This window comes from Cricetulus griseus, chromosome 2 (genome assembly GCF_003668045.3).
Source record: "Cricetulus griseus strain 17A/GY chromosome 2, alternate assembly CriGri-PICRH-1.0, whole genome shotgun sequence".
NCBI classification, from domain to species: Eukaryota; Metazoa; Chordata; class Mammalia; order Rodentia; family Cricetidae; genus Cricetulus; species Cricetulus griseus.
The window spans coordinates 36,976,614-37,048,534 of NC_048595.1; the positions used below are offsets into that span (position 1 = coordinate 36,976,614).

The 71,921-nt window shown below is 45.1% G+C and overlaps 2 protein-coding genes and 1 non-coding gene across 3 annotated transcripts; 2 read left to right on the forward strand and 1 right to left on the reverse strand.

The window, feature by feature from the left end:
* The first annotated feature begins 16,350 nt into the window (after positions 1–16,350).
* On the forward strand, positions 16,351–36,612 carry LOC100766854 (cytochrome P450 4X1). The gene is made up of 11 exons (XM_035439713.1): positions 16,351–16,488; positions 17,440–17,484; positions 19,782–19,909; positions 22,347–22,474; positions 22,552–22,706; positions 24,085–24,185; positions 24,684–24,874; positions 31,006–31,139; positions 32,454–32,518; positions 33,789–33,871; positions 35,143–36,612. The coding sequence occupies exons 1-11, from the start codon at positions 16,365–16,367 to the stop codon at positions 35,309–35,311; spliced, it is 1,323 nt and encodes a 440-aa protein (XP_035295604.1). The 5' UTR covers positions 16,351–16,364; the 3' UTR covers positions 35,312–36,612.
* Positions 36,613–37,064: 452 nt separating this feature from the next.
* Positions 37,065–37,220, forward strand: LOC113833015. Its single transcript, XR_003482781.1, has one exon. It is a non-coding gene; the product is annotated as a U1 spliceosomal RNA (small nuclear RNA).
* Positions 37,221–48,618: 11,398 nt separating this feature from the next.
* On the reverse strand, positions 48,619–53,977 carry Pdzk1ip1 (PDZK1 interacting protein 1). Its single transcript, XM_035438661.1, is given in 5 exon segments — positions 48,619–48,964; positions 49,446–49,541; positions 51,396–51,504; positions 53,663–53,773; positions 53,776–53,977. Coding segments are annotated over 5 exon segments (591 nt in total). The 3' UTR covers positions 48,619–48,891.
* Between the last annotated feature and the right edge of the window lie 17,944 nt (positions 53,978–71,921).

Consider the following 71,921-nt stretch of genomic DNA (forward strand, 5'->3'; position numbering starts at 1 on the left):
GTACCACTACTGCCTGGTCTCTATGGCTGTGGTTAGCTTTGCATTCTGATCTCCAGGAAAGCTTTATTAGATCATAAATGATATAACACCATACCCACACTCCCAAAAGATGAATTTTAGGTGTTTGTCATCATTTGGGGAGGGAAGATTATACCTTGCTATTAGTCATTGTCAAAACAAAGCTAAACAAAGGAGTTAAATTCAAAGATCCCTTTCTGAAGGAAAAAAGTGGGCTATAATATAGAACTGACAAGATAAAGGGATAGACTATTGAGTCTACTTTAATCCAAAAACCAACTATTAATCTCAAAATATTTTATATTGGTATGAGTTTTGGTTTATTGATACAAATTTAAAGTTATTTTTGTTATACAGTATGGATGTTTCTACGCTTGTTTGAAGTATTAAGCTTATAAAACTCATTTAAAATGTGATGTATAATAAAATACAGGTTAGTAGTCATCTATAATAATCTAACGTAGGCATATTAGGTATGTTTACAAGGTTAAACAGATATATTCAGATAGATGGTCTTCAAACACCTCAACGATCAACAGAATATGGCATTTAAGATATTTAATAACCTTAGGCATTTCATGACAGTGAGACCTATGTGCTTCTGACAGCACTACTCTACTTCAGAGAAGATGATGGGTATTGAAGAACCTCCATATGGAGTTTACTTTCTTTGTGGTAAAAGCCAGTCATTTGGATAAGAAACCACCCTTGCCTTAATTGCTGACAGTATGCTGTCCAAACTGGACAAACAGAACACAAAAGAAAGTAACTGCCAAATTTTGCCAAGGCAAGGTATGACAATCCTTCAAAATTCTCTGCTTCTCAGAAATGTCTGTCCGATACACTAAGCCTGTAAGCCAAAAATAGATGCCTTAATATTGCAGAGAAACTTTGAGTGACTGTCCAGGCATCCAGATGTCTCTGTTGTTAGGTAATATTACATCCTTCTGGGGTCATTGATGGAGTTAAAGACTAAATAGTTAGTCTTATAGTTTTCCTTAATTCTGATAAAAAAATAGATTAGGTATAAAACTTTAAACTCACAAAGGTAAGATAGATAATAGAGTACTTTCTCTAAATTTGACAAATACAAATGAACTGGATATTGTAACTGTAATTCTTACTTGAAAACTGTTTTTGCTGTGTATAGTTTTACTATGTTAAAGTTAAAACCTTCTTTTTTTAATCAGACAAAAAGGTGGAAATGTTGTGGACTGATCTTTTTGTACATTGTGAAGATGTGTTGTTCTCAGTGGTTTAATAAAGAGCTAAATGGCCAATAGCTAGGCAAGAAGAGGTTAGGTGGGATTTACAGACAAAGAGAGAGTACAGGGATGGGGAAGAGCAGAGTCACCAGGAGAAATAGAAAGAAGCAAGATGAGTATGTCAGGCTGAGAAAAGGTACTCAGCCACGTGATAGATATAGATAAGAAATACAGGTTAGTTCAAATAAACTGGACCAAAAAGCCAAACAAACAAAATGTCCCCTCACCACATAATCAAAACACTAGAATGTCATCATTCTCATTATAGAAGAAGGGCATTTAAGGTAGCCTTTCCACTGTTGCTTAGGGTCCTAGTTGGGGGTCATCCTTGTGGATCTCTATACAATTCCCTAGTGCTGGATTCCTCTTTAAACCTATAGTGGCTCCCTCTATTGATTTGTCTCTTTTCTTGCTCTCCTCTCCCCACTCAATCTTCCTGATTCCTTATGTTCTCCTCCCCCTCCTCTTCTCCCCTCCTCTTTCTCCTACCTCCCCCTTCCCACCGTGCTCAGGGGCTCTTGTCCCTTTCTACTTCACTGGGGGACCATGTATGCCTCTCTTACAGTCCTCTTTGTTTCCTAGTTTCTCTGGAAGTGTGGATTGTAGGCTGGTAATCCTTTACTCTATGTCTAAAATGCACATATGAGTGAGTACATATCATGTTTGTCTTTTTGTGATTGGGTTACCTCGATCAGAATAGTTTCTTCTAGTTCCATCCATTTTCCTGCAAATTTCAAGATTCCATTGTTTTTTTTTCCACTGAGTAGCACTCCATTGTATAAATGTACCACACTTTCTCCATCCGTTCTTCAGTTGAGGGGCATCCAGGTTGCTTCCAGGTTCTGGCGATTACTAATAACGCAGCTATGAACATAGTTGAACAGATGTCCTTGTTGTATGAATGTGCATCCTTTGGATATATGCCTAAGAGTGAATTGCTGGATCTTTAGGTAAACTGGTTTCCATTTTTTGGAGAAACTGCCATACTGATTTCCAAAGTGGCTATACAAGTTTGCATTCCCACCAGCAATGGGGAAGTGTTCCCTTTTCTCCACATTCTCTCCAGCATAAGCTGCCATTGGCATTTTTTATTTTAGCCATTCTGACAGGAGTAAGATGATATCTCAAAGTTGTTTTGATTTGCATTTCCCTGATGGCTAAGGATATTGAGCAATTTCTTGAGGGTCTTTCGGCCATTTTAGATTCCTCTATTGAGAACTCTTTGTTTAGTTCTGTACCCCACTTTTTAGTTGAATTATTTGGTGTTTTGTTGACTAGCTTCTTGAGTTCTTTGTGTATTTTGGAAATCAGCCCTCTGTCTGATGTGGGTTGGTAAAGATCTTTACCCATTCTGTGGGCTGCCGTTTAGTCTTATTGACTGTGTCTTTTGACTTACAGAAGCTTCTCAGTTTCAGGAGGTCCCATTTATTAATTGTTGATCTCATTGTCTGTGCTACTGGCATTATGTTAGGAAGTGATCTCCTGTGCCAATTTGTTCAAGGGTACCTCCCACTTTCTCTTCTAAGAGGTTCAGTGTGGCTGGATTTATGTTGAGATCTTTGATCCACTTGGACTTAAGTTTTGTACATTTCAATAGGTATGGATCTATCTGCAATCTTCTACATGTCTGCATCCAGTTATGCCAGCACCATTTGTTGAAGATGCTTTCTTTTAAATGCCATCATCCTAGAGCCTTCATCCAGTAGCTGATGAAAGCAGAATCAGAGATCCGTATCCAAGCACTGAGCCAAACTCCTGGAATCTAGTTTCAGAGAGGGAGGATTGACAAAAGGGTCAAGATCACGCTGGTAAAGCCCACAGAAACAGCTGACCTGGGCAAGTGGAAACTCATGGACCTCAGTCTGTCAGCTGGGGAACCAACATAGGACCAAACCAGGCCCCCTGAACGTGGGTGTCAGCTAGGAGCACTGGGCAGTCTATGGGGCCTTTGGCAGTGGAGCATGATGTATCCCTAGTGCATGAATGGAGCCCATTTCCCATGGAGGGATGCTCTCTTAACCTAGATACACAGGGGAGGGCCTAGGCCCTGCCACAAATGGCTTGACAGATTTTTGATGGTCCCTCATGGAAGGCCTCACCATCTGTGGGGAGTGGGTGGGGGATGATGGGGGGGAGGGGATGGGAGGATGGGAGGGAGAGGGAACTGGGATTGATATGTAAAATAAGATTGTTTCTAATTTAAATAAAATCTATAAAATTAGAATAAAATAAATTAAAAATTAACTAGTCATAAACTGTAAAAAAATGTAGTATGTAAAGTTAATAATTTGGTATTAAACTTTCCTTGGGGGGATAATCAAAACACTAAACATACAGAATAAAGAAAGAGTATTAAGAGGTGCTGTAGAAGTATTCTTCTGGCCTGGTGCCACAGTGATAGCAACTAGCCCTAACCACATACCTGGCCTAGCTCCTAGCCTAATCCATCCTTTGATAGGCCAGATACCTTTGGTTCTCCTATGTGAACTTTGTTTGGGAATTTCCCAAGAAGATAAATGCCTATGCAAAACTTGGTTCGGGAAACCCAGAAAACTGTGGCACCTATGAATGGCATTGTCTTTTTAGAAGCCTCATTCAAGTTGTTCTAAGATATGGTAATAAACTAGCTAAAGCGTAAATATAGAGAAAAAATGCCCTGGGCATAAGGAATGTACTTCAGTTCCTAGAAGCCTCCTGCAGCCACAACAGCTAAATTCATTCATAAAGTGTCTCTGAGTTTTCTTTCAATAGAACCTCGTGAACCTATACCTGTGCTGCAACGTCGGAGACAAGCTGCAAAGGAAAAAGGCCAAGTAACATAAATGCAGACCTATCAGAATTACACCCGAATTCTCAATGAAAACAATGAAAGTCAAAAAATCCTGGTCAAGTGTTGTGTAGACACTAAGAGACTATACTACTATATCTAGCAAAGCTTTCAATCACCATAGACAGGGAAACAATACATATTCCACAACAAAAGCAGATTTTAAACAATACCTATCCACAAATCCAGTCCTACAGAAACTATTAGAAGGAAAACTCCAACCCAAGGAAGTTAATTACATCCACAAAAACACAGGCAATAGATGAGCTTACAAGAGCAAATCCCTGAGAAGTGGAACATAATACACACACAATACCACCAACAATGAAAACAAAAATAACAGGAACTAGCAATCACAGGTCATTACTATCCCTTAATATCAAAGGACTCAATTCTCCTCTAAAAAGACACAGGCTAACAGATTGGATACAAAAACATAATCCATCCTTCTGCTGCATACAAAAAAACACACCTCAACTATAAAGACAGACATTACTTCAAAGTAAAAGTTTGGGAAAAGATTATCCAATCAAATGTACCTAAAAAACAAGCTGGTGTAGCTGTCCTAATATTTAACAAAATGGACTTCATAATCAAAAGAGATGAAGTAGGACATTTCTTAGTTACCTCAGAAAAAAATCAAGAAGTCTCAGTTCTGAATATCTGTGCCCCAAATACAAGGACACCCACATTTGTAATAAAAACATTACTAAAGCTTAAGTCACATCAAGCCCCATACACTAATCATGGGAGACTTCAACACACCACTCTCATGACTGGACAGATCACTTAACAGAGAAATAAAGGAACTAACAGATGTTATGATTCAAATGGGCCTAACAGACATCTATAGAATGTTCCACCCAAACACAAAAGAATATACCTTCTTCTCAGCACCCATGGAACCTTCTCTAAAATTGATTACTTATTTAATAACAAGGCAAACCTCAACAGACGCAAAAAAAAATTGAAATAATCCCCTGTATCTTATCGGATCGCATGGCTCAAAGTTAGAATTCAACACCTGATTGCAGAAAGCCCATAAACTCTTGGAAATTGAACAATGCTCAACTTAATCACCACTGTGTCAAGGAAGAAATAAAGAAAGAAATTAAAGACTTCCTAAAATTCAATGAAAATGATAGCACAACATACCCAAACTTATGGGACACAATGAAAGCAGTGCTAAGAGGAAAGTCCATAGCACTAAATGCCTACATGAAGAAACCAGAGGAATCCCACACTAGTGAATGAACAGAACAACTGCAAGCTCTAGAACAAAGTGAAGGACTCTCACCCAGGAGGAATAGAAGGCTGGAAATAATCAGACTGAGGGCTGAAATCAGTAAAATAGAAACAAAGAAAACGATATAAAGAATCAATGAGACAGAGTTAGTTCTTCAAAAAAATCAACAAGATAGAAAAGCCATTATCCAAACTAGCCAAAAGACAGAGAAAGAATATCCAAATTAACAAAATTAGAAAGAAAAAGGGGGAAATAACAACAGACACTGAGGAAATCAGGTCATACTTCAAAAACCTGTACTCCACAAAAATTGGAAAATCTGAAGGAAATGAACAATTTTCTGAGTAAGTACCACATACCGAAATTAAATCAAAACCATATAAACAAAGTAAATATACCTATAACCCCTATATAAATAGAAACAGTCATCAGAAGTATCCCAACCAATAAAAGTCCAGCGCCAGATAGTTTCAGTGCACAATTCTATGAGAACTTTGAAGAAGAGCTAATACCTAAAGTCCTCAAATTGTTCCACACAATAGAAACACAAGGAACATTGCCAAACTCTTTTTATGAAGCTACAGTTACCCTGATATCCAAACCACACAAAGACACAACCATGATAGAGAATTACAGACCTATCTCCCTCATGAACATTGATGCAAAAGTACTCAATAAAATGCTGACAAACAGATATAATAACACATCAGAAAAATCATCCACCATGATCAAGTAAGCTTCATCCCAGGGGTGCAGGGTTAGTTCAACATATGGAAATCTGTCAGTGTAATTAATGATATAAACAAAAAATGATCATCTCATGAGATTCTGAAAATACCTTCAACAAAATTCAGTACCCCTTTATGATAAAAGTCTTGGAGAGAATAGGAATACAAGGAACATACCTAAAAATAATAAAGGCAACATATAGCAAGCCAATGGCCAACATCAAACTAAATGGAGAGAAACTCAAAGCGATCCCACTAAAACCAGGAACAAGACAAGGCTGTCCTCTCTCTTCATATTTATTCAATATAGTACTCAAAGTTCTAGCTAGAGCAATAAGAAACCAAAAGGGCATCAAGGGGACGCAAATTGGAAAAGAAGTCAAATCCTTGCACTACTTGCTGATGATATGATAGTATATATAAATGACCCCAAAAATTCTACCAGGAAACCCCTAATACTGATAAACGTCTACAGTAATGTAGCAGGATACAAGATTAAATTAAAAAAAAATCAGTATCCCTCCTATAGACAGATGATAAAAGGGATGAGAAAGAAATCAGAGAAACATCACCCTTCACAATAGCCACAAATAACATAAAATATCTTGGGGTAACTCTAACCAAACAAGTGAAAGACTTGTATGACAAGAACTTAAATCTTTGAAGAAAGAAATTGAAGAAGACATCAGAAAATGGAAAGATCTCCCATACTCTTGGTTAGGTAGAATTAACGTAGTAAAAATGGCAGTCTCACCCAAAGCAATGTACAGATTCAATGCAATACCCATCAAAATCCCAGAAGAATTCTTCACACCTCTAAAGGACAATACTCAACTTCATATGGAAAAACAAAACAAAACAAAAAAAACAGGGTAGCCAAAACAATCCTGTACAACAAAGGAACTTCTGGAGGCATCACCATCCCTGACTTAAACTCTACTTTAGAGCTACAGTAATGAAAACAGCTTGGTATAGAATCAAATAGAAGACCCTAATATTAATCCATACACCAATGAACACCTGATTTTTGACAAAGGAGCTAAAATTATAAAATGGACAAAAGAAAGCATCTTCAACAAATGGTCCTGGCATAACTGGATGTTGACATGTAGAAGAATGCAAATCGATCCATATCTATCAACACGCACAAAACTCAAGTCCAAATGGATCAAAGACCTCAACATAAAACCAACCACACTGAACCTCATAGAAGAAAAAGTGGGAAGTAGCCTTGAATGCATTGGCACAGGAGACCACTTCCTAAATATGACAGCACTAGCACAGACACTGAAAGCAACAATTAATGAATGGGACCTTCTGAAACTGAGAAGCTTCTGTAAAGCAAAGGACATGGTCAACAAGACAAGATGGCAGCCTACAGAATGGGAAAAGATATTTACAAACTCCCCATCTAACAGAGGGCTGATCTCCAAAATATACAAAGAACTCAAGAAATTAGGCAACAAAAGACCAAATAATCCAATAAAAAATGGGGTACGGACCTAAAAAGAGAACTTTCACAGAGGAATCTCAAATGGGGAAAGACTTAAGAAAGTGCTCAACATTCAAGTCATCAGAGAAATTCAAATCAAAACAACTCTGAAATACCACCTTACACCTGTCAGAATGGTCAAGATCAAACGCTCTGATGACAGCTTATGCTGGAGAGGATGTGGAGTAAGGGGAACACTCCTCCACTACTGGTGGGAGTGCAAACTTGTACAGCCACTCTGGTAATCTGTAAAGAGATTTCTCAGAAAATTGGGAATCAACCTACCTCAGACCTAGTAATACAACTTTTGGGCATATACCCAAAAGATACACACTCTCACCACAAGGACATTTGCTCAGCTATGTTCATAGCAGCATTATTTGTAATAGCCAGAACCTGGAAACAACCTAGATGCCCCTCAACTGAAGAATGGACAATGAAAATGTGGTACATTTACACAATGGAGTACTACTCAGAGGTTTAAAAAAAAAAACAGAAACAATGACATCTTGAAATTTGCAGGCAAATGGACTGAACTGGAGGACACCATCACAAATGAGGTAACCCAGACCCAGAAAGACAAATATAAGATGTACTCACTCATAAGTGGATGTTAGATATAGGGCAAAGGACAACCAGCCTACAGGCCAGCCCCAGAGAACCTAGTTAACAAAGAGGACCTAAGAGAGACATACATGAATCTGCCTAGGAAGGAGAAAAAGACAAGATCTCCTGAGTAAATTGGGAGCATGGGAGGCAGGGGGAGGGTAGAAGGAGAGGGGGAAGGGGAATGAGGAAAAGGTATATAGCTCAATTAAAACAAAATAAGGAAAAAAACAAGTCTAAGCTATTGCCTGAGCCTTTATAATTAATAAGAAGTCTCTGTGTGGTTATTTGAAAACCAGCTGGTAGGACAAAAAACTCCATCTACAAAAAAAGGTTACATACCTAAAGGATGGTACAGGTGCACGTTAAGCGTTTCCAAAGAATGAGAAAACAGGACCAAAATCCATCAGGGCTAGCATGAAATTCTAAAGGTCTATGTCGAGTACTCACAACTGCTGTGACAGGAGCTGGGCTTTCAAACAGTTGGGCATGGCTATTCATCAATTCCATCCATCATGGCTACCATCCCAGGACAGCTTTGCATACTGCTTGTCACTAGCTTCAGGAGAAGTTACCGCTATAGCTGAACTGTGAATAAATCTGTGTCCATAGTTTAGGACTCAGGACAGAAAGACACGAGCACCGTGAGGGGAGAGACAGCACTTTGCCAGAATAGTGACTCAGTCACAGGTGGCCAGTACTTGTCAAATGAACTGTCATGTGATAAACTGTTTCAAAGCATGTATGAATAAGGTATCTCTCTAGAACCCTGAGTAGATAAAGACAGATGAGAGCTGGTAGCTGGTTAAAGCATTTTAAAGTCATTATTGAACTGTTTAAGTATTGTGTAACAAACGCCATTCTATGGAGGACCAACTTTATCCCCCTACATTTTACTATTAGGCTGCCCCTCAGGTTGTCGGTATGCAAGGCTGGCTTTATGAGCTGGGACCCGAACAGTCAAATGGCTCCGAACTCAGGAGAGCATATACTTTTTTTTAATATGGCTTAATGTTCTGCTACTGTAATTTTAAAATTAATTCATTTTTAAGTTTTCCCATTTACTTATTGTGAACGGTGTGCAAGCTGAGGCACATGTGAAGGTCAGAGAAGAGTCGACTCTGTCTGCTCTCTCCTTCCAACATGTGGGTTCTGGGATCCAACTCAGGTCATCTTTACTCGCTGAGCTACTCGCCAGGCCCAATCCCACGCTATTATTTTGCAGTGGGATCCATATATCATATGGCCTTCCTGATTGCACCTGAAGAGTAGAAATACTCTCTAGAGATGCATCACTGTGTGTCTTTTCCCAACTCCGGGTTTGGTGCCCCCCGTGCAGCTTGAAATGGCCCGTAGAGGACACTGGTGCACGCTAGAAACCGGGGTGAGAAACACCTTCACCAGCACAGTTTGGCCGCCCAGGCCGCACGTGTATAATGCCCATACCCTCCTCAGCCACGGACTAGCCCCTGTGGCCGTTCAGAGAATTCCAGAATAAGAAAGCGGATCCTTTGGCATAGCAGTTTATTTTTGTTCCTGACAAGGAAGAGAAACAATTACCTCAGCCTGAACATTATTTCAAAATCTAATTCGGATCCTCCGCGATTGGAGAGTGTCACACTTAAAATAAGACACCCCGGGAACATGCAAAAAAAAAAAAAAAAAAAAAAAAAAAGCGTGGACCAATGAGTGGATAACCGTTTGGAAACCCCAGAGGGCCTGTCTCTTCTTCCCAGGCAGGAGCTGCCCCTCCCCCACCTCTGCTCCACCGAGAGCTCACTGGGGAGGGGGCTGGGTGATCCCTGCTCGCCAGCTCCTGGCTAGAGAAAGCTACTGGTTTCCCATCACCACCCACCATATCCTCCACCCACCGACCCACCGACCCACCGACCGACCGCCCACGCGACCGGGACAGAGGTCAGAGTGATGGAGGCCTCCTGGCTGGAGACGCGCTGGGCGCGGCCCTTGCACCTGGCTTTGGTGTTCTGCCTGGCCCTGGGGCTGATGCAGGCCCTTAAGCTCTACCTGCGGAGACAGCGTCTGCTGCGTGACCTGCGCCCCTTCCCCGGGCCTCCGGCCCACTGGCTCCTCGGACACCAGAAGGTAGCTGGAGGGAGGGGCGCCGCAGGATGCTGCAGAGGAAGCCTGTAACTCAGAGGCTGTTTCCTTCCCTCCCTTGCCGCCCTGGGTTATTCTTGGACTTCCCAGCCCCTGGTTGGAAGCGGGGTGGGGTGTCCTCTTGGCTCCTCTGCAATACTGGAGTCTCTCTCATGCCCTTGGGGAAGGGTTGCTAGAGAGGAGGGTTATTTGGAAAGCCTGAATATATAAGAATATGGTGTCAACCCCATGCATTTTTTAAAACTCAGTATGTTGGTTTAAGTCATACGTATTAGTTAGAGAAAATGTGCAAAATCGAATGCAATAGTTGGCACCCTTGGTATTCTGACCAGAAAAAAAAAAATTAACTGTCTTGTCTACGATTACTGTAAAGCTGGAAGCGGCCCCTCCCCCCTGCTCCGAGGATACTACTGGGTGAGGAAGATATGTTGAGTGCAGGGAGATCATCACTTGTTCGGTCTCTTCTGTTTTCCAAATCCACTCCCAGCTAAGAGTCTTAAAAATTTTTAACTCACTGGGAGTAGCAGTTGTGTGCTAAGTACTAGGGCTACAAAAAGAAGATGGGTCGTTTGCCCTCGAGGGCCCACTTAAAGTACAGACTTGAGTAGCAAATAGAACTTGAAAATCCTGGGTAAAGAGGGGTGCCTCCGAGCAACCACTGCAAAGGGACTGCACAAACTCTCCAGGAATGGATAGGCTGGAAAGGGTGCCCTGGCTTTTTTGCTCCTCTGCTTCCTGGACTATATCTCTCCCATATCCCATGTCCCATGTGCCAGGTGCTGACTCGGGGTCCTACAGGTACACTCCCAGATGGGCATTTACCACACTTTCTTTTATTTTTTTCTCTCTCCTCTTGGTTAATTTATTTTGATTGTTTTAGAGTTTGGATTTGGGGGTTGGGTGTATAGAGTCCATCGCTATAGTTCAGACTGTCCTGGAACGCACTATGTAGCCCAGGCTGTCTTCAAACTTGCAATGATCCTTCAACTTCAGCCTCCCAAGTGCTGTAACAGCATGAGCTACCATGCTTAGCGACCACATGTTCTCCTTCCATTCATCCAGAAGTGTACACTTAGACTGACTCCAAATCTTTCTTTCTTTTTATTTTCCACCTGAGACAGGGTTTCTCTGTGTAGCTCTGGTCATCCTGGAACTTATCTTGTAGACCAGGCTGGCCTTGAACTCTGAGATTCAGCTGCCTCTGCCTCCCAAGTGCTGGGATTAAAGGCATTCACCACCACCACCCACTGACAACAGCCATTTCTTAAGCTCAGTATTCTTTGGGTTGGCAATTTGAGCTGAGTGAGGTCATAGAGATTTTCTAGGTGAATCAAGGTCTGGCTGACTTTGGCTAAATTGACTAATATTCCACAGTTCACAGCAGGTTAGATAAATATTGGCTGTTATTTTAAATGCCTTGGTGTCTTCTTTCTGCTGTGTTATCTTTCAGCTGGCTAGCTGGCAAGCCTGACCCTGCTTACCTGGTATCAAGGTACCAAGATAGCAAGGAGGCAAATCTGACCTTGCAAGTAGTTTTTAGCCTCTCAGCCATGTTTGCTGCACTTGGTTTTGTTTTGTTTTGTTTTGAGACAGGGTTTCTCTGTGGCTTTGGAGGCTGTCCTGGAACTAGCTCTTGTAGACCAGGCTGGTCTCGAACTCACAGAGATCCGCCTGCCTCTGCCTCCCGAGTGTTGGGATTGAAGGAGTGCACCACCAACACCCAGCTGTTTGCTGCACTTGTATTGATTTATCAGAGCCAGTTGTATAACCCAGTACTCAGTCGGGGTGAAAGAGTACATGAATACAGAAGACATTAGCAAATTAGGGTCATTGTCATAGTAATTAAATACACCCTTCTTTATTATAGTTCTAACTTTTTTTCATAAAATGCTACTTCATATTTCCTCTGCTGTATTAGTTGTAGTTTTCTGTAAATTTTTTCTTAAGCCCTGCATATTTTTGTTTCCTTTCTATTTGTGTATTGTTGTCTTTTGCTGCCTAACAAATTTCTCTCAAACTTGGCAACTTGAAACAACAGGTTTTATCTCATGCAGTTTATATAAGTTTACCTAAGGGTTGGGGACTCAGTAATGGCTTCCAATAGCTGGATGATCCCAACTGCCAGTCTCTAACAAGGGTGTATGTAGATGATGAGGGCTTTGATCATCCAAAAAATTGACTGGACAGGATCCATCTCCAAGTTCACTCTCACAGTTATTGACAGCCCTTGACAGCCTTTGCTCCTCAGTAATGGCTCTTTTTATAGGGCTCCTCACAGCTAGAGTGCACATTTGTCCCATGATGCCAGTTTGTTTCTTGGTTTTAGCACCAAAATCCCCACATCCTGGGAATCCTTCTATCCCAAAGAAGCTGGAAAAGTTAGCCATCCTACTGTCAACAAGGCAGCTTGCTTCCCCCAGGACAAGAGGGGAGAGATAAAGATAGAAAAGTCAAGAAGGAGGCAACAGTCTTTTTAAACCTAGTTGGAACTTTTCTGCCTTCACTTCTACTGTATGTAATGGATCCCATCAACACATGTGGTGCACTGTGGAGAGGAAAGCCCAGAGGCTGGGATCTTAAGGGTCATCTTGGTGGCTACCACAATGCATTTATCTTTATGTTTTCCATGGTAGAAGCTGTCCTCAAATGTCACATGGTTTGAGGCTGTAGTTTCTTATGCTATGAGACCCTTCAGAGGTTTGGAAGTCTTTGCACTCACAGAAAAGTCTTCTCAAGAGTGATGAGTGAGAACCACCACTGGAGAATCAGAACCATCATATCTATATATTTATATATCTGTGTATCATTTACAGTTATGTAGAGAAGAATTGTCCTTTCTTCTACATGGGAAGCCACCCCATGTCTTGACATACTGGGAGTAAGAGGAGGGGAGCTAGGACATCCCATTTCTTAGACAGCCTTTCCCTAGCCCTTTGTTGTAGTTCAATGTCTCTCTCTTAACTTCCACGATGCCTAGTTTCTGCAAACCTCAAAGTTTCTCTGGTTCGGTTTGTATTCCAGGACTGAAGTGGATGCAGCATGAGGACAGATACCTGAGATCCAACCAGCCCCTCCTTTAACCTGACTCTTCTTTAAGCTAATGCTCTGCATGTGAGCTCTTTTCATTTAACCTAATTCACTTTTCCTAACCTTCTCAGCCTTCAACTTCTGTTTACTCTGTCACTTGTTAATTTTCAACTCCACACTTTTAGAACTTTAATTAAGAAGTTCTCAACTGAAAGTTAGAAAACCCTGAAAATTGCCCCACCCGACTGTTCTCCCAGCTACTGAGAGTGAAGTGTTAAAGAGGTGACTCTCCAAAAAAAAAAAAGTGATGAAACAGCTTATCTCCACTCTGTTGTGAATGTTAACTCTCACTACAATCTTCAAGAAATAACAACATGTTGAATTTCTGTAAATGTTCTAAATAGTTAGTGATTGCTTTGTTGTGTCCTGGCCTGTGAAACTTGCCAGGCATTAGGGTCAGATCTCCTGCTTGGATTGTCAATTTCTTTGGGCTTTATCCTATCGTCTTCTTTCACTTTATTAGTTCTCATGCTATTATATAGTGTGCATACAAACCTTTAACTATTCTATCTTCCTAGTAGACTAATCTTGTTATTACAAAATGTCCCTTCTCTTTGAGCAAGAATCCTTGCCTTAAAGTCTACCTTGTCTCACACTAGTGACGCTACATTAGCTTTCTCTGGTGATATGGATATGTTAGATTTTTTCCAGCCATGTGGAGCCCCTTAAGAGTTGTCTTCTGTCAACATATATCCAGTTTTTGTGCACCCTGACAATGTTTATCTTTTGGTTAAAAGCTTTAGTTCATTTACATGCAATGTAACACATAATTGGTTTGTTCAAGAGATAAGCTTGTTTAGTGTTTGAAAAAGCTGAAAACATGTCATACACTTAATAAAATGAGGCGTTAAGTTCCACTATAACCACTCCAGAGTCAGCCAGAACATGTCTTAGCTTCACATAAAGGTTTGGATCTGAAATGTCTCCATATGCTCATGTGTCTAAACACCTAATACCCAGCCAGTGGCAATCTGGAGAGGTTGGCTAGCAGACATGGGTCACTGGAGGATATTTGAGACTTATAGACCAGACCTGCTCAGGTCCTGCTCCCTGGCTTGCCATGGTATAAATAATCCACAAGCTCCTGCCATCGAACAATGAAGCACAATGTCATGCCTTCCCTGCTGTGATGAGCTGTGTCCCTTGAAACCGTGAGCCAAAATTAATTCCTCCTTTAAGCTCCTTCTGAATATTCATCACCTAGGATGTAACAAGCCCTCCATAAATGCTCACTGTTTACAAATGAATATGTATTTCCACTGTTTGATTATATCAGGACCTAGATCTCAGGATCTTGACCTTTTAGTGGATCTAAACTATCCAGAGGCCAGTTCATGGATGAGTGGCTGACTGATAACAAACCGATGTGGAAGGTGGTTTTCTGCCTCTTCTGAGGATAAGAATGGTTACGTGATGTGAAGTCATACAAGGAAGAATTTCAACAGTCTTACATTTTCTCAAAAGTGGAGACCCCCATGTGTGTAGGTGTTCCAGCCACACACACATCACACATACACCATAAGTAGATGTATGGAAATCTTATTTTCGGTTATTTATAGGGACTACTTAAGCCACTATCAATCTTGTCCTAAAAGTGAAAGTCTTGGGTGAAGGAGATGGCTCAACGGGTAAAGCATTTGCCTTGAAAGCAAGAGGACTAGACTCAGAACCTACATAATGCCAGGTGGGCAGTGAACTCTGGGTTTTGTTTAGAGACTGTCCCTCAAAGAATAAGACTAAAGGGGATAGAGAGATGGCTCAGAGGTTTAGACCACTTGTTGCTCTGGCAGAGGACCAAGATTCAATTCCCAGCACCCCTATGGTGGCTCACAACCATCTACAATTATAGTTCTAGGGATTCAATGCCCTCTTCTGGCTCCTGCAGGCACTAGGCATGCATGTGGTACACATACAGATGAAACAGATATCTGTACAAATACATCTTTAAAAACTAAAGAATAAAAGGAAGAGTGATTGAAGATGAGTCCCAGAATCAACCTGAGGCCTCCACATGTATATGCACAGGTATTAGGAGCACCTGAATACACAGGTGTGCCCACACACATTCAAACATGCCTATACACATGCATGTATATAAGAGAGAGAGAGAGAGAGAGAGAGAGAGAGAGAGAGAGAGAGAGAGAGAGAGAGAGATGAGAAAGAAAACAGAGAAACAAAGGTTCTGGCAGTGGCATTTGTACTTTGTAGTTTTCATTATAAATGCTGGAAGCTTACTGTGCATGATAGCTCACACCTACATTCCTGCACTCAGGAGCCTGAAGAAGGCTTGACGTGATTTCCAGACCAGCCTGGGCTACATTAAGAGATTCCGTCTCCAAAACAGGAAAATAAATTCTGGGAGATGAGAGTTTTGTCTCTATGTTTGTTTCAAATTCCAGGAACCTGTAGAAAGAAGTGTTCTGCTATTATGGCTGAGGAGCAGGATATTTTTATAGAAGGAGTTGGCAGGGCTATAGAGAGAAGTGTTTGTTGTTAAGTCACAAGAAAGAATTGCTGATCAATAGTTAGAGAACAGAAAAAGAAAAAGGAAGGGTGAGCTAGCCAATGGTTGTGTTCGGTTTACCAACAGGAAGCCTCGAGTAGCTTCTAGCATAGGAAAACGAAATCTGCAGCCTCTCAGCCCCAGCTCTAGGCCTGTGATGTCCTCAAACTTGGGAGAGTGAGACTTAGCTCACCTCACCCTCTGCTGGGAAAAGTTTATAGGATGTGTCGTCGCTTGATAAGGCTTTGGTCTGATGGTGGAACATGTATTTATTAATGTCCTTGTTTAGGAAATTGTCCCCAAGGTTAGAGATCTTAGAGAAAGAACAGTTACCTCCCCTACAAAAGGAGCCAGATCCCTCTGCTGCACAGCCCTGTGGGAACCCTGAATTCACCCTGTGTCTGTGTCAAGGCAATGTCAGCCCCACTGACTCTGTAATTTCCTGCCCTTTTTTAGTTTCTTCAGGATGATAAAATGGAGAAGCTTGATGAGATTGTCAAGAAGTACCCTTGTGCCTTCCCCTGTTGGATAGGGCCATTCCAGGCATTTTTCTATATCTATGACCCAGACTATGCAAAGATATTTCTGAGCAGAACAGGTAAGAAATGAGACAAAACTCAGAGTCCTAATCCTCCAGGAGTGAGTTGCACACGATACACGCAAAGATTAGCCCCGGGCCTGGAAAAGATACTGAGCAAGTATGGAGAGGGGGCAGATTTTCCCAGGTTAAGGGGCTTCTTAGGTGCCCCCCAGTTCCTTGGCTCCAGGACCCCATAAATCCCAGCTGCCACCACCAGCCTAGGTAGGGGCTTTCCTTTGCCTCCTTGTTTTGGGGACTTTTGAGTCAACAACACTGCTTCACGAATGTCTCCCGGGGAAATCAGAAGCCTACCTACAGAGGTCTGAACAAAACCTAAAGCAAAAGAGCATTAACTTACCAGTCCAAACTCTTGGTTATGGTCCAAATTGTTCTGTTCCTTTGTAGAGCATAGGTCACTCCTCCCACCCACCCAACCCATTTACAAGTTTCCTATTATGCATAGCACAAAACTACAATGGCCAGTTTGAGCTCTGCCAACTTTGTGAAGATCTCACATTCGAATCTTTCCTGTGTTTCATATCCCTCACCCTTACCAAACCTAAGCAAAACAGACCTCTCTCTGTCCCTCTGCTCCAATCTGTCAAGAATTCACCTCTTCAGAAAAACATACCTGAGAGTCACAAGAACACCAAGAGGCCTTTGTTCTTCAATGTCTGATGTTTTCCAACAAGCATACATGACCCCACCTCCATTCTGGAAACTTGTCCACTCCCAAGCCTGCACTGTTGAGGGAAATAGAAACCAGGGGAAGGTATGAGCTTAGGTCCTGGGACTTCTTCTCTGGGACTGGACCAAGACGGGTTTTCCAAGCCTCCAAGGCTGTAGAAAGTGACTCGGGATTCCCTTGTGTCCACTGTCTGCACTGAGTGCAGGCAAATGAAGAAAGCCTTCCCCGACTTGAACTGGCCATGGTGTTTTTCCTAACGCTGCCTTTTCTTGATTCTGCAGACCCGAAGGCCCAGTATGTGCACCAGTTAATGACTCCATGCATTGGTATGTATGTGCCACCCACTCTCACTCCAAGTCACTTTTCCATAGCAGAGCATTGCAAAGAGACTCAAATCTGAACTCAGAAGCGTCAGGAAAGGGACATCAAATGCATACAACATGAATGCAGAGTGGGAGACCATCTAGGAGAAGGAAGGGAACAAGCTAGAGGGAGGCAGGGGATACAAGGGATTGGGGTCGGGGGCAGAGGGAGAAGGAAATGAGTGAGAACAAAGTATAATGACATATAAATATGAGAATGCCATAAGGAAAACCAGTATTTTGTATTCTCATCTAATAATATCATTTTAATGTTTAAAAATAAAATCTGGAGACCTGAATTCAGCCCACATAAAAAAGAGGACATGATGCACTTATCATCCCAACACAGGGAAAACAGAACAGGCAGGCTCCACAGCCAGCCTAACCCATTTGGTGAGTTTCAAGCTAGTGGGAATCCCTATCTCAGTTTAACAAAGAAGCAAACAGTGAATGACACATGAACACACATTCTAAAGAGCAAGATCTATGAGGAGAGCTACCTAGGAGAGGGTCAAAGGGGAACTCAAAGGTCAACCCAGCACAATGTCACAGAGCACTCTTGTTTCTCTCCTCAAAGTCCCATTTTCAAAGGAAAATGTGTGGGAATTTTTCAACACCTTAGCTTCACTTCAGAACATTTTTAATCCTTTCACCTCTCTTGTTTTCTTGTATTTTCCTTTCTTTTCAGAGTGCTCTATTTTTATATGCCTTTCAGCAAAAATTTTCTCTGGTGTGAAGTTTGGCTCTATCCTGTGAGAAGACAAATTAAGCTGCTTTCTCACATGGTTGATGTTTATTTTAAACCAGAAAGAAATTAAATGGAAGAAGATAGGCTTTGGATTCATAGCCCCTTAGATTTGCATGCTACTGTCGACTCCAATAGACTATGTGAGCATGATTTTAGGAATATAATTTAATCTCTCTAGGACTCATTTCCCTCATCTTTGAAATGGGCATGAGAGTCGGTGTTGTCGCTACTGAGAGAGATCAATGTTGTATTCTCAGCACTTCATGCAGTGGCCAGCATTCTAAGAGAACCAACCAGGCAAAAAGAACCTGGCAATTTGTAAGCACTCAAAAGGGGATGCATTTCACAAAATCCCATCACTGAGAACAGGAAATAAACACAAAGTCCCATCCCTAACCAGGAAATTTTCAATTATAACCTGCTGGAAAAGGGAAAATCCGTTTTCTCCAAATGGAGTGGCCCTGTGTGTATCAACCACACTCCAGGGTGGGCCTCATGCCCAGGAGTAGTTGGCCAACACAAAACAGACTCCGTGGTTTATTGTGCACTTTGTTTTGACTTAGTCTTGTCTTTTATTTTGTTTGTTTGTCTGTTTTGATTTTTGTTTTTTATTTTTTGTTGCTTTTGTTTTTTGAGAGAGAGGAAAAAACATGAAGTCGGGTGGGCAGGGAGTTTGGAAGGATCTCAGAGAAGCTTGGGGAAGTGAAAAAATGAGATCAAAATATATTGTATAAAAATGTTGTTAAAATATTTTAAAGGATGTTATTCAAATTTAAAGTCCTTCAACAGCCAAATATGCTTTAAGATTTATTTTACTTTTATTTGTGTGTGTGTGTGTGTGTGTGTGTGTGTGTGTGTGTGTGTGTTTGTCCATGAATGCCAGAACAAAGGGTTGGATTCCTAGATCTGGAGTTACAGATGATTTGAACCACCCAGTGTGGGTGCTGGGAACTGAACACCAGTCCTCTGCAGGAGCAGCAAATATTGTCAACCACTGAGCCATCTCTCCAGCCTCTGAAAGCCAAACCTTAATGCCAGCGTATTCACCAATAGAAGATTGTGAAGTGTCAGCCTTGATAAGTGTTTCCACTTGTCTAGAGCTCGAGGTGAGGGTATCTGGGATCAGATGGACAGCCTTGCCCTGTCTCTGATGAGTCTATATTCACAGTAATGTTTATAGATTGGTCTGCAGCAAAGAAGAAGTGGTTGTTTCTCCATGAGCTGTGTGTGCCCTCATTGAATCAGCACAACACAGGTACCACATTCCATTGCTGAGAAACTACACCTCACAGGGCATCAGAACTTTTCAGACTGTGCCAAGCTTTCTCTCAGTGTTAAATGTATCCACCCCAGGTGTGAGCATCAGAGCTGACACCGACTTCATGTGTCAGCTCTTTAACACTCACCACCACTTCATGACTGCTTGTGACTCAGTCACATGAGGCTGTCATGTGGCCCTCATCTCGCCTCATCTAGTAAACTGCATGAGGTTCTGTGCATTTTGTTTCTCAAGGAAGAGGACTCCTGAATCTAGATGGACCCAGGTGGTTCCAACACCGCTGCCTCCTAACTCCTGCATTCCATCACGATATCCTGAAAACTTGTGTGGACATGATGGCCCACTCTGTGAACACGATGCTGGTAAGTGAAACATTAGATTAGACATTTATGTAGTGGGTTGAGAAAAATCAAGCCTGGTTTCTAGAAATTAATCAGAATACAAGTACCCACTGAGTAGTGATGTCTATGTAAGCCTTTCCTGAATTCTTCAGGTGATTAAAAATGAAGAACTGATCCTCCCGTCTTTAGTTGTCTCACATTCTCTGGCAGTAAGACTCAGGTGGCAGGTGCTGTGGGAGACAGGTAAGGAAGCCAAGAGGAGCTAACTGGTTCCGATTTCAGAGGGGACTCAAATTTACCACCAAATAAGTTGATTTTCATATGCCAATATTAAGAACAAGAAACTCCTAGGCAGAGTGATGGGAGACAAGGTTTGAGGCTGAAGTGGACTTGTCTGATGCTATGAAGGACTAAGCATAGAGAGGTTCAGTGCCTCTGTCACCTCTTATAGGTGGTGGGGGATCTTGAGGTGAGTGGCACCTTCCAAATAGCCAGGGACTGCTGCAGAGGGCATTCCTGTTGGGGTGGCTTCTGACTTAGAGATGAGTTTTATCAAAAGCTCTATTGGTGTAGAGGTTTTCACTTTTTTAATGTATTTATTTTAAAAAGCAGACAAATGATTAATGCAGTTTCTTCATAAACTTCCGATACCAAAAAGCCAAATTTTCCTCCTTACCTGCAGGCCTTACTCAGTCTGTCCACAGGGAACAGTTGTTACCAGCTTGTGGCTGGGCACTGCCAAACTTCCGTGGGAGTGGAGTGGGACACAGCGAGGGGGGGTTCTCAAGGCAGAGACTCTGGGAACGGGGTGGGGAGGAGAGCATCCTCCCCTGTGCTGCTCAGTGTCTGGCACAGTCAGCTCCACCATTTTAACCCCTCCATTTCTAGGAGCCATTCTATCCTCTGCGTTTCTCAGGCCTGGGTTTCTCTGCGCTCCTGTCACACTTCCTCCTGCTGCACACTTCCAGAGCATCTCAAACTCAGAGGCTTGCCCCTCCTCTCATTTCTTCCAAACCTACCACATGGCTCATCAGCTCTCCTTAAATGCCTGCATTGAAATATCACACTGAATTCTATTAATAGGTACAACAAATATATGGTCATCAAAAAATTAATTCTTTAAAGGGCTAACTGTTTAGCTGTAAGCCATCTGACCAAATAATAGACACTTTGGTGAAAGGCTTTCAAGTTCTGCTTTTTATTCAGTCTCCAACCATTCAGTACCTAGTTCGTCATCTGTAGGTACCCAGCATTCAGCACCAAGTGACACCTGGAGATGCTCAACAGACATAGGTTGAACTGAATATAAACATTTCCATTTATTTGCATTTTACACAAAAAGTGCTTGTTGTGATAGATACATTTATAACTGAGGTGGGCACTTTTTGGCAACTTCGCAGTCGGAAAACACATTTCAGGATATGCGAACAGGGCTCTGTCTCTGGGAAAGTTAGGGACAGCTCCCTGCAGCAACTCCTCTTCCAGGCCTCATTCTGTCCCCAATGTTTGAATCTGAAATGGCTTTTTTATTGTTTTTATTTGCAATTCTTTTGCTTTTCAAGACAGGGTTTCTCTGTATATCCCTGGATGTCCTGGAACTCACTCTATAGACCAGGATGGCCTCAAACTCAGAAATCCTCCTGCCTCTGCCTCCTGAATGTTGGGATTAAAGGTGTATGCCACCACTGCCTGGCTTATTTGCAATTTTTAAGTTAAATATAATTGTGTCATTCCCCCTTCTTCTATTCCCTTCAACCCCTTTCATGTTTCCCTTCTGAATTTATGACCTCTTTTCTTTAATAATTATTGTTACATGTATATATAAATGTTCAAATATAAATGCAACCTTTTGGTGTTGTTTGTATGTATATGTTTTCAGTACCAACCATTTGGTATTGAATAACCATTTAGGGGGCTCATCCCTGGGGAAGACTAATTCTTCCCATCTCATCATACCTTGCCAGTAGCTCTTCATCTAGGATTGGGGCCCCAGATTTCCCCCATCACACCAGCATGTCTATTGGTGTTGCTGATTACTGAATCTAAGATGTTTCTGAAAAATGTTTTGAGTTTATTTCAAGTGTGGGTGTGGTGGTTGAGATTAGTGATGGGATATCTATCAAGGGGGCTGGAGGTGGAGGAAGCCCTGGGGAGAACCCCGTGTATTGCAGTCTTAATTAGGTGGTGTGGAGCTCTGTGTTGTTTGGCACACAGCCGTGACAACCATTCAAAGACCATTTACCAAATGTGAAGTGTGCATCACGCTCTTTCTCACTCATTTAGGGCATGCTTCCCTTCCTCGTGCCCAAAATAAACACATGGGTTATTTACTCCTGGCCTTTGGTTCCTGTAAGGTCAGGGTTTTGTCCCTGAGATGATAAGGGCAGGGTTAGGGAAAGCAGGCAAATAAAGACCATTTGATGATGGCAATGATATTGATCTTGGCCTCCTCTGCCAGGATAAATGGGAGAAGAGTTGGAGTGCTCAGGAAACAACCATGGAGGTTTTTGAACACATCAACTTGATGGCCCTGGACATAATCATGAAATGTGCTTTTGGCCAGGAGACCAACTGCCAGATAAACAGGTCAGTGATGGGTCAGTAAATGAGCTCACTGTGATCTAAGTCAATTATTAACCCATTGTTCCAACTTTGTCTTCTAGAACCTATGAGCCTTACATGAAGGCAACATTTGAACTTGGCGAAATCATATCTTCTTACTTGTACAATTTCTGGCATCATCATGACATAATTTTCAAATTCAGCCCTAAGGGTCACTGCTTCCAGGAGTTAGGCAAAGTGATACATCAATGCACAGGTAAAAACATGGGCCTGTCTTAAGTGTGGGTTACCCAAAGCCATGCACCATCATGCCTATCTTATGTGTAGAAGAATAAGTCTCACAGTAAGCAAGAAAAGAATTCTTGTTCTTAATGGAGCTTTAATATGGACACTGCCCAGATAATCAGTTTCACTCCTTTAAGATAAGTTTATACCCTCATCCCCATATATTATACAATTTTATTATATACAATTATTACAAATACATATATAACAAGGGAGCATTTAAGAATCCAAAAATGTACATGTCATGTGGCCTTCTTTGCAGTATGTTAAGTAATAATTACAAGCTAAAATGCTTGCACAGAATAGACACAGAGGAAAAAACAGATGTTGGTATGTGTTCAAAAGACACCCAAAATCTGGATATGGTAGTGCTCACCTTTCATCTTAACACTCAAGAGGCTGAGATGGGTGATCTCTGTGAGTTTGAGACCAGTCTGATATATATGGTGAGTTCCAGGACAGCCTGGAATTTTGCCATGTGAATGTTGGGAATACAGCCTGGGTGCTCTGGAAGAGAAGCCAGTGCTCTTAACGACTGAACTATTGGTCCAGCACCAACAATAACTTTGTTGACAATTTCATGAATGTACACAATTCTGATCATGTTCACTGCCTCATGTTACTCCCTCTCGTCCTCCCTGTGTTGCTGAAGCCCCTCTTTCCAAATACTCTCCCTCCCACTGCAGTGGCTTTTTTTTTGTAACTTGCTGAGTTTTATTAGTTTTGCTTCCATGAGCACGGGTGAGAATCTAAACTCTTGGATGTACAGAAAATGTTTCTGAAAATCAAAACATACTACTCTACTTACTTCCATCCAAATTCACTTAAAATTTATATGAAATGGTAGGTTCAAATAAAAAATTGACCCCAATTATGACTGAAAACAAACAAATTCCTGTAGAAGGTGCTTGTACAGATTCTACCTGTCCCATGCTCTGGTTTTGTCTGTTGGTTTGCTTTCTTGTTTTTAGCCCCTTTACCTATGTATGTTGAATGCTTTCTCTGCTGGCTATTTCATTGGATAATTTCTATGAAAACAAGATTCTAGACTGAGGAGGAAAGCAATGATTGGCCACTTGCATCTAACTTTGCGATCACCTTGACTATATTGCTTGCCTAGTGATAGAAAATGATTTTCATCTCCTGCTTGGAACTTTTATTTAAAAGTTGTCTGTTGATGGAAAATAAACCACTCATAAAAGTTCAATGTATGTAGATGTAATATACCCACTCTGGCCTCTGAAAGCAGATAAGACTTGAAAGTGTGGGCTCTGCCTTGATTTATAATGTATTTGGCTTTGATTGACTTATCTGCCCCTTTGGTAATGAAGACCTCTTATTCTATACAGAAAAGATAATTCAGGACAGAAAGAAACTCCTCAAGGATGGAATAAAGCAGGATGACACTCAAAAGTCTCAGGATTTTCTGGATATTGTCCTTTCTGCCCAGGTAAATGCACCAAAAGTCTAGGCATGCTCACACAGCTTCGGACCTTGTGAGAGAATGGATGGGCAAGCAAAGTGGGGATGGGAAGACACGAGCAAACCTCTCCAGACTGCTGTGGGAGACGGCTCTTGGTGCAGTCTTGAGGAAAGACTAGGAGTCAGCGAAGGTTGAATTACATGTTTGCCATGATTTGGAAGTTATACAGATACCAGGAGTTTAGAGACCCGCAGAAAATTGAAAGCATGGATGAGCACTTTAAAAAAGAAATGTTGAGAAATTGTGAAGAAATTTTCCAAATGCTTATGCAAAGCCTGCTTTGCTTTTGACATTGATCCTCCTTTGTGCTCTGGGAAAAGTGGGACTCATTGTAATATGTAATATGAACTAAACTTGAAACCTTTATTTGAAACTTGAGCATTTCTGTAAAACTATCATTTTGATGGCATCTCCAAACATCTGTGAAGTGGTGTTTCATTCAGCTATCTCTGCTGCCTGTTATAGGCTGAAGATGAAAGAGCCTTCTCAGATACGGACCTGCGGTCTGAGGTGAACACCTTCATGTGGGCAGGGCATGACGCCTCTGCAGTCAGCATCTCCTGGCTCCTCTACTGCCTGGCTCTGAACCCTGAGCATCAAGACAGATGCCGGACAGAGATCAGGAGCATCCTGGGAGATGGTTCTTCCATCACCTGGTAAGATCTGCAGCCCTCAGTATGTCATCTTAGCTCTCTTCTTGAGATTTTGCTTATCCCTTACCCTGGTGCTTTGGTGACCATAGTGTCCCAAGGTATGTGTATGCCAAAGCATATGAGGCAGGCCACTTGTCTCTTCTTTCTGAAGAGAGCCCCGAGTTAAGTTTGTCTTCTGCAAAGGAAGTTCACTATCCAGAAATCACCCAACACTATTTTTTTCTATACAATGTTTGTTTCTTTCGTCCAAGCTCTGGCACATTAGAAATGAAGAACAGACCTTAGGCTTGCATGTAGAGCTTCAAAGACAAGACTCCAGGGTACTTGTGTGCTGAGAAGGCTGGAGGAGTAGCTGCATCTTTGCGTTCACTGTAGCACCCAAGCTGATTGCCTGGTCACTGGTGTCATGCTTCAGGATAGGGTGGCCTTTGACCTTTGAAGATATTAAATAGTGCATGCTGTTGTTGAGTTAGAAGATGTAGACTGACGACAGTTTAAGAATTGAGGCACTAAAATGATGGCTAAGATTTTGTACAGACCCTGTCTTCAGTGATCTGCAGTTTAAGGCAAGAGAGAGACCGTCACACCGCAAAGTAAAGTGCTCACGGTAAAGGCAATGACAGAGATATTTTCTGACCACCAGATTTAAAAGACAGATTCCCACCCTGGCCATGGGGGTTTAGTGAGACACGGCCCCCTTTCGGATCTGATGCTTCTGTAAAGAGCAAACCAGGAGAAAGCCTCAACTTTCTTAATGAATCTTGCTGTTAATAAGCTCTAGATAATGAACAGGTCCCTCAGACGTGTGGTTTACAAAGAAACAATGTATCCCTGATAAGTGGTGCCTAATGCTCTAGTCAAAGAGACAGAACCATAAAAATGCTAAAGACCACCGAGTCCCATTTCATAAGCAAAGGTCAGCTCAGAAAACAAAAACTGAAGTTCTAAAGGCAGTAGAGAGCTCATTTTATAAGGAACTAACAGTCATTTCCTACCATAAGTTCAAAGCTTCATCTAAGGCTGAGGAGAGGGCTCAGCCAGTAAAGTGCTTGGTGTACAAGGATGAGGACCTGAGTTTGATCCCCAGTACATACATACATACATACATACATACATACATACATACATACATATATATGGGCAGAGGGACAACAAGATGACTCAGCATGGAAGAGCCTGGTCTAAATTCAATCTCCAGAATCCACTTAAAGTTAGAAAGAGAGAACTGATTCCATAAAAGTTTCCTCTGGATCTCTGTGAGTTCGAGGCCAGCCTGGTCTACAGAGCGAGTACCAGGATAGGCTCCAAAGCTACACAGAGTTGAAAAAAGAAAAAGAGTTGCCTCTGATCATGGCATATTCACACCCTCCAACCACACACACACACACAATACCCTCATCCAGATAGCATAAAATACAATATTAAGTAATGATTTTTTACTGATAAAAAGTATGCATGTGTGTTTGTATATATAAGTACTGTTTACAGTATGCTATTTTGACCCATGTATGCATTTTGAAATAACTAAGCCAATGGGCATATCCATTAACTATGTAATTATTTGTGCGGTTAGGGCATCTAAAATATACTCATTGTGCACGTTCAAACATACAACAAATTGTTAACAATTATAACAATGCAGCTCCTCCACATCTAACTAGAGTTCTGAACCTCTTGTCATCACATTCCTGATTGGCACTGCTCTATCCTCTGCCTCTACAAATTCAGCCTCTTAAAGCCACCTGTAACTGGGTTCATGGGGTGTTTGTCTTTCTGTCTGGATCATGTTGCTTTGCGTAATGGCCTCCAAGTTCATTCACGTGTTAACAAATGAAAGACTTCCCTTTCACTGCTGCATAGATAGCATTGTGTTGTGTGTATGTACTACGTGTTCCTTATCCACTCTTCAGATGATGACTCGGGCTGATTCCATATCTGGACTATAGAGAATAAAGCTGCCATTGATAGAGTGACTTCATTCCCTTTAAATACATACTGACAAATGAAATTTTTGAGTCAAGTGGTACTTCTTTTTGTAATTTTTTAAGAACTTCCATGATGCTTTCCATTTGGTTGTATTGATCCACGTTGTCCCTGACAGTGTGTAAGGATCCTATTTTCTCCAACTCCTCACCAATATTTGTTTATTTTCCCTTTCTGTAACACATGTGTGGTGATATCTCATTGTTGGTTTTAATTTTTTATTTCTCTAACGATTTTCAATGTTGAGAAATTTTTCACAAGCCTGTCAAGTATTTGTAGATCAGTTTTTTTTTGTTTTTTTTTTTTACAAATTGCCTATTTAGACCCTTTGCATGAGTTATTGGAGTTCTTTATATATTTTTGAATATCAATACATTATCATATAAGTGGTTTGCAAATATTTTCCTCATTTTGTAGGTCATCACTTCAGTCTATTTTTTCTTTTGCCATACATAAGGTATGTTTTCATTTAATGTAAACTCTTACTGTTTTGCTTTTGTTGTTTGTGCTTCCAAGAGAAAATTCAAATATGACTCATGCCAACAGTCATCTCTCTATCATTGGTTTCTCTAGTAGTTTTACAATCAGATAGTGTTTTAAGTCTTTATTCGGTTTTGAGTTGAGCTTTGTATATAGCATAAAAATCTTATTTTATTCTTATTGTGTATATATCCAGCTTGCTCAACATCAGTCACTGAACTGAATATTCTTTCCCCACTGTGTGTTCTTGTCACCTTTGCTGAAGATTCATTGTCCATAAGTGTATGTGTGGATGTGGTTCCAGGCTCTCCACCTGTTCCATTTGCTTTTTATGCTACAGCTTCACAATAGATCTCCAGATCACGTATTGTCTCACACAAAGGCACTTTTGTCTGTGAATCATTGCTGCTGGGAGGATCCAAGTGGGGGACCTCTTATCTTATCATCTTTTTGACTAGTCCATTTCTGTTTATTCACCAACCTTGGAAGGTTATTATGTCTGTTTCTAGCATGAATTCAATGCTTTATCTTGTTTGTTATAGTTACTTGGGAAACAAATAAGGCTGGGCACAGTGGTGCACGCCTTTAATCCCAGCAGGGGCAGGTGGATCTTTGTGAGTGTGAGACCACTATGACCTACATAGCGAGTTCCAAGACAACCAGAGCTACAGGGGTCTCAAAAAAAAGAAAAAAGGAGGAGAAGAAGGAGATGAAGCAGGAGCAGAAGCAGGAGGAGGTGGAAGAAGAGGGAGGAGAAAAGAAAAGAAACTCATGTGTTGACTTTGCTCATTCTTGATTGGTCTAAATTTGAAAACAGTAATTGAGTCCTAGCCAGGTTAAAAAAAAAAGTGCAGATGCTCTTTTAACTATTCTCTCTTTTAATGAAAGAAAGAGGAAAAATACTATAAAGAACACATTTTCAAAGATTTTGTTTTGTTTTTTGAAACAGGGATTCTCTGTGTAACAGCCCTGGAACTTGGTCTGTAGACCAGACTGGCCTTGAACTCACAGAGATCCACCTGCCTCTGCCTCCTGAGTCCTGGAATTAAAACCACCACCACCCAGCTCAAAGATTTATTATTTTTTTTAATTATGTGGGTATGGGTGTCTGTGGGGGGGATATATATGCATGAGTGTAGGTGCCATAGAGTCCAGAAGATGGTGTCAGATCCTCTGGAGCTGGAGTGTTCTGAACCACCTGACACAGATGCTAAGAACTGACCTCAGATCCTTTGCAAGAGCAGCAAACATTCTTAACTGATGAGCAATCTCCAGCCCCAGAACACATAAAAAATACTCCTCTATAACATACTCATCATTTTCATTAATGAAATCTACATGTGACAATCAGAAAATGTTAAGCAATTTCTCTCTTTGGCTCCTTGTCAGGCCATTACTATGTTGGTTTAAAATCTTCTGCTTGCTGGAGATGGTGACTCATGCCTTTAATCCCAGCACTAGGGAGGCAGAGGCAGGTGGATCTCTGTGAGTTCAAGGCCAACCTGGTCTACAAAGTAAGTTCCAAAACAGCCAGGGCTACATAGAGAAGCCTTTTCTCAAAAAAAAGTAATAATGATAATAACAATAATAATAAATTGTTTGCTCAGAAGATTCATGTAAGTTCAAGGCCAAACTGGTTTATTCAGAGAACTCCAGGCCATTTTGGGCTGTGTTGGCAGAATTTTTTGTCCTGCCAGCCAGTTCCCAAATAACCACACAGAAACTTATTATTAATTATAATGATTAGACAATAGCTTAAGCTTGTTACTAACTAGCTCTTACAACTTAAATTAACCCATATTTCTTATCTACACTACCACGTGACTTAGTACCTTTCATCAACACAGCATGCTCATATTGCTTCTCCCAGTGTCTTCTGGGACTCCACCCTTCTTTATCCCAAAGCTCTCTTCCTGTCCCCAAGTTCTACCTAACCTCTTCCTGCCTACTATTGGCCATTTAGCTCTTTATTAAGCCAATAAGAGGAACACACCTTCACAGTATACAAAAAGATTATTCTACAACAGAAGACTACATAATGAGACCCTGTCTCAAAACAGCAACAAACTAAAATTCTTCTTTTTGTTGGCAATGATATGGGTAGTTGTTTTTCTTAATTATGTAAGTCCCAGGGTAGACACAATTACTCATTTATTTCCTCACCTTGATGGGGAAAGAATACAGAATTGGAATTTTACATTTCAAAATGCAGGCCAACACCTGCATTAAAGTAATTCATCAGAAATAGAAATGTGATTAGGCAAAAATGACTAGATATATCTCTTTTGAATAGCTAGGTATACAGATAAGCTATTTCATTCTTTTCCTGTTCTCACTTAAGACTTGCTCTGTGGGAAGTTCTTTTCATCTCGTAGGCAAAATCTTAAGGAGTTTCATAGAGTCCCATCTACTTAAATCTCAAGCTAGTAACTATCTTGTCTAGCCCAGGGCAATGGCAAACCCTCATTCATATGCTCATCCACTTGGAACCTCTCCCTTCACCCCTTCTGGGCCCTTCTTTGGCCTGGAAGCCATTAGAGTGAGAGGAGTTTGTTGTTGGCTTGTCTTATTGTCCAGCTTCTCCCCTACACAAGGCTCTGACAATATCAGAAATGATACCCCTGTGAAAGGAAACTATAGTGGCTGTGCCAAGGGTTTGGCAAATACTTTGTGCATTGCTCTTCTCTTGATCATTACATCTGCAGGTATCTTGAAGACTCTCTTTCTGGAACTTTCTAGTGCTGATTCATGGGCAGGGGAACTCTGAACACAGTGTTTCTCTAGCTGGTTTGGAGCTTGCCCTCCTCCTAGTCAGTTCACTGACTATCCCCTCCCTACCCTACCCCACCACACCCCCGACATGTCTGTGCATCCCTACCTCATTCAGTTGCTCTCCCCTGCCAGTCTGTCTGCTCTGGGTCGCTTGTGATTGGTTCTGTGCTTCCTAAACTCCAGGGAGCACATTTCAGACCCTCCATGTAACCTGAAGTCAGCCTCCCCTTATTTAGTATGAGTAGCACCCTACTCTGTTTTCCAAGGTACTTCAATATTTCTTTTTTTTTTTAAGAATTGAATTCTTTATTTGTGATATTCATAAACGTTGCTATTCTATGTTCTATCCAGGAAGGCAATTTTCTCCAATTATCAGGGTTTTTTTGTTTTGTTTTGTTTTTTTATAAACAACAACTTGAATTCTATTGCATGAAAGGCTACAAATACACGTTAACCAAGCAGAATACATATATTTTGTTTTACAACTTGCACCTAAAACCCCAGTACACATAGCTGCTTCAGTAGCTATCAGAGCAGTTTGGGGGGTACTTCAATATTTCAACAATTATCTTTACATACTTTTTTCTCTCAAACTTCTTTAGCCTCTTAGTTTTTAGCTGTGCCTTCTACACTCTTCCTTTACATGAAGAGCTAAGGGTCACAGCACTACTTTACAGAAATCCTGTTGTTAGGCACATGGCATCTGTGTGTCTGCCACCTTTGGACTTGAGTTGACATGGATACAGAAAAGGTCACATTTTAACAATGTGCTGTATAAACCCAGACAAAAATCACTTTACCCCAGTGATGCTTACTAGGAAAAGAAATCAAATAGAGAACAGTCGATACAAAGTGGCTCTGGAGTCTCAGTCACTTCCCTCCTTCCTTTGTCGTCACAGGGACCAGCTAGATGAGATGTCATACACCACAATGTGCATCAAGGAGACACTTCGCCTGATTCCTCCCATTCCATCCATCTCCAGAGAACTCAGCAAGCCCCTTACCCTCCCAGATGGACACTCGCTTCCCGGAGGTCTTCATTCTTTTCCTAAGCATGAGATCCTGAAGGTCACAGTGATGATAACTAGTAGGATCTGGGGCTTCTTGGGACATCTGAATTGGAGTTAGGCAGCCACTAAAAGCTTGGAGGATAATTCCCCAATCATATGTGAGCCACAGTGACATTCCTAAGCCACATAGCCAGTTAGAGCTGTTAGGTTCCAGCCTTATTTTGAGAACCCCAGTCAAGGGTTTCTTCTGTTATGGGACATTGTCTCTAAGATAATATTTGTGAGGCTGAGTTTGAGATCCAAGTGGTCTTTACAGGAGATGCACACCATTGTGTTAGTGTAGGAGATGGGAAGGGGAGTACTTATCACCACACCAACTCAGAAGGGGACAATACTTCGTCTGTATAAAACCTTCACCTACATTGTTTCATTTCCCCCTTTGAATGGGATCTTAACAGACATGGGTTCAGTACTTTACGGTTTACAAAACACTTCTAAACCTTTTTGATATCTCCAAAAACCCATTAGGAAAACCCCAATATGCACATAAGTTAACAGATGTGAAGCAAAGCTAGAACTCTTGGAGACCCTGTATGTGAAGTCAGATGTTCCTGGCAGGACATGTAGGTGGCAGTAGGATCAGATAAGATATCATTTCCCTTGTCTGCTTTAGTGTCGACAGGTCAACAGGAGACCTGAGGCCAACGCTGACAACCCATGGCTGTAATTTTGTTGACAGAACCAAAATTATTTTGGATAAGAAAATGCTTCTCAAATTCCTTCTCCTTTGTCTTTTGTTTTTTTAATCACCAACTCTATGAATATTTGCCCAAATTCTCCATCTTTCACGGATGAACAGTGCCAAGAGAAATTAGCCACTGGATCTTTAAGGTAAACAGCCTCTCTGGAGTGCTGCCTAGCTGGTAACTAATTTCAAACGAGGCAGAACGCTCAAGCACAGTTTAACTCTTTTTCAGACACCAACAGGTCTTTAGCATAAAAACACAAATTAAGTAAACAATTGCTTTGAAAATTGTAGTTCATCCTGGCAGTGGTGGCACATGCCTTTAATCCCAGCACTCGGGAGGCAGAGGCAGTCATATTGCTGTGAGTTGGAGGCCATCCTGGTCTACAAGAGCTAGTTCCAGGACAGCCTCCAAAGCCACAGAGAAACCCTGTCTCAAAAAAAAGAAAAAAACTATGGTTCAAACCCAAGCCCATTCTCCCTCACGTCCTTCTCTGGTGGAGCTGGCACACAGTTCAGCTCTTCCCTCCAGGAAGAAATCTCCTGCACACTACAGCAGCTGACAGTTTGCTCCATTTCCCTCCTGCTTCAGGAATGACTGTGGTTCTTAGCATTTGGGGTCTCCACCATAACCCTGCTGTCTGGAAAGACCCAAAGGTAAGATGTCTTTTGTGGACATGCTCCAGAGAGTCGTGGTGAGTGATCTGTGTTGACAGCTAAGCATGCAAATGGCTATATGGTGAAAGTAAATGGCCCTGGGCAAACAAACATAAAAGTCAGAACCATGTAAAACTCACCCACTAACAATCTTGTCCTCACCTCATATCCTTTATCTTTATTGCGATCTAAAGATCTTAGTCCCACAATCTGCTCCCAACCGTCACTGACTGTTTCAGTCACTCACCTGTCAAGCTCTTTGGAACATCTAGTAGATATCTGCAGGGCTTTGGCTGGTCAGTAGAGCCAGCTGGGCAGCTCAGTCTCTTTTATTGTATGAAGCAATCAGGATCCTGGAGCTATTGATGGCACATTCAAGTTGCTCAGTTCAAATGCTCCATAAAGGAATTATTTATGAAGATATGGGCAGAAGTTCAGGGAAGCAAGTGAAAGTGGGTATCATTCAGAATCATTTATCTTTTCTAGACCTGATGGGCCCCAGAAGGGAGAGTTACATAAACTGTGGGAAAAGAGCTGGGAGCTAGGGAGGAAACATCAAATAAGCCCATGCAGAAGAGATTGCCAACCTAAGACAGCCAATAGGGAGGAGCCAATGAATAGTCAACATCCCAACCCCTGGGCTGCCACTCTTCAGATTCCTATCAATATTTTAATTGTCCCAAACCCATGAGGTCAACTGTCTAGAGCTCAGAATAGCCTCAGAAAGAGAGAAAGGAAGACCTAGATAGGCAAGGAGATGTGTAGAAAGCCTGAGTTGATTCAATATGCTTGAAATTCAAAACATAAGCACTAGTGTTTACTTCTATGATAACCACTAAGGCTTTTTGTTCTATTCTGTAGAATAGGAATCTGAACTATTACATCTCATTTGGACTTGGCTTCTAAGTGGGTACACTCTTAGACTGGCTAGCAGACAAGTCAGGGGTGGGCCAGATAAGCCCTCCAGGTCTATAGAGGTGTTGTTCATGTGGCCACTGAACAACTTGGCTAATTGGAATTGCAACATGGAGTTTGAAGACACAGTACCCTCCCTCAAAAGTGAAATATTTCCTTAATTATTTATATTGAGTACATGATAGATATTCTATTTAATAAAACCTATTTTTTAAATTTATGCTATCTTCTTAACATGTGGCCCAAAGAACATTTTAAATAACTTATGTGGCATGTGTTTCTGTGTCAGCACTAAGTAGCACCTTAAAAGATGTGTTGTTGTCAAGACGGTGGCAGCATTGTCTTCTCATTTCAGGTCTTTGACCCCTTGAGATTCACTAAGGAGAATTCTGATCAGAGACATCCCTGTGCCTTCCTACCATTCTCCAGTGGCCCAAGGTGAGGACAACTTGAAGCTGTTGAAAGTATATACAAAAAAAACTTACTTACCCATCAGGCCCTCTGATCCACTAGTTCCTTCCCAGAACCCATCTATTCAAAAAGGGCAATACCACTTAATATCGAATCCCCTGAGTCATGCCTCATAAAACAACCCTGCAGTTTAAGTGTTGTTCACAGGCTCAATGCTTGTAGGAGAAACAGTTTGTGGGTGACTCCAACAGTCATCTTCTTCAGGGAGGGTATCACATTGGACATTCCAATTCCACATTCTTGCAAGGAGCAACGTAAGAAAAAAAGTCTAAGTTTCAATATTTGGTGTGAAAACTCTGTTTTACTCTTGTTGTGTAAGAGAATTTATGTGGGAAAAAGTATCACTAATATGTCTCCTCACCCCAGAAAGATGATCCCCCCAAGAGATCATGATATATTAGAGTCAAATTTAGTGAACCACTGAATTTTTGTTGGGACTAATAAGAGTGAAGGGTTGCTTATGGGAATAAGGGTGGCTCTAAAGGCACTGTGTATGAGTTATTTTTCTATTGCTGTGAAGAGACACCATAACCAAGACAACTTATAGAAGAAAGAGTTTAGTGGGGGGGGGGCGCTTACAGAATCCAAGGGTGAATCCATGGTTGTCATGATGGGGAGTAAGGCAACAGGCAGGCAGGTGGGCATGGCACCGGCGTGGTAGCTGAGAATTTACATCTGATCCCCAAGCACCAAGCACAGAGAAAGCTAACTGGGAAACCTCAAAGCCCACCCCACCCCACTCCCTGCCCCCAAGACACACATTCTTCAACAAGACTCACCTCCAAATCCTTTCCATGCCATTCCATCGACTGTGAAGAAAACATCATTTTCAAATACGTGAGCCTATTTGAGGAGCATTCTTATTCAAAATAAGCTGCATTACCAAATAGTCCAAGCCAGCACAAGTGACCACTCACGAAAGCTGCAACCCTGGAGCTCTCTGCACAACTTACAGGCATCTGGACTGGTCTGACAGGACTCTGGGAAGGTCTGAGAGGCAGCACAGCTGGTCAGTCTCCTCTCCAGCAGTTGTTTGCTGTTTCTGTAACTCGGGAGAGGGGCCCTCATGAGTCTTCCAAGTCACAGCTTGTCCAGATCTGAAGTCTGTTCACCTCTGGAGTTCCTTGAGTCCTTTCCCTCCCATCTGGAGAGAATGTTTCAATCAGAGGAAACTGCTAAGCAGCCCTGGACTCCAGACTTGTTATTCTAGAAACTAACCCCTTTCTCTCCTTCTGCAGGAACTGCATCGGGCAGCAGTTTGCCATGCTGGAGTTAAAGGTGGCCATTGCTTTGATTCTGCTCCATTTCCAAGTAGCTCCAGACCTCACCAGGCCTCCTGCCTTCTCCAGCCACACTGTCCTCAGACCCAAGCATGGAATCTATTTGCACTTAAAGAAACTCCATTAATGTTAGATACAACGGGGCAATGGTAAATTTCTTTTTAAGTTAAATTTATAGCCAGTGGTCCAGGCAATTGGAGAGGACCATATGTCTGATGGGAGAGTTGGAGGATCGTGGGTTGGGGCATCTCTACAGCTGCACATTTACCCTCAAGACATGTTCAGGTAACACAGGTGACCCTGGATATGTATTACTTGGAGAGATTTTCAAGTTATTTTCTAATGATTATGTCCATGCCTATCACTGCGTGACTTCTATATATTTTCTGTTTTTTAATAGTTTCCATAATTACATAAGTAACAGGAGAATGGATGTGTGCTGAATGTAAAAAATTTTCCAGCCCTAGGAGGTGTAGCTAAAATCCCACCTCACCCGGGCTGCACTCTCTGCCCTGACAGAGCCTCCCGCTTTCCCAAAAAGCAGAGTAATTTAGTATGCATTCTTTCTGACTCTTTCCTGCATATTCCATATATAGTGTCCACGTGTGTTCTTAGACATGAGATCGTGTCTGCATCGTCCTTGCATTTTCTCGATTACTAGAAGACCCACCCTAATCACTGTCCTAAGGTTGTACTTTTCTACAATGTGAGTGGCCTATGACTCTTTAACTTTCTACTATTGGATAGCTAAATAGATTTTTTAAATGTATTCAGCCATTGTTCTCTGCCCCCTCCCGTGTGTATACTCAGGTGCACATGTGTGTCCAAGCATGTATTCACATGTGTCCACATGCATACAGAGGCCAGAGGTCAGCCTCAGGTGACATTTTTAGGTTCCATCCCTTTTATTTTCAGACAGGATCTCTTATTGACCTAAAGCTCACCCAGTAGGTAAGACTAATGAGTCCCCATGATCTACCCGTCTTTACCTCCCCAGCTCTGGGATTACAAGCATGTGTACCATGCCTGGCTGTTTTTACATAGATTCTGGGGATTGAACTCAGGCCCTCAAACTTGTATAGCAAGACTTTACCTATTGAGCTACCTATCTAGTCCCTGTCTTTATTGAGGCAGCACCATCTATCTTTGTTTTTCTGTGATTTTTTCTTACTTACCCATATATACTTTATATATTGTGGATAATAATTCTTGCTTATAACTTTTATTTGTAATTTCCAGATCCTTTTGCTTTTATTAACTGTAGGTATGATATATTTTATATATGAAATGCTTTGATTTTCATAAGTAAGCTATACTAGCAGTGCAGTAGTGGTGTATCCCTTTAATCCCAGTACTAAGGAGGCAGAGTCAGGCACATTTCTGTGAGTTCGAGACCAGCCTGGTCCACAAAATGAGTTCCAGGACACCTAGGGCTGTTATACAAAGAAACCCTGTCTAGAAACCCAAAATAAATAACAAATAAAATGTGTACACACTTTTCTTTATAATGTCTTGATTTCGAATCTTAAATAAGAAAGTCTAAACTTAGAATATTATAAAAATATTCTACGTATGTTCCTGATGCTAACTACTCTTATGAAGCCTAAATGGAAACTGCTTAAAGAGGTGGACCTAGGGTGAACTGAATTTTGAGGACCTTTTCCTGGGCATGATTTTGCATACTTATTACTCCAGCAAGAGAATCATGAGTTCAAGACCAGCCTGAGCTACAAGAGAGAGAAAGAGGGTGGGAGGGGTAGTTTTACATCTGTTGCATGAATAATGAACAGATTAATGATAGGTTAGAGAGGGCAAAAGTAGAAACTAGAAGAAAGGGACACAATTAGAAAGCTCAGACATGGAAAAAACATAGATGCTGCATACTTACCTGATGGAAGAAACATCCTAATCATGAAGGTGATTTTCCCAGGGCAAGGCTCATCCACTGCATTCCGCATGTCTGAGATTTCCCCAAATGTGGGAAACTAGCCTTCATAATTTGTTGTAGTGAGAGACTGCATTCATGCTCTCCCCTGAATTTAAAAAAAAAAAAAAGTAGACGGTGCTTGCAGTGGTCCTTAAAGGGAATGAATGTGCGAGTGACTTTGATGACATTTAGGAGAGTAAAGAGAACTTGTTGGTTGGCTGGAAGTGCGAATGAAGAGACAGAATTCAAGATGTGAGAAACTGACCAAGGTTATCCTGTCCAGTCATGGGAAAACTTCATATAATCTTTGGAACCAGCCTTCTCTCACCAGGCGTCTATTGGTCCTTTGCATTTCTGGACATTTCGATTATGGAGAAATCCTATGTAACAGTTCTCCCATCAACCAAAGGCACTAATAAACATGAAAGCATAGTGCAAGAAGGGATGACTTGTGGAGGCTAAGAGTCCCTTAACTAGACAGAAAACCCACCATCTCAGATTTAATAAACACCTATCTTGGGGCTGGAGAGATGGCTCAGCTGTTAAGAGCACTAGCTCTTAACAGAGGACCTGGGTTCAATTCCCAGCACCCACATGGCAGCTTGTAACTGTCTGTATCTATAGTTCCAGGGATCTGACACCATCATACCAATGCACATAAAATAAAATTAAATAAATTTTTTAAAAAACCTATCTTATCAGTAATGTAGTACAAGATAAAGAGAATTTAGCCTTCCAGTGTTATGCTACCAAATGCTTCCTGTAGAAACACCTGACAGGTTCGCATAACTGTAACACAGCTCCTATGTTCCTTTGTCTCCTCTGTGGCCATATGCACAGTTGCAGAAGACCACCAACCACCTGGGGAATGATTCCCTTGCTTCACTGTATAATTGGTACTTGACCAAGGAAGACTAAACAGGAGCTTTGGTAATTACAGTGAGTATGGTCATGAGTGCTTGAGTTACTCTAAAACTTACAACAATAATTATGTTTGTGAAGAGCCCGAAGTTTCTTTTATAAGTTAGCCTGTAGCCTGGTGGAAATTTGAATGGTTCTTGATTACTGAATTCTACAGATTGTGACTCATTCATGGTTAGCACTGTCCCAACACTGTTTCTATTTTAAAGGATCTGTCACAGCCCATGCTTACAGTACAGTCTGCTTGTAGCAGAGATGACTCAGCATGCCTCCCACATCCTCTGTCCACTCCTGCAAAAACACAATCCTTAATTGGGCACATGGTTGCCAGCTACTGAGTATATTCTGTCTCTGTCCCCTTCTATCTGTCTCTCTGTCTAACTCTCTGTTTCTGTCCCTTGTCTCTCTCTTTCTTTCTCTCTCTCTTTCTCTGCATGTATGTGCACATGCAAATGCATGTGCGTATTTAGACCAAAGTCCAACACTAAGTATTTTTTTTCAACCACTCTCCACCTTATTCTTTGAGACAGAGTCTCTCCCTGAATCTGGAGCTCACCAATTCAGTTAGACTGATCAGATGGCCCCGGGGTTTGTCATATCTCTCCCTCTGCAGCACTGGGGATTACAGGTACACAAACTACCATGCTTAGTTTTTTACAGTGTGCTGTGGCCCCAAACTCAGCAGCAAGCACTTTCCCGCTATTTAATGACCAAATGCCAATGGATTCAACCCTTAAGGAAAAGTAAGAGAGTGTACACCTTGCAAAAGCCTCAAAAGGGCTCAGGTTCTTTGACTGGTTAGTTCTCCTTCTGAGAACTGCTCCTAATGACACCCAAACTGCTCTCTGGGGTGCTGCTGTAGACGAGGGTCATGCTGACACAGATAGTGTCAGAGCAGAGAGATCTATGGGGAAGAGCCAGGAGGCACCCTCAACTCTAACGTGGACAAAGCACTGAGCACTCAGGGAGAGGGAAAGGGCACAGTGATGGATAACTTGAGGTGCTGCTGCGAAGGACATGTTGAGGCTGTGCTTTCTGGGCATGGGAGACTCCAAGCTCAGCTGATCCAGATGGGCTCCAGACTAAATCTAGGCTGCCCCCCTCTCCATTAAAAGGGTCCTTAGGAAGAGGTAAACAAACTAATACTATTAAATGTGTCGTGTAACAGGGCAGGGGTAGGGTGGAAGTGGGCATGGGCAGTGGTTGGCAGGCAGGTGCTATATCTATATCTATTCATGGTGGCCCTGAATCTACAGCCTGGCCATTCTCACACTAGAACTTGACACCAGACTGTCACAGCAAATGTAAGGATCACCTTCATTTTAATGTCAATTTAGAAATAAGATAACAGCCCCAGAAAGGCTAAGTGACTTGCTAAAAGCCATGCAGACAATGTAAATGTCTAGCTGGGACTGGCTAACATGGAGAAATTCATTCAGCGAACGTGGAACACTTCCACTCTACAGGCAATGCTCCTGCTCTTCTGTGGATGCCCTGTCCTCCAGAAGCTCACAGACCAGAGCTCGGCCCATCTGCCGGTCGCGGTTAGAGAGCCATCCTGCAGGAGGTGAGGCCTGAAGAAGGAAAACCAGGAATCCTAAGCATGGAAAGCGTAGGCAATGAAGCGTGAAAGAACATGTTGAGGAAGGAGAGGGGAGGTGGAGAAATTGGCCAGTCAATGAAGAGAAGCGGCTGTCAAGAAGAAGGCTGAATCACAGTGTGGCCATCTAGTGGCTGTTATAGGCAATGCAGGCAAGACAGCTAAGCAAAAGCCTGAGGGGCAGTTAGTTGTTGGCATTCAGTAAGCATTGACTGCAGGCTTTCATAAGATAGGGTAACTCCTCTAATGATAGCCCAACCTCATAGAATGGTCATTATTTAGCTCCAATTTGTGTATTTGGGCACTGAGGCACCTTGGTCAATAACTTAACCAACATCACACTAATGTCAAATTGACAGATGAGATTCGTCCAGAGAAGTTTGGCTCCAAACTCAAGCACAAAAGAGACATTGGGCTGCTACAGGTGCCTTGATCACTCGCTAGGTAAAGAACTGGATCCTGGCTGGGTCTGCATTTTGGAATGTCTCTCTGACTGCAGCATGGCAGAGAGCTGAGGGTGCAGAAAAGGGTTGAGGAGAAGCAGGAAGAGACTGTTGCAAACATGCGGTCAAATCATCTGCTGGATCAGGGAAGCTGAAAGGTGGAAGGGAAGGTGTCAGAGAGTAAGAGGTGATGGAGCTGAGGTGAGACTGGAGCGGCCCTGTCTCAGGTCTGCCTGAGTGGATGCCACTTACAGAACTTGGGTCTCAGCGGGGGAAGATGACGAGAAGGTGCCTGTGGCATGGCGTGTGAGGGATATGGCTGAAGGTGCTCATTTGAGGTGCATTACAGAAAGCATCAGGGCTCTGCACTCTACATGCCCACCAGCCATGGTTGGAGGTACCTCCTGCAAAAGAATAGAATAGATAAGGTCCCCATGTCGATAATTCAACAAACTGTATTAACAGGACATTTGGGGCATTTGAATGTTACAGACAGATGTGTTCTCTGTCTCCTGGAGCTCTGAATGGGTCATCTTGGACAAACAACAGCACCCCCCCCCATGTGTAGGGGTAACCTGCAAGCCTGGGTTGGTGCTGAGTTATCAAGGCAAGTAATAAGAAACAGTTCCATAGAAGGAAAATGGCTGCTAGCATGTTTCTGGGAACACAGACGACTCTGAGACCATTGTATTTTATAGCAAGAAGGTGGGACTAGAACACCCTTGGTGAGGGCAGCCTCAAGGAGTGTCATAGGTAGAAGAAGGAGGCTGAGTGAGAGAGATGGAGATGGAAACTGCAAGTGAGAGTCAGTCTCCTCATAGCTTTTTGAAGGGATTCCAGCCACCCTCCCAGATGGGCCACCGCAAAGGGACCACAAGCTCTGCAACAGTAAGTGCCTTTCTTCTTCAGCTCTCCACTGAACACCCTACGGGGAGCCTTTGACTAGGTCATGTGTAACAATGAATTTAAAGCCAAAACACCAAGGTTCAATATCCCTAGCGAGTTGTAGAACTTCAATAAGTACCTCCTTCTCTCTGATCTGTATAGATCCAGTTGACAGTCAGCAAGTGTCCTACATACACACACACACAATAGCTATCAACTGCTATGTCAAAAAGCACCATCCCCATCACTAGGTTTGGATTTGAGGATAGTCCCTTCTCAGCCTCTTGCTCCGGTTCACTAGCTGTAGGGACCTGAAATACCCCCACTAGCCTTTCCCAGCCCTTTCCCTTCCTCTCCCTGCTCCTCTGTGACCCTTTTCCCGGGCACCAGTGCCAGCTTCACCATCCTTACCCTGTACCATCCAGTCCACTGCTGGAATAATCCAAAGACCTGGTTATTTATTGACAGAGTCCACTACATACCTGTGCCCGCCTTGGTGATGTAGAACAAATTCGCAAAACCAGCTCCAGAATGCCCATGCCTCTGGAGGTGTGGTTACAGAAAGCATCAGGGCTCTGCACTCTACATGCCCACCAGCCATGGCTGGAGGTAGTGGGACCCTCCAGCCACCTTTCATCCACTTCCATATTGACCCTGGGCAAGTACTGTCCCTTCCATGATGACATATTGATCAACTGGGCTATATTTTCTTTTTTTTGGGGGGGAGCAAGATCCCACTATGTAGTGCTGGCTGGTGTGTAACTCGCTATGTGGAGTTAAACTCACAGAGATCAGGAGCTGGAAAGATGGCTCAGTGGTTAAGAACACTAGCTGGTCTTCCACAGGTCCTGAGTTCAATTCCCAGCAACCACATGATGGCTCACAACCATCTGTAATGAGATCTGGTGCCCTCTTCTGGTCTGCAAGGATACATACAGACAGAACACTGTATACATAATAAATTATATAAATAAACAAATAAATAAACTCACAGAGATCTCCCTGCCTCTGCTTCCTGAATGCTGGAGTTAAAAATGTGTGCCACCAAAAAGTTGTGGGAGTAACCAACCACTATCTGATTGGATTTAAGACCCACTCCATAAGGTGGATCCCATGCCTGACACTGCCTGACTGGCCAAGAATCTGAGATAGGCTATGAATCTAGAGGAAAACCAATACTAGTACTGCTACAGGAGCATAGCAATATAATGACTCCTAATGCCATTCTGCTACACCCCATAGATCAGGTGTTGCTTAGCAATCATCTGAGAAGCTTCCTTCTGCAGTAGATGGGAACTAATACAGAGACCCACAACTGGACAATGTGCAGAAAGGGAGAGATCTTAGAACACTCGGTCCTAAATGGGATGTCTTCATCGAGCCCCTTCCCTTGGGGATCAGGGAGCTATGCAGCAGAGGAGGCAGCTAAAGATTGTAAGATAACACCAAGGAAACAGTGACTTACAAACACAATAGGACTGATGAACAGATGATCTCATGGAGACCATAGCAGTATTCACAGGACCTGCACAAGTACAAGCCATATTGGGGTCCCAATATGAGAGGGGAACTAGACATGTGCCCCCATCTCTAACCCAGAATCTATCTCTAATAGATAACCACTTGACAAAGAGAAATCAGTTTTCTCCAATGGAATCTCATTGGGTATACAAATCACACTTAAGGGGAGCCCATGTTCAGCAGTAGCTAGTAAACACAAGATGAACCCAGTGGTACTGTTGGAGATGTTTTATCTCAAAATGCTTTGTCTGGGTTTTTTTTCCTTTGATTTTTTGTAGCTTTGGAGCCTATCCTGGCACTCACTCTGTAGACCAAACTGGCCTCGAACTCACAGAGATCAATTTGCCTCTGCCTCCCGAGTGCTGGGATTAAAGGCTTGTGCCACCAGCGCCTGGCTGTCTGGATATTTTTAACCTTACTTGTCCTTTCATTATATATTATAGTTTTTATGGGTTTGTGTGTTTGTGTGTGTTTCTCTCTCTCTCTCTCTCTCTCTCTCTCTCTCTCTCTCTCTCTCTCTCTTTCTGTGTGTGTGTGTGTGTGTGTTTCTCATGCTTTTTCTGTTTGTTTTGTTCAATTCTGGTTCATTTTGCATTTTTGGCTTAAAGGTTTTCCAGAGAGAGAGAGAGAGAGAGAGAGAGAAGGCATGGAATTGGAAAGGTGGGAGACGGGAAGAATCTAGGAAGAGATGAGGAGGGGGAAACTGTGATCATAATATAGCATATGGAATTTTTATTTTCAATTTAAAAATAATAAATAAAAGTGTGTGCTATTGTGTCATGCTGGACTGTAGTGTTATAACAGACCTTAGTAGCCACCCACCCCAGACCTTAGCACAACTGAAATTATTTGGGCCCAAGCCAGATACCTCAACCCAGAAAGCATAACTGATCGATTTGTCCCAGGCTGTCATATGAAAAACAAGAAAGGCCACCACCATATACACAGACAGTCTCTATGCTTTTACTACTGTACATGTCCATGATATGATTTATAGAAAAAGAGGGCTTCTCACTGCTGGGGGAAAGTACATTAAAACATCTTAGCCCTGCTAGAGGCTATTTGGCTTTCCCTACAAATTGCTGACCCCTACTGTTAATCTGCTGCCTGACAAAAGGCCCGAAGACCAGTGTGGCCTATTGATACTCTGAAGACATGGCCCTACCTGATGTTGTCAGAGACTCCATGGTAAAGAAGAACTGGACATCTCAAACCCAGGGGTTGATGGAGGACACCAGAGGGAAAGATCATTCTCCAAGAGACAACTGGAAGGACTCTGGTAACTGACTTTCTCCAGGCTACTCATCTGGGGTCCACAGAACTTTCTAAATATATTATACCTAGACTGGACAGCCTAGTGCAGGATGTCTCGGCCAGATGCCAGGTTTGTGGTCAAGTAAATCCAAACAGAGAGCCCTTTCCCAGGAAGAACAACAAGCTCTCTTAACCTCTGAGCCATCTCCCCAGCCCCAGCCTGGACTAACAACTCAGAGAGCACCCAACCTAAAGCAAGGCTTCTGGCTCAGACCAAAACCACACTCCCAATCTCCTCTCAAGTACTGGCCCTGTCCATGTTCCTCTGCAGGCTACTAAACTCCCCATGGTTGTAAATGCTGCTACACACACACACACACACACACACACACACACACACACACACACCTCTCTGCTGGTTCCTGATATCTGCCATCCTTAGCACAATCCTCTGGCTTCCATGATGCCTGTCAAAACTGGATAAAGATGCCTCTCCGTCCAAGTGACACAAGCCCACACCAAGCTGCAGGGTGCAGAGCTGATCCATGCAGGAACCAGGGACCTCTGTGCACCTTGTCCAGGTTCCAACATCTTCCAACTTGCTCAGGACTGATGCTGTAATTCATATTCTCTCTCTCTCTCCCTCTCTCTCTCTCTCTCCCTCTCTCTTCTTTCTCTCTTCTCTCTCTTTCCCTCTCCTCGCTCTCTCTGTGTCTGTCTCTGTCTCTGTCTCACTCTGTGTGTATGTGTGTGTGTGTGTATGTGTGTTGTGTTGTGTTGTGTCCTACCCCCAGCTAAAAGAGATGTCCCCCACAGGAAATGGCAGGAGATGCTGTAAAAGGAAATGCAGTAAACATAGGTGTAACAGAGATTCCTAAGACTCTGACAGGTAAGGTTTGAGTCTGAGCACTTAAGGAGATCCCTACCAGATATTCAAAAGCTCTGCTGAAGTCAGGGGGACTTGCACCTGTAATCCCAGCATTCAGGAGACTGAGGAGGACCACACCAAGTTCACACTTCAGAACGAGATCATAAAACTTTTAAATTAAAAAACAAAACAAAACCCAAAACTCTGATCATCCTTTCCCACAGAGTTTACAGCCACCAGATGGCAGCATAGCCGCCCTTCCAGAACTGGTTATCAGATGACCAGGGAGGAGGTTAAGGCAACCCTGTGGAGGGAGGGGTGCATATGCACATATGTTCACACATCCATATGGACAGAAAGAGAGAGACAGACACACAGGTGAACAGACTGCTATAGTTTAGTTCCTTTCCTTTGTATTTTTTTCTTCTTCCCCCAGCTGCCCTTGACCTAATCCAATCTTGTTACAGGTACCAGTGATGTAGGAAGAGTGGTTCCCTTCCTGCTGTAGGGGGGCTCCTAGTGCTGGAGCTAGAACTGGACACAGGCAAATGACCCAATGGCACAGTGGAGCAGGTATATGTGCAGAGACCAAGAAAACACTGAGCTGGAGCTGCCTGGAGGCTGGTGTGGGAGGCACTTGGAGGGAGAGGCACCTTCTCAGGTGTCTTACTATCTGCCAAGTCTTGGGTGCGATGTCAACACACAGACTGCCCTTGTTTTCTCCCAGAAGCCTACAAGGGAGCTATTAAAGCACCAGTTTCACTGGGCAGGGCCATGTAGAGATCCCACAGACAGCAGCTTAGAGCTGGGATTCGGCTCCTGTGTGCTGTGACAACAGCTGAAAGTCGAAAGGTAGACAAGCTATAGAGCTGAGACTTCCAGCCTGGTTTATCAGGAAGCAGGTGCCTCCTGCCTAGGCCCCAAGGAAAGTTCTGATGTCTCCAGCCCTGTGATTTGCTTCTGAGTGTGGTCTAGGAGGACTAGCAAACATGTGACTTGGCTGGCCACTCCTCCTTCCCCTGGCCTGGGGGAGGAAGTTCTGCCCAAGAGTTGCCTGATCTAATAGTCGTTGAAGCATAAGCTATTTCTTGCACATTACCCATTACATGTTACTGAGTGTGAGGAGGTAACCCGAAACTCATCCCCTCCATCCGGCACCCATCAGGGACCACTCTGTAGGTAGAGCCTTTATCAAAACCAACCACAGGCAACAAGTTCCCCTTCAAGACTAACTGAAGTCAGCATTGCTTCACACTCTCCACCTGTGCAGTCTGAGCGGACTTCCCCTTCCTGCCTGACTTTGATGGGACCTATGTCACCCTGTGAGATCCACACGTTTGGGGTGGAATAGGGGTGGAAAGGGGAAAGAAGGATACAAGTCCTATTCCAGGAATCAGAATGAGCAGCTAGATTGCCCCAAACAGCGGGAGAACTTGCTAGGCACAGAGCCGGTGGTAGCGACCAGCCAGCCCCAGAGACGAGGTAACACATGGAAATGAGAGGTTCCAGTGCATAAGACTTGCAAGCCAAGCAGAGACCTTTAGGGAAACTTGGAGGTAGGGAGTACGTGGGAGAACCTGCTGGAAGCGACAGAAGAGGGAGTTGACTGCTGGCCTCAAGCTCCAGTGGAGGCGGAGCAGGGGGAGACTGGATCAAATACAGAAGACAGAACAAAAACGTGCTAAGAGGCTAAAGAGACAAAGAGAAACTGGACGGCGGCGGAGAGATCTTACTTGGAAAGCGAAGAAAGAGGAGTGAGTCGGTACAGCCCCGCCCCTGGTCACTCGGGAGCTCCTGGTCTCCTCCCCGGCAAGGATGGGGCACTCGTCTCCAGCCCCGCCCCAGACCCGCAGAGGCCGCCCCTAGGGACCGGTGATGCAGCCCAGAAGATGGTGGGAGGCCCAGCTGGTGCGTTATCAGCCTCCTCCAGGAGCCGGCCCTAAGCACCGAGCGGCTGACAGTCTGAGATTAGGCCCCGGGAGGGTCATTAAGCAGCGGCCTGGCCCTGGCCCAGCCTCCTTCCCTCCTGATCCGACCACGCCAGCAGGTGGGAGCTGGCGATAAGAATGGGGGTCTTGGAGGTTCTGGGGTGGGCTCTCCCTTACTCCCAGCCCCTGGTCAGGACCGGAAATGGAGTGGGGGATGAGGGCTGTAGGTCAGTGTCAGCCTGGGCCCTGCAGGGACAATCACCAAGGCTCTAAGGGCACGACAGAGATGGGAAGCTATGTGGCCACCTGCAAGGGGATCTATTCTGCCGCCAAATGCCCCAGCCTGGAGCTGGACCAAAGAAGGCATATTTGTGCCTTAACGGAGACCTAGCCTCTACCACCCTCTGTCTCTCCTAGAGTGAGAAAAAAGCTGGGCTGCCTGCCCCATGGCTTTGCTTTCTGCTTTAGTCAAGGGGTAAAGGGAGGAAAAGGGAAAATAATAGGCACACTTTAAATTGGCAGAAATGGGTGAGACAGCATGAGTTTTAGAAAACCACAGAAGACAAATGCCTAGAGGAGTCATCACAGGGGCAACCATCACTGTCCCTAAAGCTGAAGACCAGAGAAGGTAGGAGAGTTGCCCTAGCTCACACAGCAAGGCAGGGAGAGCTAGAGCAGAAACACTACTCTGAGTCCTTCTCTGCACAGAGCTTTACCTCTATTACAGGCTGGCTCCTAACCCCAAGAGAGATGATTTGTGGGTACTCCTTGAGACATTCGGGCAAGCCTTAGACCACAAAGTAATTGTTGTAACTGTGAAGCAAGGACGCTGTGAAAGGTGAAATCGGTGGCAATGAAATCTTGAAACAAGGAGGCTCTAGCTGCCCTCTGCACACAGTCCACTAGATCTGGAAATGAGTCTGTTTGGGGTTATTACCACAGACAGAGGGACAGATGCTGTCTAGTGAGACACACAGACACAGAACTAGGTCAGGCAGGTGCTTGCCCCAGAGCCACCTGGTCTCTTTTCCAGACTGGGTTCCCCTGACTCCCATCCTACCCAGGGCTGGGAGCTGGGCCACTGTGAAGACTGGGTTCTGTTCTAGTTCTACCAGAGACTAGTCAAATCCTCTACACAGGATCCGGAGCTTGGAGTGACAGCAGTTCTCCCAAGGTCACACAGTAGGCTGACAGGAGACTGAGGACACGGATGTGGGCTTCCTCTGTCTCAGCCTCACAGTTTTCTTTCCCATATGCTAGCCCAACACTCTGAAGCCCTGGGATGGAGAGAGAGAGAGCTGGGCAGAGTGGGTGGTGTGCTATATAGGAAAAATCCAGAAGATGTGGGAAGGGTGAGCTTCGGGGAGGGATATTCTTGTAGAAGGACTCTGCCTTGAACACGGGCAGAGTGAGAAAGCTCCTCAGCTCACAGGTCTCTTCCTGACATCCATACATGAAAGACATTTTGAAATGGACCAGGGTTGAGGATGTCCAGGATAACCAGCTTCCTCCTGAGAAGATCTCCTGCCTGCTCTAGGCAAAGGAGGGGTTTAGTCTGAAGAGACAAGGGCCACCCACAAGCAGGGATGAGTTCAACTCTCCCACACATAGCCACACCCATAGGGAGTTCCCCCACACATACTCAAGCTCTAAGGAGTCTCTCTCTTGTTCTTTCTCTCTCTCTCTCTCTCTCTCTCTCTCTCTCTCTCTCTCTCTCTCATCCTCTCACAACCCCTCTGCTCCTCTCCCTCTCTCTCTCTCTTTCCTCTCTCCCGGACTGGTTTCCACCTTATCTGTGCCCTTATCTCTTTCTCTCCATGTCTCTCTCTCTCTCTCTCTCTCTGTGTATCTCTCTCTCTCTGATCCTCTCACAACCTCAGCCTCTCCAACTGGCACTCTCAGTCCCTAGCCACCCTATGGGTTCAGGGCTTCCTGGGTAATCTGTAAATCCAGTGGCAATGGATCCTCGAAAGCAGTTAACATGACTGAGAAGAAACAAGCCAGGCCTTACATGGAGCCTGGAAGTTGGGTCTGAGCCTTTGCCCCAGAAGTATAAAAAAGTCTTTATTTCACAGAAATAAGGGTCACTTCCATGGTTGCAGGAGGAGGAAGATGAAAGGGGAGGGGCTGAGTTGGGCATCTCTTTTCAAGGCTCCTCAGAAATGGATAAAAGACCCCAGGGCCACAGCATATCCTATGCTCAGCTCAGTCTGAGTCCTAGCCTGAGATGGCTGTGATTCAAGAGAGCAGAGAGGGTCAGCTTGCTTCAGTAGATTCCTGCAGAGTAGTGACTGGCTGATGTGGTAGGCATCAACTCTATGTGCCCTCTAGCCTGGGGACTGGGGCCATGGATGAGCTTGTCACATGGGTGTGCTGCGGACCCTGCCCTCTTCCTCCAAAACATTCTCGAAGGCATTCTTGTGCTCAGTGGACCTGGAAAAGGAGGTAGGTTTTACAAGGTCATTGGCTTCCCTTCCCCCTATTTCTTTCCCTCTTCATCATTCTGTATCAGGCCTTCTCCCCAGAATTAGCATCTGCTTCCCAGAGTCAAGAGAGGAGAGCACCTCCCCTGAACATATCTGGACCTGTGTGCCTGCACTGGCGGCTCCTCAGAAACATCCCCCACCCAAGTCCCATGTTCCTCTACTAGATTTCCCCACTGAGCCTCCCAAGAACTCCCTTCCACAGAGTACCCCCACTCAGCCACCCTTTCACTGGTTCCGTTTCCCCACTGAACCCCTTCTCCCCATGACACCCATTATCCTACAAAGACTCTACCCTTGTCTGAGCCTTCTCCCTAAATTAAACCCTTGTCTTCCTACGGGACACTGTACCCCCACAGAACCCTCTTCACCTCACCAACCCTTCCTCTTGGCTTCACACACCTTCCCCAGCTCCCCCAGTAGCATCTCACCTAAAGCCAGCTGCCATCGAGGAGTATCTGCCATCCATTCCTGCCAGGACCCCATCTGTTTTGTTTCCAACAATCATGACCATGCTCCCAGGCTCCCTGGAAATCAGCAGCTCATCAATGATTGCCCACTCTACCCAGGCTCCCTGGAAATCAGCAGCTCATCAATGATTGCCCACTCTACCCCATCCAGGTCCAATACAGAAAGCACCCCAGCTTTCCTCTGGGTCCTGCAGACCCCAGATTCCAGTCTTCTCCTCCTCCTCCTCCACCTCCTCCTCCTCCTCTAACCCCATATCCTCCTGCCTGATCCATGAGGAAAGTGGGGAACACAGGCAGCTGGAAGACACTTGTCCTAAGTCCCAGGTCTCTTACCACTGCCTCCAGACACACACTCTCAGCCCTGTCATAGGCCCATCAGTACAGCCCAACTTAGGAGATGTGGTTAGTGGTCATAGAAGGCACAGATAGCATTTCTGGCAGAAAGCTCCCACCTTCCACCCCTCAAACTGATTTTGTGAGGGTCCCTTCAACATGCTTAGCTAGGGGCTAGAGAGAGAGCTCAGCGGTTACGAGCACTGACTGTTCTTCCAGAGGTCCTGAATTCAATTCCCAGCAACCACATGGTGGCTCACAGCCACCTTGAATGAGATCTGGTGCCCTCTGCTAGCATGCAGGCACAAGACTGCACAAGACTATTTATTTATAATAAATAAATAAAATCTAAAAAAAAAAATGCTTAGCTATCCTCAGACATCCCACAGGCACATGGCACCAGACATGTCCCACCCAAATCAACTCAGGTTGTTCCTAGTGTCCTTTGCCTCAGAGAGTCTTCTCGAGTCATTCCCTTACTTCCCTCTCTAGTGCCCCCTTCTGTCTCCCTCCATCAACTCCCAGATTCCCTCCCAAACAGCTCTTAGATCCATCCATCCCCTTCTGAATTGCCTCTGTCCCCTCCAGGTCCAGACTATCCAGCCTCATATTCAGCCTCCTCGTGTGTCTTTAAACCTGCAGACTCACACGCTATGCGCCTGCGCAGAACAGCCAGAGGGACTCTGTTAAGGTCATCTTATCCACTGATTCCCAATGCACAGACATAAATCCCTAGTCTAGGTCATTGGTGCTGCCAGGTCCTGCTGACCTCATCAGCCTCACACTGGAACTCTCCGTCCTTCTCCACCCCTGAACTCTTTGTACATACTCCGAAGGATGGGCAGGGCTGCTGCTGGATCCCTGGCTGCCAGGCCACCTTGGTGAGACCTGGGAGAGATTCGCTAAGGCAGATATAGCTTTACCCAGGGGGCTCTTGATCTCCATGCATTCATGCCAGGTGCCAATGCCTGACCCCAAACTTGAGACTCAACTGTGCTTTTCCCATGCCACCCCATCCTCTGACTGACTCCTTGTATGTCAGGTTTTGAAGCGAATGTGCCATCGTTGAAACCTTGCTAACCAACGGCCTCCCAACCCCTAAGCCATCTCAGACTGTGTCCTGCACTCTGTACTTCATCTGATTTGACTTGAATTGCTTATTCAGTCTGTGTGCCTATAAGGCTCTTTGCATCATGTGTAGCTGATCTCCCAAAAGGACGGGGCCTTCTGTTTCAGGAGGAAGGCCAGGCTCCCATCCAAATTCCATGGATGGAAAAAACTAAACTGAGACACTAAGGAGAGAAGACATTTCTTCCGAGTTCGTGCAGGGTAGGGTGTGAGTGGGTGAATGAGAGAGCCATGAGACCAACAGACCGTAGACCTGGGAGCCATAAATGCTCAGAGCTGGTTCTGTCACTAACTCTTCCTGGGAATTTGAGGACCAGTTTTCCATCCTCACAGTGACAAGACTTTAACCAGAGCTTGTCAGGTCACCCCCTACTACAGTAAAAACAACAGTTCTAGTGCCACCCTGACCACTGGGCGCTGCCCAACCCCAGGCCTTCACACAGCACTCACGGCTTATCCTGGCACCAGAAGTGGTTGACAGCGAAGGCAATTGCAACAAGGACCAGGAACACGGCTACAGCAATAAGGCCCTGCATCCAGGGTTGAAGGTTTCCCAGACCTGGAAAAGGAAGAGGATTTGCAGGCACAGGACAGTCTGGGGACTGTGACAAAGGCCAACAAGGGCGCCATCTGAGTGGCCAGAGTGGACATAAGTAAGGCCTGTCTGCTCTCCTAGGTACAAGGGAAGGATGGGGGCTTAGAGCCTACTAACCTCTGAAGAAAACCTGGGCAACCAAATAGGGAACATGCCTAAAGGTTTGCTCTGAGGTCGAGGCTCCCAGAGCCCCCTTCCTGCACACAGCCCCTACAGTCACATGCAGGGCCCCCTAGGAAGTCCGAGAACAGAGACCAAAGGGCAGCCCCAATGACTGGCCTAGGCCCTGTCAGCTGGGAGTGGCCCCTCCTCTTCCCCTACTGGCCCAGAGCTGCCAGGCTAAGGTTGGCAGCTGGAAGATCCAGTTCTTGAGTATAAAGCTTTTCCAGGAAGATTAGGAGGGGTGAGGTCTGCCCCAGGCTGCCCAGTGCTGGGCTCAGCTGGGGTGCAGGGCCATAAAAGAGGAAGATGGCAGGGGAGAATGGGTTCCAGATTGGAGACCCTTCATCCTCTCCATCAGGGTGGCCAAGACACAAAGGCCAGAGACTAGGTTAAGGTCTAGCCATGTACCCTTTCTACTTTTTCACTCTTGATGTCAAACCCAACCCTTAAAACTTCTCAGAAGCCTCTGCCCCAGGCCACTAATGGCCCCAAGGAAAACCATTCTCCCCATTAAAAGGAGGACCTCACTCTCCAAAGACAAGTACCCAGCATCTAACAGCCTCAGGAGCAAAGAGCAGAAAGCTTGGGAGGGGTCCTGCCTTCAGACAAGACACCTGTATGACATTCTCATATCCTACGTTATGAGAAGCTGGGCATCAAAAGACCTCTGCTTGCTTCATTCCCATGCCAAGCTCTTCTTTGAGTCCACCTTGATGCTCTTCTGCTGCAGTGAAGACTTGCCTACACTTAGTACAGTCTCTGAGGTTGGCAGGTGCTGGGAAAAGGGAGAATCCTGGAACTCTCTGGCTTGTAGCCATGGCAGCCCTCAGCAACCCAGGTAGCAGAAGATGCACAGTATGATTGCCCAGAAAGGGCCATTGTTTTGGGTACATCCCTCCGGACCCTGGCCAAGAAACACTGGCTCAGGCCCATCACTTTTTCTGGCCAAAGATGCTCAGGCATTGGGAACAACCCTGGGAGGCCCCTTCCCCATTTCCTTCTCCTGTGGCTCTTACAGCTAACTCCTCACAAAACACCAGGGATCACAGTCCTCTGCTTCTCCTCTTGTGGCTCCAGGGAGCAAGTGGCAGAGTCAAAGGCAGAAAAAAAAAAAAAAAAACATGTAAGTTACTAGATCTCTATGGTACTTCAGTTTCTCAGACAGCCTCCAAGACATGGGACTCAGAGGTGAAGCAAATATACATGAGCATCTTTGCCAGCCCCCCCCCACACCAGACTACTGGGTACAGAGCCCATCCAAACCTCTAACATGGCAGCAGCCCTGACAGGTGAGCAGGGTGAGGTTTACTGAGAATTAATGAAAAAACTAAATCTCAGAGTGGGGCAGTAATTTCCTCAAGATCACACAGCACAACAGGAAGAGCTTGGCAAAGAGTACACTAGTCTGGAAAAAGTGAAAAAAAGAGGACTTAGGTCATCCAGGAGACAGAGGCAGGCTATCTCTGTGAGTTCAAGACCAGCCTTGTCTACATTATGAGTTCCAGAATAGTTCAGGATAGATAGAGAGACCCTGTCTAAAACAAAGGACTTAGACAGGACTTAAGCCAAGGACTTAAGACAGCTCCTATACCACCACCACCCATCCTGCCCATAGGAAGCATTTGAGGGCTCCTTGGGACCACTCCCAGCCTCAAGTTCTCAGCCCCTGCCCTCAGTACCCAGTCATCTCTAGGGCAATTCCTATCATGAGGTTTGGATCTCAACTCCTGTCCCTCCCTTAATCAACTCCTGTCCCTCCCTTAAACCCCAGAGCCAACATGTCCCCTGCTGTCCCACATCTCACTGGAGGAAAACAAACCACACAGCCTAAGTCAGAGGAGTGTGGCTGGCCCAGTACCTGCACCCCCTCCAAAACACGATATCACAGGTCGCCACCCCATCATACCCAGGTCACCAGCCCTCTCCTCCCTGCAACCCAGGTGCTCCTGTCATGTGCTACCTTGTTGACAGCTGGCAGGTGCCACTGAGGAGAGCAGACCCAGTATGAGCAAGCTGAGGGCCAACATGGCTGCAGGCAACTGTAGGGCCTTGGTCCACTGCTGGTGTTTGGACTCCTGGAGCTGCTGGAGGTCTGGGGTGTTTGTCTGAGATCGGCTGGGGAGCAGTCTGGCCCTGAAGGAGAAACACGATTGGGTTAGACAGAAAGGGAGAGAGGGCGGGGAGGAAGGGCTGGCAGACTGGTGAAGAGAAACTGCCCTTCCTCATGGAAATGAGCTGCCAGGCCTGGCTGGTGCCCAGCCCAACAAATTGGCATTTAAGGTACCCCTTCAAAAGCTAGTTAAGGAGATAAACCAGTGAATCAAGGAAGTAAGGGGAAGTCCCAGTCTCCCCCGAGACCCACCTCAGACGTCTCCCTCTGAGCTCACCTTTCCTGGCAGTGGGGCTGGGCTTCCTTCAAAGGTGTGACACATTTTCAGTCCTGCCCTGAATGGGCCCAGTGGGTGGGGCTTCTTGGAGGACGGACAGGGAGATTAAGACACTGCTGGCTGGCTCAAGGAGCCAGAGGAACAGGGCTGTGACCAAACTCAGGGAAGGCTCACCTTCCCACTATCCCCAGAGCTGTCCTACATTCTGCCCTCCACTCACCTGTTTCTGCCCCACCAAACCAGACCTTGGGTCCCCACCCCTGAGATACAACCTCACTCCACAGTCCCCAGACCTGACCAATCCAGTGGTTCCCTACACCTTTGTTACAGCCCAGTTCCACATTTCTGGTCTCTGGCAACCTGGCAGGCCCCAGACAGGATTTGAATTGTTCAGAAGCCTCAATGCCTGCCTTCAGATCCACCTCCGTTCATCAGAGGAGCTTGAGCAGAACAAAAGAAGGATGATTCCAAATAGCCGTGACACCACAGAGCCAGGCCCCACAGAAGATACCTCCCATTACACAGAACACATGGCATCCACCTCACCTCCCAGACACCAAGAACAACCCAAGTACCTACTGAAGTCTGAGACTGAAGGTCATGGTGGGGCTCCTTGCGCCAGCCACCCCAGAATATGGGAGTTGAGATCCTAGAGAAGACTAAACCCCTGTCCTAAGAAAGGGGGTGGAGAATTTCTTGACAGTCCCTGTTGCTTTCATGGGTTCTTAAAAGGACATTGCAAACAGCCCTTCCCAGTGGACCCTCAGATAACAGGGCTCATGTTGTCTTGACTCCAGGCAGGTAGGTACTCAGGTACCTTTGGAAAGCCCCCAGGGCACAGTCACCTGTCCTTCTGTCCTTGAGTACAGAACATGGAGCCTGTGATTCAGGTTCCACCCCACACAAGCTGAGTTCAAGTTCCAGAAGATCAGGTTTAGAAAAGATGAGTTTGGAAATAAGATGGCTAAGAATGGGTGCCCATGGCATTGAACACTGACAATGACACTGTGGATGGTATGGGGCCTGTACTTGTGAGATCTTCCACAGCCCTGCTTGTCCTGAATCACAATTGCCAACAGGTCCTAGTTCCTGTCCAAAGGGAAAAAAAAAATGAAAAATCAAAGGGAAAGGAAGAAGGAAGGAAGTGCTGGCAGACCAAGAGAGGTCCAGAGATGACAAACCTGTTCAGAGACAGCCTGAGAGCCCTGAGCCTGCTTCCTCTGGGTATGCATGTGTACACCTACTTTCATGCATGTGCAGTGGGCCTGTGACACTGTAACACTAGGTTATTCTCTTCATGGGGCTGAGTGATATCACGTGTAACCTGCTCTGAGCATCTTTGGGAGCAGCCATAACAGGCGTTAATGAACAGCCTGGGAACCACCGGCTGGAATGAAAGGAATGTGACAGAATTTAACAAATATCCACCCTGCCTTCCTCATTGGTTCTAAGCAGGGGGTAGGGGACCAAGGTCAAGTCTCCATTTGAGGAAATGAAAAGGTCATCAGAGATGGGAGAGGCCGACTTCAGGTTGCTGCTGTGTGGGAGACCTGCAGCCACTGACTGGGCTGCATTAGAGGAGGCTTTGATCAGTGCTTGGGACGTAGAGAAACCAGGGTGTGGTTTCTGGACACAGGACTACCTGGAGAGGTAAGGAGTGATGACTCTCAGGCTAAGTTTCTGACTTGGGCAACTGGGTGGGTGGCAGTGCCTCAAGGTCAGACACAATGGCTTCCCTGGGGTGTGTGTGTGTGCGCGCGCGCGTGTGCGTGTGTGTGTGTGTGTGTGTGTGTGTGTGTGTGTGTGTGTGTGTGTGTGTGTTGAACTGAGGGATCAAACACAGGCCCCACATACAGGTATTTCAAAGAAAGAGGAGGCAAGATGAAGCAGGAAAGCGAAATCCCAGAACAGTGAGATACTCCAGCAGCAGCCAGGGGCAGAGATCCAAAGAGAGATGTGCAGACAGGCTCCTATTGTGGATGCCCTCGGGGAACACCCCACCTCTGCCCAGCATGGGAGATCCAGTCTCTTTCCCCAAGCACTCCCCAGCTTCCATAAAACCCCAGCAGGAAGCAGAGACTCCCAGAACACAGTAGGCAGGATGAGTAGGAAGGACATCTGGTGACCAAGGGGAGGAAAGAGCTCCCAGGTCAAAGTCCCAGGCTTTAAGCAAAAACAAGTTGTTCTGGAAAGCGGGGAGGGGGGGTGTAGGGGGGGTGGCTATGGGTGAACACTTGGCTTTAAGGCTAGGCCCCTGATCCCTGGAAGTTCTCACTCAGAGAAAGGCTTGTCTCCCCAGTCTTGTGAACAACATCCCTGTCCCCAAGGTAACAGGGTCAATGGTTGTCTGGCTGAATCCCAAAGTTTGTTCTCAGAAGCCCTTACGGCAGCTGTTCCATCCTACATGCGGGTCCCCCCTCCTGTTTCTTGCCCAGCTCTCATCTGTAATCATCTGCCCCCTAAACAAACTTTCCACCCGTTTAGAACGGGTGTACTTATCCTCTAGAGTGCCTGGTTTCACACACCTCTCCGGAGCTCCTTTCCTCCCGCCTTCCAACATCTTGCCTGCCATTCTACCTACTGCCAGGAGGTGGCACTGTGTGGCTCCAATCCCAGGCTGGAGTACAGTCCCACAGTTCACAGCAGAAGATTTAAGAGCTTCTCTCTCTCAAGCCTCCCCGACTCCCACCGTTTCAAAGATGGGTTACAGGAATGGGAAATGAACACTGGCATATAACCAGTCAGTGGTAATGGAGACATGGCATATGTTGTACCCCGAGCTCTGTTGTAACAGAAGACGACTGAATCATCAAGGGAGGCTTCCTGCTGCTGATGCTGGGGGATGGGGCGTTGTCAGACAGCACAAAAAGATATGATGGGGCAAGCCATTCACCAGGCACGCAGAGAGCTCAGACCGAGAAAAAAATCGAGTGACACATTCAAGAAGGGTGTTTAATTTCTTCCGGGTTTGTTGTTGTTTTCCCCCTGTGGAACAAAGACTCGAATCTAGGGCCTAAAGTTCATGCTAAGCAAGCACTCTTCAACTGAGCTACATCCCCACCCTCAAGGTGGATGTTCAGCATACAATGGTAAAAGTCCTCTTCACTCTTTCTTTTAATATTCCTCCCTGTTAATCTTTGCTGTAAGCCTGAAAATTTCTGGGGACTGTCCCATTTGAGCTACTCCAGGTTCATAAAATAATGTTCAAATTTCTGCCCAGGTACCTGAGGGGCAGGACAGCCAGCCCTCCTCTTCAGTCTCTCCTGGCCCAGGGTCTCCTGTCCCGAACCTGTTCCACACAACCATGGCCCTCTGCCTGGAGAGTACTCTCTACAAGTCCCTCCTAGCAAAATGGCCTTCCAAGTCTCGCTTTAAAGATCACTTTCTCCAGGAAGATTTCTTTGACATCCCTTCATCTTACCTTCCCCTGAGTCTTCTCTACTCTATTCATAGCTATTTTCACAAACTCCGATGCCATTTGATTTATGTGTTTGTGCATTTAATACCTATAACTTCCAAAGACAGATATCTATATATCTGATATTTGTCTCTCTCACACACATACACACACACATATTTTGTTTTCCTTTTTTAACCTACGGCAAACAGCATTGAGCACAATGCCTGCACACATACACAGATATTTTATGAAATTAAATGTCAGAATATACAATGTCTGGCCTGACAGAGGGTAGAAGGCCAGAGAGTGAGTGAATGGATACAGTGACTAGCTCCAGGTGGGCCCTTTGTCTTTCTGTGCTGCTAGCTCTGGCACAGGCACTGACTGGGTCCCCAGAATCTCTTTAGATAAGTGAGAGCCCTTGGAGTTGTCCAACCCTAAGGGCAGAATGTTCTAGAGAGAGAACCGAACTATCCCTATAGGAGTACCAGGGAAGGCAAAAGACCATGTCACCCACAAGGGTATCTGTAGAGAGCTCCAGGTTGGTTGGGCATGTGGAGCCTCTCTGCACTCACAGAGCATTTACTAATTCAGCTCCCTCAGCTGGCACTCCCTTCCTATCACTCATGAACTTGGGCAGGGGATACTACATCTTTTTTCACTAATCTGTAAGTGAAATTTGCAAGTGTTTTCCATTCAGAATAGAGACTACAAACCATGGTCCTCTGATACTTTCCTATCAATCCAAGCTGCTGCAGGTCTTTGCATAGTATTCATGTTTATCACTAGGTATCCGTAGTAGTCACTGAAGCTTCCACAAATGTGGTCAAGTTCATTATAAAGATACACTTACATTACTTTATCACCAACATTTTAATATTTTAATAGCTGTGTTTCAATGCAATTTGCTTGCTGTTCAGTAATGTACATTTTATTATATGCTTTCTGAAAACATTTTGTTGAGAAAGAGTCCACCAGGGGGCCAGCAAGATGGCTTCTAGGTGCTGAACTTGCTGGGCAAACCTGATGACCTGAGTTCCATGCCTGAAACCCATGTAAAAGCAGGAGAGAACCAACTCCACAGAGTTGGCCTTTGACCTCCATATGTGCACTGTGATTTGTTTACCTACAAAAAGACACATCATACACACACACACACACACCACATACACAATAACAATAATATTTATAATATTATAAATAATATTATAAATAATTTATAAAAGAAAGAAAAAAGAAAGAAAGAAAAGAAGGAAGGAAGGAAGGAAGGAAGGAAGAAAGAGAAGCTGTAGCTTTCACTGAACTACACAAGGAGTCCATGGTAGATAAGAGTTAAGGAATCCTGGCTCTTTGGTGACCCTGGGGCAGGCCTGCTCAAGGCCATGCCATGTGATCTCAAGGTCAGACTTGCAGAAAGGCTGGTGACTCTCTGGAAAAAAGCTGTCTGGTACTCAGAGAGGGACTATGATCAGGGCAGACAAGTACTTGGCCTCACCGGTAGCCCTAGAGCTAGGAACTGAAAGAGGCAGAAGGTACCAAGCCTGGAACCCATACAGACAAGGAATGCACTGGCTGTTGCTCCTGGGTCCTAGGAGACCCCAGTGGGCCAGGGAGATTTATGGTAAGACCCCCCCAGAAGGGAAGATCAATCAAATCCTCCTGCTGCCTCCTCACCCAGCCAAGAAAGTAAGGAGGGGTCAGGAAGGGATCCTCCTGCCAGCCAAAGGCTCAGGGCCAAATCTTTCCCAGTGGCTTCTGTTCAGTTCTGCTGCCCATCAGGGCTCGAGGCCAGCGGTGAACCAACCTGAGCCACAAGCTTCTAGAATTAGCCTCTTCTGGCCTACAGGCTCACCCTGAATGATGGCCTATAAGGTTCTAAGTGAATGCTACACAGTCAATTAGGAGAGATAGGACTAATTCCAGGCAGTTCTCTGTATAGCCCAGGGCTCAGCCCCTCTCCCCAGCCCTGACTTCTTGCTCACTTTTGGCCAATTTCACCCCAGGATGCTTTCATTTATTCATTCACTACATGTTTGCTGTTTACTTGGGGACTGGAAATACCACAGTGAGCAAGACAGAGCTTATTATGTACAGCTATGAAATTACATCATGCCAAATCGGCAAGGCAGTACATGCTATAGTCCAGCACATAGGAGACTGAGGCAGTTTAGGGTACATAGTGAATTCTATGTCTGTATGAACTAGAATGAGACCTTATGTCCAAAAAAGAGGTGGCAACTGGAAAGATTGCTCAGTGGTTACAAATGCATACATTAGGTGGCTGCCAACCACCTGTCACTCTAGCTCCAGGAGATCTGACACCCTCTTTTAGTCTCTGCAGTCACCTGCACTCACAGGCACGGTATCCACACATGTACAATACTGAAATTAATTTTTTTTTGGTTTTTCAAGACAGGGTTACTCTGTGTAACAGCCTTGGCTGTCCTGGAACTCCCTTTGTAGACCAGGCTGGCCTCGAACTCACAGAGATCTGCCTGCCTCTGCCTCCCAAGTGCTGGTATTAAAGGCATGTGCCACCACTGCCTGGCTAAAATTAATCTTCTATTAAAAGTTTCAGTCTTACTAAATGTCTCAAAGCAGGCATGTGGGCACTGTGTACCCTCTAATCTGGAAGATCAGGAAAAGAAAACAGGAAATGGAACAAATTCATTCAACAAAAGCTCGTCTCCCATGGCACCGTTCACCACAATGAGTATAACATTTTCTCTAACTTGTGGAGTTGATGCTGTACAGGGTCAGCCAGGAAACAAGCATACCAAGTCCAATGGAGCTGAGGTTTGACTGTGAAGCATCTCCTGTGGTACCAGTTAGTGGACTGTGGGGAGACACAGTTGGACAGGAGACATTAGTTGGATCCTGAGATCTCGGCTAATCATCGGATTGATTGATCCTTCCATGAAGTCACAGTGACATTTTAGGAGAAGGCAGAAAGGGATGTGACCTGTTTGGATGAAGTAGATCTCTGGGAGCACGCCTATGAAAAATATGCATCTTGTCTCTGGCCCCTCCCTCTTTATGCCTATTTTTCCTATCTCCCTCTGTCTCACACATACAACATATATGCATATGTGTATATACATATTATATTAAGAAAATTGTCAAAGATTCTGAGTATTAGCTTTCGGGATGGTTTGAATCTTTTAAAGATACTAGGAAGCTGAGGATGAGTGTCTTGAAAACAAAAACAAAGGAGGGAGTGAGGGAAGGAAGCCAAAGAGGCAGGAAGGAAGGGGGCCCATAAAGCTTGCAGATGACATTACAATAGTGTTGAAGGTCTATAGAGGGCCTGGAGAGATGGCTCGGAGGATTAGAGCACTGGTTGCTCTTTAAGAGGATCTAGGTTCAATTCCCAGCACACGTGGCTGCTCACAGCCATCTTGTAACTCCTGTACCAGGGGATCCAACACCTTCTTCTCACCTCCACAGGCACTGCCATGTGTTCCACATACAGATGTACAGGTACACTCAAGCACATAAAATAAAAATAAATGGCTGGGTGGTGACAAGGCACACCTTTAATCCCAGCGTGCCAGAGGCAGAGGCAGGTGAGTCTCTGAGTTGGAGGCCAGCCTGGTCTACAGAGTGAGCTCCAGGACAGCCAGGGCTGTTACACAGAGAAACCCTGTCTCAAAAGACCAAAAACAAATATTTGGGACTTAAGTTCTGAAATGTGATTGTGAGCTGAAACCACAGCTTTGCTTTTCTCGGGTGATGTGGCTTCGGCGAGCCCTTTACATGTTAGTGTGTTTATCCGTCTGTACAGTGGGGATGTTACTAGCTGCTTCTCCTTGAGTTTGTAGAGAAACTGAGGGGGGATTGATGAAAATCACCTGACTGGTGCCAGTAGGAGCTGGCAGGTATGCTGGCTGCCGATGACCATGCTTGTCCCAGCATGTCATATTCCACCTAGAAGTGATGCCTCCAAGCCTGGACCACTCTCCCAACTGGCTTCTTGGAAAGGAAGATGTCACCTGGTGGTGTGAGCCTTTAATCTCAGTGAGTCTCTGTGAGTTCGAGGCCAGCCTGGGCTACATAGTGAGCTACATGGTGAGACCTATCTCAACAGAAAAAGTAAGATGCCCAGAATGAGCTCGTGAACTCAAACCATCGAACTTTATCCCTTCCATGGGTTTCCCTGAATGTTTGGCATTCCCACATCCCTGCAGTTGCCTTCGATTTCTCTCTTCAACACACTCCACATCAAGCTGCCGTAAAGCATCTTGGCTCTTTCTAAACATATCCACCCTGACTCCTGTCCCCTCCCTTTTCAGGCTTGCTCCAAGTCCCCTGTTGTAAGCTCGTGGCTTCCCATAGCCTGGTCTCCTCACTCCTGCTTATGCTCCATTCAGTCTGCTCTCAGCATGGCAGACAGAAATTCAAGTTAAACCTTATTTGTGACCTATTCAAAACACAAAAGCCCTAGCCATCAGGGTGGCCTGGTTTCTCTCCATGATGTCTCTCTAACCTGTCTCCCGCTCCCTCTTCCCTTGCTCTGGCCACACCTGCCTTCTGCTGTTTCCTGCCACTGCAGGCTCACTCGGACCTCAGGGCTTTACACTATCTGTGCCCTCCCTGTGATACTCTCTCCCAGTCTCCATAGCTTCCTTCTTCTCATCTCCCTTGGGTCTTGACTCTAAGGTCATTTAATCCCTGAGGATTTCCAGTTCAGACCTTTGAAATCTCAAATTCAGCCCTATAAACCCGTCCATTTCCTTTTCTAGGTTCATTTTGCTCCTGGGAATTTATCCCTCTGGGATCTACCATTTATTTAATTTATCTCGTATTCCCCATTTTTTTAATTAGGAAAATGCCCTGTTCACTTTCTTTTTCCATCCTGGCATTTGGAAGATATTGGGCAATATAAACCACATTTTAAAAGTGGCAGCTAGCCAGGCAGTGGTGGCGCATGCCTTTAATCCCAGCACTTGGGAGGCAGAAGTAGGCGGATCTCTGTGAGTTTGAGGCCAGCCTGGCCTACAAAGTGAGTGCCAGGAGCGGCTCCAAAGCTACACAGAGAAAATCTGACTCCAAAAAACAAACAAACAAAAAGTGGCAGCTCAAAGATGATATTGGAGCAGTGAATCCTTCCTGGGCCCTTCCAATCGTAACAGAATGTACTTATCTCTCTCCTATCCTCTAGCCAAGTCAAGGAGAGGGACATAGGTACTGAGCACAAACATCAGACCCTTCCCTAATGGAGATGGAGCTAGAGAAAAGCCAACGAAGGGAATACTTTTGTGCAGGAACTTTAAATCTTTTGTATGACATGAGCTTCTTGGGCAGTGTGGTATGGTCTCCGTAGTGTTTTAAAATGAATGCCTTAAATAGATAAAATAAAAAACAGAATTATCATAAAAAGCAATGAAACAGAAATACAACACTTAAAGTATGTAAAATGCTATGTTATGGTAGCTGGGCATAGTAGCACACACCTATGATCCCAGTACTTAGAAAGCCAAGGCAGGAAGTCACAAGTTTGAGCCTAGCCTAAGCGCTACATAGTAAGATATTCTCTCTCTCTCTCTCTCTCTCTCTCTCTCTCTCTCTCTCTCTCTCTCTCTCTGATAAGAATTCTCGCCAACATCTTGGGTGTCTAAGGACCCAAGTTTGAAAGCACTGCTCAGGAGGTAATCAAACCATTCACCCTTTTGCATCAGTCACATATCCTAAAGCACTGGTCTATTGTCACCCTCCCTGGAGGCTGGTGAGAGTTTTCAGATGAGGTGCGACCCCTAATCTGTGCAGGGTGGGGCCTCGGGAGATCTGAGCTGCAGTAGCTCAGTGACAGTAGGGAAAGGAGGCAGGATTTGTCAATCACCCAAGGGCATGGCTTAAGAGACGCTGGAGTTCAGAAAGAAGCATGGGGACACATCACCAGAGACTCTCTAACCAGAGCCAGAGGTCGTCGTTGCTGGTACAGGGTATTACCTTGACAGCAAAGGTGTGGCCTGGAAAGGAAAGTAAAACTGAGGAGCGGGCATAGACCAGTGTTTACTCTACATTGATCTTGAGATGTTTCTCTAGGCCACTGCCTGGAAAGTGCAGGGACCACCCTGGACTTGTTTGTTTCTCTTCTTCTTCTCCCATCTCTGTCCACACTCCAGAGCTCTGAGTGCCTTCAATGTGAGTGATGGCAGGCTAATCATGTGTACTTGGGTCTGTGGAGGGCCCCTTGTCTGTCTCTATGGGCTCTCCAGCGAAGACAAGAGCAGGACAAAGGCTCCCCTCCCCCTGGACTGGGACTGCCCTCATTAGCATCGTGGAGCCTGCCAGCAGGCTCCATGCTTCCTGCAGCTCAGCAAAGGGCAGCCAGGCAACTGGACAAGCCAGCGCCTTTGGCACAGCCCCAACCCGGCAGATGTGGACCCTGAAGGGCCTACAGCCAACCCGAAACACCCCACCCACCACCCACCACCCACCCAAATAAGCAAGGCAAGCAGCCACTCCCTAGTCCTGACTGCTGCCTGCCTGCACGGGACCTCTATCTGCGTTGTCAAACTGGCAGCCAAGGCCAAGAGATGGGGAGAAGCATACAGTCTCCGAAAGGAGACACCTGTCTCCAGGAGCTAAACACCCAGAGATTGTAACTATTACATCTGTCTAGACTCGCGGGGCACAATCACAGCAGCACAAACCAGGCAGGCTCAGTGTTTAAGTGCCCAGCTGAGACCGCAGCTTTAGGGCAGTGGCAGACAATAGAACGGGCCGCTAGAGCCAGCCATGCAAGTACAGGCAGTTCTCAGCGTGGTGAGGCAGGTAACACGGCAGAGCTACGAGGTCCCAGACGGTCCTCCGAGAGATTGGCTGGGGGCTTGGGGATGGGAGTGCCTGTAGCTATCTGGATCCCACCTATTCAGGGGTAACAGAGTGGGGGTTGAGAATGATGGGCAAGCCTGATAGCCCATTGAAAGCCTGGCGCCCAGGGGATTGCTGGAGAGAGGGGCGGGAGCTCTGAGAAACAAGCCTCCCTTAGCCTGTGTGGGAACAGCCAGAGGGCAGAAGGCCCAGCCCCCTGAGATCCTGCGGAGCCTGAGACCCAGGAGCACCGAAGGTCCCAGGCTGCAGCTGGGTGAACCATGAACTGGGATGGGCTGAGGGCCCTGAGCTGCTGGGGCTCAGCTGGCCAGGTTGTCACAGGCTTTGGGTGGGAAAAGGTTTTCTAGCCTGGTCCCATAGTTCTCCGTAGATCTCAGAAGGGTAAGGGTCTTGGCAGACTGTGTCAGTGGGTGGCAAAGGGGTGGGCAGGGGTAGGTGATATTATTGTCAGACTACCATCTGCATAATGGAAATTGAATGAGGACACATGGGGCCTCCCCCAAATCAGGGAACTCATGAAATAACCTGTACACATATCTCCCAATTACACAGGGCCACCCTCTGACTTCCCCTCAGAGGACTCTGGACAGTAATCATAGTACCACCTGGGGTTGATTGGCTGCAGGATGAGAGACTGGCTCTGAGCAGCTTCTCGCTGAACCATTTGGCCTCTCTGACCTCTGTACAATGGAAGCACATTTCCCTGTCCTAGGTCCTTAAAAGGGCATACACCCTTAGGAACTTCTGTCCTCTTTTTGAGTTCCCCAACCTTGGGATCTGGGGTCTCATCTGAACTCTCCCAAAGCCTGTTCTTCCCAGGCAGCTCACTCTGCCCATCAGCACTTTGTTGTTACTGTCCTACGGGGGACAGATTTGTCTACAGAATAGATTTTGAATAGACAGTGCCCGAAGTATGTTAGAATAAAGAAAGACCAGCTTGGTCCTACCTAGCAACCAGCATGGCACAGTAACCCTGAGGGTGTACTAATGACACTCAGACCTTGTCAGGAGCCAACCATACCCTAATTGGAACTAAGGCCTGCTTAACAAAAGAGAAACCATGCCTGACACATGGCCAACTATTCAGGGCCAGTGAAGTCTCAGATCTTGGAGGAGAACCTACGCCCGCCACTTTACTGAACCAAATAACCCCTAACTACACTGTAAATATTTATCCTTTTACCCACAGATAAGTGTAGTTCTCACCCCTCATCAAGGAAATTTCTCTTTGCAACAGACAGAGACCACTACAGAAAACCATAACCGATCAAAATGCAGAGTTGTGGAGCCCAGCCCCAATAGCATCTACAATACAATTCCTGCACCAGAGTCTCAGGGAGCATTGCAGAAGAGGGGGCAGCAAGATTGAAGAGGTCAGGAAGTTTTCTCTGAGATTGTGTCTCCTAGAAGTGTCAGAAAAGCTGAATTCATGAAGTCTCTGCAGCACGGCTGCTTAGCAAGACCTAAACAAGCACACCACTAACATGGACAAAGGAAAGCTTAAAAGGCCTCAACCCTAGGCAAATAACTAAAGGGCAATTAAAGAATGCTGCCAGCAGGAGAAACAGTCTTCCCCAGGAATTAACACACCAACTGGTTTCCAACGCCAAACGGTCAGCCCTTGAAACACACATACAAGTAACCCTAAATGGACTGAGTGGGTTGTCTTCATGTATTTAGGGGTGTGTGTGTGTGTGTGTGTGTGTGTGTGTGTGTGTGATAACACTATATGTGTGTTTAATAGCTATTTTGTTGGACAGGGCCAATCTAAAAGTTTTCTATCGGTTTTGGAAGTTCTAAGGACCCCCTGGCCTGAGGAGACGGTGACTCACTGGACCTAGTATTGAGTTCCAGCTCAGCCCAGCTCCTGCTCCATGTCCCTCGCTGAGATGGCTATTCTTGGTTGTCAGCTTGACTATATTTGTAATGAACTACAATCCAGAAAGGGAGGGCAAACCTGTGATCTGGATCACTTTAGGCAAGAAGACAACATGCCTTTGATCTGATTCTCAAGGCTGGAAGATACAGACTCTTGATCCAAATGCTGAGGAGAAAAGACACACCCTTAATCTGGGCCACACCTTCTGCTGGAAACCTATAAAGGACAATGAAAAAAAGCTTCCTTTGCTTGCTTGCCCTTACCTTGCCAGCACATCCATTCCTTGGCTGGCATTGGGGCCTTCTTCAGGATTCCAGCATATACTTAAGACCAGCTGAGACACCCAGCCTCATGGGACTGAGTGACCCACCTGCCTACCCTTAGACTCCAGCAGCTACAGGGCAGAAAATAACCCGGCATCTAGAGCGTGGCCAGCAAGCCTCTCCAGAAGGCAGGCCTTGCAGAAGGTGTGGTCAAGGCATGCCTCTCCATAGGCAAACAGCTTCTCGCTGGCATGGGCCTGAAGACCCAAGTTCATCCCTACTGGTCTCAGATAGAAGCCTAGGGTAGGGTTTAGGGGAAAAGGATCTGCAGAAGCTGGTTGTCAGAGCAGGGGAGGACTAACTCGAGAGGGGAGTGTCAGAACCCCCTCTCCTTCCCTGCTATCTGCACAGCAGTCCTCCCCCACTTCCTCTCTTCGAACTGATCACATCCTGTTATTGTGTGGAGAGAAAAGCCCAGGAGCTGGGGAGGGGCAGAGCTCAGACCAAGCCAGTGAGGAAAGAGTATGGAGGGGCTGGAAGGCACATCACAGTGATTTGGGTAACTCCTGGAGTGTTCCTCACCCTAGGTAGCCTGGGCAAGAGTATGGGACCCAGGAAGAAGCCAGCATGCCTGGACCAGCTGGACCAGTTATACCTCGAAGAGAAATAGATAATTCTCAGGACAGAAAGTGGAACCTCCTCCCAGATACCTCCCAACCTTCCCTCAGGACCCTTTAGTTCAGCACACACTTGCTCAGGGTCCCTATTGTCAGAGCTAGGCTGCACATACCACTAAGCCCCTCCCATAGCACTTGTCTTGAGGGTTCTTCCTTACACTCACTTCCACTCAGCCCATGAACTGAAGTAAGTGGTCCTTGCTGGCTACCCAGCCTTACCTGGCAAGGGACAGGCCCACAGAAAGTCCTGCTGTTGCCGGGTGATTATTACCCATTCCCTCATCTCTTCTGTTAGGACATCCCCATCCTGGTCCCAACTACAGGAAAAACAATGCTTTCTATAAATCTCCCTATATAATCTTTTTATATAAAACACTTTGCATATATTATTTTGAAGTCCCGTGACAGTCCTTGAAGATGAGTGCTAACATCCCCGTTTAACAGATAAGGAAACCAACCTCAAAGTGATAAAGCAACTCACCCAAAGTCACAAGTCAGAACACCCAGATATACCAGTAGTGGTAGCAGGTCTCAAACAGCCTGAGTGGTCCTGACCCCATGCCAAGCTCTCCTTTGCAGCCAGGCCCTGGTTCCTCCCATCATGAACTGTGCCACGTCAACTTTCCTTCCTCACTGTCCCCACAGTCATCCACTGAGCCTGTCCTCCAACCAGCAAGCTCCTTACTACCTCCACACAGATTGTGCATTGAATCAAAAGTCCTGATCCTAAATCTGTAACCATCTTGCCCATAGGGAGAGCACAGCCAGGTCCTCTAAGAACTCCAGCTGCCTACTGGCCATCTTTTCACTTTCCTGACTTTCCTAAGGGATCTGGAGCAGTAGTTCTGGGGATAGCCCTGAATTTACATCTAGTTCACCTTTCTCAATGCCCTTCAAACTGTGGGCTTCGTGTCCTCCCCTATTTGATCCAGGTATCCATACCTTCCCTTACTCAGACTCATGGCAATTGAGTTCTATTATTGAGCATGCCCGGTGCCCGGGCAGTGGGGTGATGACACAGTGATGGCTTCTGGAGAACACATACTTGTTCTATAGAAAGAGAAGCAAGTAGGGGCTGATACGAGGAGGCCAGACAGCTGGGAATGGACTGGATACACAGCCCCCCACCCCTGATCTTTACTCTGCAATACCAGCCTTTTAGGTCTATGTTGAAAACTAGCCTGTTCCAGACAGTGCATGCCCCTGTCCCTGCCCCTTCAGTGAGAAAGAACTTAACACCATTGCCCTCCCAGAGCAGAGCTACCCCTCTGGCCATGCCAGGACTGAGCCACCCACCTTCTCCTAACCAACCCAGGAAGCACTAGGCAGGGAATCTATACAGGAAAGACTCCCCCACTCTCATTTTCTTATCACTGTCAGCAATGAGGCCCAGAGAGAAAAGAAGAGCCTGCAAGTCATTTTGTAAAGTGGAGAATCCTTTTGGAGTATGGACAACTGCCCCCATTGTCTCTTTCCTGTGTTAATCCTGGTGGTGGGACCGAGTTTTCTTAAAGAAAGGTCTGCTTATAATGAAGTTAAAGCCCGTGGAACAAACTGCACAGAAGTCCTGTGTATCTGTCAGTAGGAAAGGAACCTGAATCTTTGTAACTTAAGGTACTGAGGGCAGAAGGCTTTTCCGGCCTGATTCCAGCTCTGGGGAACTTGTGTCTTAGTCCAGAAGCAAATGAATGGGGGAATGTTAGGGTGGGAAGGGCCAGCACACAGGGAGCCCCAGGGGGATGAAAAGGAGGCACCCAACCCCATGGAGTCAGGAAAGTTTCCCAGACTTCAAAGACAATTCAACCAAATAAAAGGAGATTGGGTAAAGAGGATGATAATAATATCTGTGAAAAATAAACCAAAAGTAAAAAACTGGCATGTCACAAAACAATAAAAGAGGACTGGGTGAGATGGCTCAGCGGTTAAGAGCACTGGCTGTTCTTACAGAGGTCCTGAGTTCAATTCCCTGCAACCACATGGTGGCTCACAACCATCTTCTGGCCTGAACACAACATGTTCAGGCAGAACACTGTATACATAATAAATAAATCTTAAAAACAACAACAACAATAAAATAGTCTAGAACAGGAATAGTACAATAGGAGCAAAAGAGTGAGGCGTGGATGGGGTGGGGATGTGGTCTAATTGGTAGAGTGTTTGCCTGGTGTGCACAAAGCCCTGAGGTTTAGCTTTTGTCACTGAATATACCTGGTATGGTAGTGCACTCCTATAAACTCAGCATTCCAGATAAGGTCAGGAAGATCAGAAGTTCAAGGTCATCCTCAGCTACTTAGTGAGTTTGAGGCCAGCCTGGGCTACAGGAGATCCTATCCCAGAAAAACAAATGAACAAACAAAAATGCAACAATATTAACAACAAAAAGGAGTGGTAAGAAATAAAAGGGAACAGATAAAAAAATATTTCGGGCAAGGCCTCGGGGTACTTTTCTTTTTTTGTGGAGTCAGGGATTCTGGGCTTCAGGAACAACACTGTCTCGGGGACAGGAGGCCTGGGCCTGCCTACTTGTCACTATGGAATACAAGGCTTAGAAAGACATTTTCTCTCTGGGTCTCTGTCTCCACAGATGACTTCCAGGAGCCTGTTTTTTCTCTTGGTGGCCAGAGTCCTTGGGTCCTCTCTGCCCCCATTACATGGAAAGGCTTGTTTCTCCCGAGGAAAGTCCTTCTAGGATGGGGAGGGTTATCCCAGGACCCTCAGACTGCTGCCTCTCCTCCTCTCCGCTGCTGCTCTCCCCCAGCCATCAGCCATCCATGCTAAAACCAATTAGCTCAACCTGTCTTTGCATGAGTCCTCAGTTGTACCGAACACGGCTGGCTACTCCTCCACCCCAAATGCTATTCTTCATTCCCTACCCTCTTTCTTTCTCTCCTTTCATGGCAGTCCCTTCATCCTGCCACTCCAGGCTGTGAGCCTAGGATCTATTTTTTCTCCCCACCTCAAGGCCAAATCATACTCCTTGCCCTGGGCCAGGGAGAGGCATATCTGAGGAGTTCCCAACAGGCTGGGTCAGATCTTGACACTCCGGCTGAATCCTACCCGCTCCCTCTAGGAGATGGATAGAAGCCAAGACGGCAAGTGCTGCTGAGACCAGAGACAGGCAGGATAGGAATTAACTGTGAGACCATTGAATTCCCTGGTGGAGGCCATCTAAGCTAGTGTCCACATCTCTAGATTTGGAGAGCGGGGGGTGAGTACTGAAGTCCACAGAGGAAGAAAGTAAAAGACTTATCAGAGCCTCTTAGCCCATAAACCAAGTAGACAGACCCAATCTTGTCCCTAGGACAATGCTGCTCCTGAAACCAGGAACTCTCTGACCCTGAATGGAAAAGATGGCATCCTAGGGCCTTCCCTGAACTATCCCTGTTAAACTGTCCCCTTTTGTTCCTTACCACTCCTTTTGGTCTTGGTTTTTGAGACTGTCTCATGTAGACCGGGATGGCCTGAAACTCACTGTGGGTTAATACTAATCATTTTATGTTTAACTCTAGTTGTGTGTGTTTGTGCATTTACCCTCTCCCTTCTAGAACGTAAGCTTCAGTGGATAACATCCATGTTTGTTTTGGTCAGTGCTGAACCCTTGCCAACAGGACAGTATCTGCCCAGAGCAGGTGCTTAGCAAATGCCTACTAAAGAGAAAACAGAAGCTACACTCTGAGGTGCCCACCTGCAAATTCCCAAGGGGTCAACCATCCATGTGCAATGGCCTTCCTAGGACCCACAAACTCTGTCTCAAATTCCATTCATGAAACTTCAGCACCTACATGGCAGCTTGCAACTGTCTGTAACTCCAATTCCATGGGATAGACGCCCTCTTCTGGCCACTGTGAGCACTGCATACAGGCAAAACACCCATACACATAAAATAAAATAAAATAAAAAATAAATCTCTTAAAAAGAAAAAACAAAGGCCAGGTATCAGGAGTCATCAGGAAACCTGAGGACAGCAACAGTCACTTATCTGCCCTAATCTCTCGCTATGAGCAATGACCCCAACCAGGGAACGGGAAGGAGGAAGCTAATCCAAAAGACTGCAAACACTAGGACAGGGTACTGAAGCACTGTGAAGCCTTTCAGGAGGAAAAAAAAACAGCTGACCCCCAGAGGATAGCCTCCTTCCTCCCTACAGACTTGTTCTGAGAGTAGGAGCTGGACCCCACTTCCAAAGAGGAATGAAGCCAAGCCTTGCCAGGCTTTCCACTTTAATGTCCCCATCCTCAGGCTCTAGGGTGCAAAGTGCAAGCAAAGTCCGGGACCCTTTGTAAAGTTTTTATTTAGAAATATTCCCCCATATAACTTTATATATATATACACACACCATCATCACCACACTGGTATTTTTTGTTTTATTCCCCCCGCCCAATAAAGAGTCACACGCCCACAGTGTTGGCCTCTAGGCTGTACAAACATCAAGGTACCCGGAGCAGTTACTCCTCTTCTGCAGAAAAATGCAGAGGCCAACACAGTTCATCACATACAGTACGACACTGACGGAAAGTGCTGGGCCTGCCCACAGACATGGTGTGCTATGTACACAGGCTGGGGCAAGCCTTCTGTGGAGGGTCATGTACCACTGGGATCCCAAGTATGGCTAGACCCACCCAAAAGGCCAAAATAGCTGTCAGCTCACTACAGTTGCTGTGCCCTTTGTTTTTGTTTCTGGAAAAAAATGATAAAGGTTGTACCATATTGTCACTTGCCACCACAAATAAACATGAATTATTCTTGAAATATAGGATTCTTTCTAATTCTTATGTT

Excerpts from the sequence above, each read along its gene's own strand:
- LOC100766854 (XM_035439713.1), top strand. The coding sequence starts at position 16,365 with ATGGAGAAGCTTGATGAGATTGTCAAGAAGTACCCTTGTGCCTTCCCC. Across the intron at positions 16,489-17,439 it reads GATATTTCTGAGCAGAACAG|ACCCGAAGGCCCAGTATGTG; the intron begins GTAAGAAATGAG and ends TTGATTCTGCAG. Across the intron at positions 24,875-31,005 it reads GATGGTTCTTCCATCACCTG|GGACCAGCTAGATGAGATGT; the intron begins GTAAGATCTGCA and ends TTGTCGTCACAG.